The sequence below is a fragment of the Oreochromis aureus genome, linkage group 3 (assembly GCF_013358895.1).
Source record: "Oreochromis aureus strain Israel breed Guangdong linkage group 3, ZZ_aureus, whole genome shotgun sequence".
Taxonomy (NCBI): Eukaryota; Metazoa; Chordata; class Actinopteri; order Cichliformes; family Cichlidae; genus Oreochromis; species Oreochromis aureus.
The window spans coordinates 75,387,606-75,459,694 of NC_052944.1; the positions used below are offsets into that span (position 1 = coordinate 75,387,606).

Genomic DNA, 72,089 nt, shown 5'->3' on the forward strand with positions numbered 1-72,089 from the left:
TAGTGAATGAGGCATGTTATATAGAGTACTTTGAGTACTCTGGGAGAGTAGAAAAGCGCTATATAATGATCAGTCCATTTGCCATTTACCATAACACAGAATGGAGTGACAGGATCAATGCAAAGACCCAGCAGGAAAAGAGACTGGGAAGGCCTAGAAAGGCTGGGATAGTGCCCAGGTGTTCAGCATTTCCAACCAACTCCTGGTTCTTTATTTAAAACACTCCTGCAAGACACTAACCATCAGTGCAAAAACTAAAGAAATTCTTAAAATGAAGACTAAAGTGTAAAATACATTATAAACTAAGAACTCAAAATTCAAAATTCTGGGTCTAAAAACCAGAACCACGGGGAAAAGTCAGCTCTCTGAACTCAGCTAAATACATTTAGTTGAGCTGAATCAAAAATTAATCAAACAATCCCCTGTGAGCAAGCACTTGGTGACACTGAGAAGGAAAAACTTTTTTTAACAGGAATAAAAAAGAGAAGCAGGCTCAGGGCATCTGTTGTGATTGGTTGGTGGTGAGGAGAGGAGACAGGATACAGACAGTAATTGTTGGTGTTTGAGGGGTGGCTGCGTTGCATTCCTATGTTTCAAACTGCTGTTCTAAAGCAGTGGTGCCCAACCCCAGTCCTTGAGAGCTACTGTCCTGCAGCTTTTAGATGCATCCTTGTTCCAAAACACCTGAATCAAATTAATAGCTTGTTATCAGGCCTTTGCCAAACCTGATGGCATGCTGAAGAACCACTCTGTCAACCATTTGATTCAGCTGTGTTGCAGTAGGAATGCATCTAAAACTGCAGGACAGTAGCTCTCAAAGACTGGAGTTGGAGACAATTTGTGTCAGGAGTGTGGTCTCAGGATGTACCGTACCACCTCTTCACTGCTCATTGGGCAGTGCCGGTAGGCCGGAGTGGACAAGTGAGAGAGATTGGGACTGATGTACAAGCCTCTATTTTAGGCTACGTCCACACTCGCCCAGATAGATTTGAAAACTGCGTTTTCGTCTAAAGAAATGCTCTGTATCCACACTAGCATTTAGCAGTCGTTTTCACGTTGTATGTCCACATTGAAACGGCCCAAAACGCCACGTTCCAGTCCTGCACATGCGCAAAAGCGAGTGAGAATTAAAGAATTTGAGCAAGAGCAATCTGGAGCATGCATAAACTGATATTAATCTTTTTTAGGGCTGTCAAAATTGAGAGCAATCAAAATAACTGCTGTGTAATGCCATCCGCTATCTTTGTTTTATTGGTCACATGACCGGTGTTGGGCAAGTTACATTGAAAAAGTAATTAATTATAGTTACTAGTTACTTCTTTGAAAAAGTAACATCTTAAAAAAGATAGTGAAAAACATAGTCTGTGGCTGAACTCAACTCTGTACCACAAAGCTGAACCAACTGACTCTTGTTTCGCTTTGACATCCAGTTTTACAGACACGTCTCAGGTATTTGTGCTTAGCAAAACCATCACGCCTACATTTGACCACATACACAATATGACAAAGGGTTTTACAGTAACAGGAAATGAACACGAATATAGGTACATATACAGAGACAACCTTCCACTCTGTCTCAGTGAATTCAAGTAAGCTTGTTCTTCATGAATAAAAGTCAAAGGTCATGACCTCCTGCACAGCTGTTCTGCAGAACTTTGTCCACCTTTGATTGTCTTTAAGTTGTGTTGGAGCCACAGAGAGCAAATCTTTGTTCTTTATGGAGAACCAGTGAGGCTGTTTGGACTTTCCTATGAAACATCAGTGCAGGAGTCTCTCAGTACATCTGTTTACAGTGAGGACAAAGAAGCAGCAGAAACACACACAGAGAAAACATGTAGAGACAGACAGCAGCAAGTCTGCAGCACTTGCTGGGAATTGAATGACTGTAGTCAGAGTACAGGAGAGTAGTTACTCTCCTAGGTCCATCCATCCATCCATCCATCCATCCATCCATCCATCCTCATCCGCTTTATCCGAAGTCGGGTCGCGGGGGCAGCAGCCTAAGCAGAGAAGCCCAGACCTCCCTCTCCCCAGCCACCTCCTCCAGCTCATCCGGGGAACACCAAAGGCGTTCCCAGGCCAGCCGAGAGATATAATCTCTCCAGCGCGCCCTGGGTCTGCCCTGGGCCTCCTCCCGGTGGGACATGCCCGAACACCTCACCCAGGAGGCGCCCAGGGGCATCCTTGTCAGATGCCCGAACCACCTCAACTGGCTCCTTTCGATGTGGAGGAGCAGCGGCTCTACTCTGAGCCCCTCCCGGATGGCCGAACTTCTCACCCTATCTCTAAGGGAGAGGCCAGCCACCCTTCGGAGGAAGCTCATTTCTGCCGCTTGTATCCGCGATCTCGTTCTTTCGGTCACTACCCACAGCTCGTGGCCATAGGTGAGGGTCGGGACGAGATCGACCGGTAAATTGAGAGCTTCGCTTTTACACTCAGCTCCCTTTTTCACCACGACGGACCGGTGCAGCGTCCGCATCACTGCAGCCGCAGCACCAATCCGTCTGTCGATCTCCGGCTCCCTTCTCCCATCACTCGCGAACAAGACCCCGAGATACTTAAACTCCTCCACTTGGGGCAGGAACTCATCCCGACCCGGAGTGGGCACTCCACCCTTTTCCGGCTGAGAACCATGGCCTCAGATTTGGAGGTGCTGATCCTCATTCCCGCTGCTTCACACTCGGCTGCGAACTGTTCCAGTGCGCGAGCTGGAGGCCCCCCACCGATGAAGCCATCAGAACCACATCATCCGCAAAAAGCAGAGATGAGATTCTGAGGCCACCAAGTGAAAGCCCTCCGCCACTTGGCTGCGCCTAGAAATCCTGTCCATAAAAATTATGAACAGAATCGGTGATAAAGGGCAGCCCTGGCGGAGCCCATCACCCACCGGAAACAAGTCCGACTTATTGCCGGCAATGCGAACCAAACTCTTACAACGGTTGTATAGGGATCGAATGGCCCGTAGCAGTGGGCCAGACACCCTATACTCCCGCAACACCTCCACAGGACACCCGAGGGACACGGTCGAATGCCTTCTCCAAGTCCACAAAACACATGTAGACTGGTTGGGCAAACTCCCATGCACCCTCAAGGATCCTCGAGAGGATAAAGAGCTGGTCCAGTGTTCCGCGACCAGGACAAAAACCGCATTGTTCCTCCTGTATCCGAGGTTCGACTAACGGACGAACTCTCCTTTCCAGCACCCTGGCATAGACTTTCCCAGGGAGGCTGAGGAGTGTGATCCCCTGTAGTTGGAACACACCCTCCGGTCTCCCCTCTTAAAGATGGGGACCACCACCCCGGTCTGCCAGTCCAGGGTACTGCCCCTGATCTCCACGCAACATTGTAGAGGCGTGTCAACCAGGACAGCCCTACAACGTCCAGAGCCTTCAGGAACTCGGGCGGACCTCATCAACACCAGGGGCTCTGCCACCGAGGAGTTGTTTAACTGCCTCAGTGACCTCGACCCCAGAAATTGGCGGGTCATTCCCTCATCCCCAGACTCTGCTTCCTCCTCGGAAGACGTGTCAGTGGGATTAAGGAGGTCCTCAGTATTCCTTCCACCGTCTGACAATTTTCTCAGTCGACGTCAGCAGCGCACCGCCAGCACTATACACAGTGCAGGTAGAGCACCGCTTTCCCCTCCTGAGACGCCTGACGGTTTGCCAGAATCTCTTTGAGGCAGTCCGAAAGTCTTTTTCCATGGCCTCCGAACTCCTCCCACACCCGAAGTTTTTGCTTCAGCCACTGCCCGAGCCGCATTCCGCTTGGCCTGTCGATACCTGTCAGCTGCCTCTGGAGTCCCACAGGCTAACCAAGCCCGATAGGACTCCTTCTTCAGCCTGGTGGCTCCCTTCACCTCTGGTGTCCACCATTTGGTTCGGGATTACCACCACGGCAGGCACCAACCACCTTGCGGCCGCAGCTCAATGCAGCAGCCCGGCAATGGAGACGCTGAACATGGTCCATTCGGACTCAATGTCCCCAGTCTCCCTCGGAATGTTGTTGAAGCTCTGCCGGAGGTGTGCGTTGAAGATCTCGCGGACTGGGGCCTCTGCTAGACGTTCCCAGTACACCCTCACCACGCGCTTAGGTGCACCGGGTCTGTCCAGCGTCCTCCCCGCCACCTGATCCAACTCACCACCAGGTGGTGATCAGTTGACAGCTCAGCCCCTCTCTTTACCCGAGTGTCCAGAACATATGGTCGCAGGTCTGGTGATACGATTACAAAATCGATCATCGACCTGCGGCCTAGAGCATCCTGGTGCCACGTGCACTTATGGACACTCTTATACCGAACAAGGTGTTCGTTATGGCCAAACTGTGATTTGCACAGAAGTCCAATAACAAAAAACACCACTGGTTCAGATCAGGGAGGCCGTTCCTCCCAATCACGCCCCTCCAGGTCTCGCTGTCGTTACCCACGTGAGCATTGAAGTCTCCCAGTAGGACAACAGAGTCTCCAGGTGGGGCACCTTCCAGCACCCCCAGGGACTCTAAGAAGGCTGGGTACTCTGAACTGCCACTCGGCGCATAAGCGCAGATGACAGTCAGGACCCGTTCCCGACCCTGAGGCGCAGGGAACAAACCCTCTCATCCACCGGGAAAAACCCCAACGCACCGGCAGCAAGCCGGGGATATTAGAATACCCACCCCAGCCCGCCGCCCTCACCAGGGGCAACTCCAGACTGAGACAGAGTCCAGCCCTCTCCAGGAGACTAGTTCCAGAGCCCAAGCCATGCGTGAGGTGAGCCCGACTATATCTAGCTGGTACTTCTCAACCTCACGCACTAACTCAGGCTCCTTCCCCACCAGAGAGGTGACATTCCATGTCCCTATTGCCAGTCTTGGCAGCCGGGATCGGTCCGCCAGGGCCTCCGCTCCTGGCCGCCGCCCGACACACATTGCACCCGACCCCTATGGCGCCTCCTGCGGGTGGTGGGCCTGCGGGAGGATGGGCCCATGTCTCCTCTTCGGGCTGTGCCCGGCCGGGCCCCATGGACCAAGGCCCGCCACCAGACGCCGCCCTCGGGCACCCCCTCCCGGGCCTGGCTCCAGGGCGGGCCCCTGTAACCCTATCCCGGCAGGGTAAACTGTTCCTCGATGTTCTTTTCATACGGGTCTTCTGAATCGCTCTTTGTCTGGTCCCTCACCCAGGACCAATTTGCCATGGAGACCCTACCAGGGGCAAAAGCCCCAGACAACATAGCCCCTGGGATCCCTGTGACACACAAACCCCTCCACCACGATAAGGTAGCGATTCACGGAGAGGCTCTCCTAGGTCAGAACACAAAATTGAGTGACAGGAACAGAGCAAAGACCCAGCAGAAACAGAGACCGGGAAGGCCTAGAGAGGCAGGGATACTGGCCAGGTGTTCTGCAATTCCAGCCAACTTCTAGTTCTTTATTTATTTATTTAAAAAAAACTCACCATCATTGCAAAAACTAAAGAAATCCCTAAAATGAAGACTCAACTATAAAATACATTATAAACTAAGAACTCAAAATTCTGAGTCTAAAAATAGGAATGGGAAAAAGTCAGCTCTCTGAACTCAGCTAAATACATTTAGTTGAGTTCAAACAAAAATCAAACAATCCCTGTGAGCAAACAAATGGCAACAGTGAAGGAAAAACTCCCTTTAACAGAAGCAGGTTTAGGGTATGGTCTGACACACCTGAATGAAATGAATGGCTTGTTATCAGGCATTTACCAAACTTGATGGCAGCTGAAGAACCATTCTGTCAACCATTTGATTCAGCTGTGTTGCAGTAGGAATGCATCTAAAACTGCAGGACAGTAGCTCTGGAGGACTGCAGTTGGAGACCATTTGTGTCAGGAGTGTCGTCTTGGGCTCTGCTGCAGTGGAGAGGTAGTACGGTAAGCTCACTGGGCGGTGCAGGGAGGCCAGAAGGGACAAGTGAGAGGGATTGGGACTGATGAACGCTCCCTCTTTTAGTGTCTGGGATCAGCAAGGAGCGGGGGTGTGTGGTGTAGGAAGGAGCTGCAAAGCTGGCTTCCCCGCTGGAACAAAAGCTGTCAAAGCTGTGGAAAATGCTGTGTTTTCACAATGAAGGCGCCACAGCTGACACTCCCATCATGGTTTTAGAATATTCTTCATATTGCTGTTTTTCGTTATCTTTGTTCGACGCTTCCTAATGCACAAATAATGACTTAATGACTGTTTGCGTTATCTTTCTTTTTGCTTAGTGTTGGTAATCTTGGGGTTCTGAATCAACACATGAATACCGTTCACACTGGAGAGGAAGAGTTCCTATAAGTTCAGTTGTTTAATGTATCTTTATTTTACTTAAAGATGTTTTTGTCATGTTATTTTATACTTTAGTGAATTTAAAAAAAGTTTTTAAAGGTAAACATTCATTTAAAAAAAACAAAAACAAATCTAATAACTCTCTTTAGTGTTTATCTTTCCTGCAACAGGAAGAGGAGAGACAGGAAATATGTCAACACGACTGAGATAGCAGGACAGGCATAAAGAAGGCTGTCAGAGAAGAGCCAAGAAAAGTAACCATGAAGTGTTTACTTTGTTTCTCTGTGCAGACACTGAGTGAACACAAGAAAAGAAACTATTTGTGGTCATCAGCAATTATTCTATAAAACTAACAGAGTGGAGCAGGAAGTGTTTTGAAGTTATTGTATTCCTCTGCAGTCAAAAGTGCAGCAAATGCAACTGAATATATTCTACAACACTCAAAGAAAGATATAAATATAAATATGGAAAACATTCAGTACACTGTCAAAAACAAACAGAATATTTGGATGAAGGTGCTCAGTAATCAGCTGATGCTAACAGCTTGGTTATTAACACATGCAACCATAAGGCCACTTTTAACATGGACAAGTGGGAAGGGGTGTGTGAGGGTCTTCTTACACCTCTGATTCCTAAATCCTGTCTGGGGCCAGGGTTGGCTTGTGATCTGATGAGGGGTTGACTGCCTCCTAGGGCCCCTGCTGGCCCTGGGGGTACCTGTAAATCTGTACTTCTGATGGTGGTCTGGATGTGGAACATTGTGTGTCTTTGTGCAGTTTTTGTGTGGGTGACTGGCACTCCTGCACTTGGCATGGGGAGCTCCATCTGGGGCCTCCCTCTTCCCCCTGCTGGGATGGACGAACAGTTGTGATTGAGATGTGTGACTCTAGGTCTTCAGGGGGGTCCATGAACAGCCTCAACCTCATTTTCAAGTACATTTTCATGACAAATGCTCAACACAGACACTCACATTCTCTCTGTCACTTCTAATATCTTAGCATTCTTCTGTCTCTGGCTTTCATCCACTTTTTGCTCTGGAAGAATACCCACTGTGATAATGAATTAAATAATAATAAAATAAATAAATAAAACAAAAAGATAAAAAAAGGAGCCTGCAGTGAGTCCATAATGCATCTCTCTGTGTTTGGCACAGCAAAGCATTCAGACGATGATTCTGCTTCTAAAACTGCCAGACAAAAAAAGGCTCATCCACAGACTGTATGAGAGCATCACACAGACTCTGATACCTACTAATTAATGCTCAGTAACATTTAAATCAAATCCCAGGATTTCTCTCACCAAAACTGGAGAATTATATATTGCTAGATGTTTGGGGGTTTTTTTATTATTTTTTAAGTGATAGAAAGCAGGTCTGATACCCTTAACAAAACAAAATAAACACCCGAAAAGTGGGACTGACTTCCTCACTTTGATTCAGAGACAGAGATAAATATGACCACATTTGGTGTCTCAGACTTTTGAACCTAAGATGTTAAACCAACTAAGTCATGAAGCTGTTGAATTAAAATGTAATGATCAATATGTTGAAGGCAGCACTGAAATCAAGGACTAAAATGTGATGTCTTTACTTTGGCCTTCAGTACTACTTTGAGGAACTGTTAGTTTTTCGGTTGTTATTTCTGTTTATTGCTTTCTGCTGCTCCAGTCAGGTCTCTGCAGAAGGTCATCGAGTATTCCTCGTGCCCTTTACCCCAGAAACTTTTATGCAACCTTCTGGGTGATCCTCAGAATTGTTGAGATGTAAAATTATGTTTGCAACCTCTGAACATCCTCAGGATCACCACCAGGATGTTTGTGGATAGGGTTACACATATAACATCACATCTTTATCACATGTAACCTTTTATGTGGATTTAACCTATCATTACTGTCAGTTTTGGCCAGAGGTCAAGGGTCACTTCCAATAAAATGTCACGAGACTGGAGTAAAACGTGTCCATCAAATGAAAGACATTATTAAAGAGAACACATGTTGAAACACCAACACACAGCAAACCCAGCAACCCCTCTAACAGTGTGTTCACACCGAACGCGATAGACGCGAGCGAAAACGCCCCAAACGCCCCTAATTTGACGCGTGCACATTCGCACCTAGACGCGTGTCCAAGAAAAATCCATCGCGCCTCAAAATTACATATTATCTAATAATATATAATATATTTTGACGCTCGTGAACCAGGAATGTGGGAGGAAGTTGTGCCAGACGGTATCTTTGCTAGATGGCAGCTGTCGAGCTAGCGTTTGAAGAGAGTCTCCCTTCTCTATTTACTGTGGAGAGCAGAGCAGCGGCGTTAAGGACGTCCTCGCCGTACCTGAGTCCATCAGGTCCTCCAGAGGCGTGAGCAGTTTGGTGAGTTTCACCACTTGCTCCAGGAGCTGCGCCTGGATGACAGCGATATCACCGTCTTTCACTCGCCCAGTTTGAGGACCTGCTGTCCCGCGTCAGTCCCAGAATCGCCCGCCTAGACACCAACAACAGGCGCTCAATCCCACCTGCAGAGCGCCTGTCCATCTGCCTGAGGTTAATAAAAGTGTTTAATACGGTAGTCCTTTATTGATACCTGTGCTAATATATACTAAACCATCCGTTTATACACTGCTAACATGGCTGTGGTATGCTAACAGTGAATGCCGTCGGTGTTTGCTGATATCAAACTGTGGTATGAGGACCACTGTTGGTAATCTTTGTAGTGATACTCACTCCTTTTTTCTTTTTATTTAGACCTGGTTTAATTCTGGTATAGTTGAATATTTGTATATAATCCCGCAGCTGTCAGACTCTATAACAGGGGTCAGCAGCCTTTCTTAAAACTGAGAGCTAGATAAAATTGTGAACAGTTTGGTTCATCTTTAGTTATATGGTTCTATCTAGCATATTCTATCTTGATAAGCTGTCTTATCACAGGTTAATTTTTCAAAATTATTAACAATGATTTAAGCAAGGAAAGGGCTACATGTCAACATACAACTCTTTATTTCTATTAATGTCTTACTTCATTCCTACCTGATTCACATGTTTAGGAATTATGAGTGATTGGCACGCTGCAGGGGTAAAAGTTGCTACCAATCAAATTATGATATGTTAAAGTTAAAACAAAACACAACTGACTGTTTTGTATTTATCTAATATATATCATGTAATTATCCTTATAATTACAAAATGTTTTATGTAAGATTTGTTTTGTAATTTAAATCTGACATCACAAAAGTATTTTGGAATTTGAATAATGTATTTTGTAACTGCAGTACACATAATACTAATTTTGAACAATTTTGTCCAGGTCCCTTGCCACCGGGGACTCCTTCAGGACCATCGTTCAGTTTCAGAGTCGGTGTGTCCACAGTGTGCCAGATCACCCCCAGGTAGCGACGGCCATCTGGGACTGTCTAGTGGACGACTTCATGGCTGTGCCTTCACCTGGAGACTGGCGGTCCATCACAGAGGGATTCCAGGAGCGCTGGAACTTCCCTCTGTGCTGTGGAGCTCTGGATGGGAAGCACGTCCAGACAAAGGCCCCCCATATATCACATAGGAGACACACACATTGATATACACGAAATATTTATTCCATTTCTTTTTTTGTGGTGCCCAAATTTATGCACCTGCTTGATTTTGTTTAAACAGTTATTGCACATTTTTTGTAAATCCAGTAAACTTCTTTTCACTTCTCAAATATCACTGTGTGTCTCCTGTATGATATATTTAACTGACATTTTTATTGTAACAACCAACGATTTATACAGGAAAATAATGGCTATTAACCAGGTTGCCCAAACTTTTGCATCCCACTGTATTAGTATATTTTGTCATTAGTATAATATGAAATAAATTCTACATGTGTCAAGTCGTGTGCCAACATTTGCTGTGCAGTAGAACTGAGACATTAGTCATTATAAAAATTTATTTGAAATAATATTAAAATTCTCAAACAGAAAAACATTTTCTTGCGCCTTTTTCCCTCGCGGTGCAGGTGTCTATTTCCGAATGAGGGTCATAGTTATGGGTGTTTTTGTGCTGTTTTATCCATTGGACGTGATGGTTATCAAAACAAAACATCGCGATCGCGTGAAGCTAGCCGCTCACAATGGTGGAGAGGAAAGTTGATTCTGAAAGCAGAGCCTTTCAACGCCGGTGGAGACTGAATATATGTTTACAGACATTGCTGGTAAACCCGTGTGTCTTATCAGTGGAGCTAATGTGGCTGTAATTAAGAAATTTAATTTGAGACGGCACTACGAGACAAAATACCTGGATAAGCTGAAAACCTAAATGCAGAAACTACAGAAAGTAAAAGAGCTAAAGAAGAATCTGACATTTCAGCAGACGTTTGTCACCAGAGAAAAATCACAAAGTGAAGCTGTTGTCAAAGCAAGTTTTATTGTAGCAGAGGAGACAAATCAGCCCGGTACCACTCTGAAGAGCTGCATGATGAAGGTGTGCGACGTCTTGTGTCCAGACAAAACGCAGATTTTGGCAAATGTGAGCCTGAGCAGAAACATATGTCAAAGTGTAACCGACATGAGACTGCCCTGGGACAAACTTGTTGGACTTACAACAGATGGAGCACCGGTGTTGTGCAGTGAAAAAAGCGAATTAGTCAGATAAGAAAAGATAAGATAAGATAAGATAACCTTTATTAGTCCCACACGTGGGAAATTTGTTTTGTCACAGCAGGAAGTGGACAGTGCAAAAGTTATGAAGCAAAAATTAGAATAAAATAAGAATAAATACAGTACACAACTGTACAGAATAGAATAAAATACTATATACAGTAGAATAAAATAGAATAAAATATACAATAAGATAAAAATAGAATACAAATGCTTTATACAACTGAGTAAAAATACAACGATGCCAGAAAAGATTATTGCACATTAGTGTTATTGCACATGTGTGGATGTGTGTGTTTGATCAGTGTTACGACCCGTCTAGGGCCAGGCAATAACATGAACGAGGCACTCGCTTCCCCCCCAAGACCCAAGCAGCCACAGGAAACAAATCCGTTCGTTATATTGTGATTTATTTACAAAGTGGAAGAAAGAAGAGGAACAACAGAACGGGAGTGTCAGCACTTCAGGGTGAGCCAAGGCCAAAATAATAAACAAAACAAATCTACACAAATCCCGCACCCCTGACCTTACCAAAATAAAGTCAAAAATAAAGACAGAGTCTGACCTCCCTAACTAATTCAAAACAGGAGAAAAACGGGTGATCAAAAGAAACGGCTGCTCACCCCTACCCACTCCACTTCCAACACTTTCAAGCCGCACTGCAGCCAGCGGCTGCCACAGTCACACTGCTGGGTAATGGGGAGAAAACGCGAGGACCTCTCCAGCCGTAGCACTCCAGCCTCCTTTTAATGGGCGGGTCCTCCAGCTGGAACCAGTCACGTCAGGGCGGTGGATCCACGCACCAATCGGAGCAGAGCCCTGGCACAGCTGAATTAACATAAACAGATATTACCCGCCCAGAACAAACACATGAAAATACAAGTTCGTAACAGTCAGTTAAAGTCTTTGCAGGATGCAAGTAAAGATGCAGGAGGAGAAAAGTACCGGTGAGTTATTAGCATATCACTGCATCATACACCAGGAAAGGCTGTGTGGTAAAGTCCTAAAAATGGAGCATGTAATGATCACCGTAACGCAAACCGTGAATTTTATCTGAGCTAAAAGTTTAAATCACCGTCAGTTTCAGTCTTTTATGTGGGAAATAGATTCAGAGTTTGCCGACATTCCTTATCATACAGAGGTCCGTTGGCTGAGTTGGGATAAAAGTTCTCAATCGAGTTTTTGAGCTCAGCAAGGAAATCTGTCAGTTCATGGACATGGCATGAATGTGTGTGTGAATGGGTGGATGACTGGATATGTAAAGCGCTTTGGGGTCCTTAGGGATGATTAAAGCGCTATATAAATACAGGCCATTTACCATTTACCATGACATGTATGATGCGGTGAAGGCATTTCAAGTGAAGCTGTCACAAATGCACCAGTACAGCCTGCCTCACTTTCCCTGTTGCCAAGTAATGTTGAACCAAGTCAGCGGACTTTGCTGAACTGCACCTGTGCAGATTCAGATGGAGCTGCAGTGTAATGATACACTCAAGGAAAGTACGACACCGAATGGCCCGCACAGTTTATTAGTTCCACTCCTGAAGCAATGCTCCGTCTACATGCGGCTCCAACCTTGTGTTTGCTTTCATTTATTTTTTATGGTTTTGGCAGCATGTTCATATTTCTAACTTGCATAATTTTGACAGGATATATTTTTATGAAGAGCAAAATATTTAAAGTTAAAGTTTATTTTTTTAAGTTTATTTATTCTGGAATAATATTCCTGTCTGTTTTTATTCATATTTAAGTTACATTATAATTACATTGAATACATACAAAGACTAGTACTGAACTATGGCCTTTCCTCTGCTCTGTTCATTGAAACACCAACATTTTATTTCAGCAGTAACTTCAGACCTGCAGTTGGTCCTCGTGGTGTTTTGAACTTGAATTCAGCCTGATTTGTTTTTCATGTCTTCTCCTCCATCATCAGTTATCAGGAGAGCAGACAGTCAAAGTACAAGAATTCAAACAAACACAGAGATTCTACTTACAGAGCAGACACAGCACAGATGTTTCCTTCATCGTCCTTCTTACTCATTTGAGCTTTTTTTCATTTCTCTCACTGACACCAAGTAAAGCCCGCCCTCTTCCTCTGAGCACCAGCTTTCTATTGGTTCAAACTGTGTGTGTGTGTGTGTGTGTGTGTGTGTGTGTGTGTGTGTCCGTCCCCCTCAGTGAGAGAGGCAGATATGAGCTGAAACACAGGAATCAAACCAGGGACGCTGCTGTTATGGAGCTGAACTGGAACCATTCAGACACTGAGGCCCTCTGAACACATTTTAATTACAGCTGTGCAGAGACACACTGATGACTGACTGGAACACTATGATTCACATTTTACATTAACACCATCCTCACACATGGTTTATATATGGCCACTAGAGGGAGATGTTGGACTTTGAATGCCTCACAATGATATTTCTTTAGTTAGTTTTTTTTTCTGAGAATCAAAAACACAGATTTGCATTTTCTATTAAAATGTCAGTGTTTTATTTCACTATACATAAAGTTCGTCTCCATAGATTCATCACTGAGTTCCAATAATCTTACTAAAACGCTTAAACAATTCACCCTGCTGATAAGGACATTATCAGTAAGCTATATGAGTCATGTCCAGCTTCTCCCTCTGTGTCATCTTCAGATTTAAACCTCTTCAGTGGATGTGCAGGAATTGCTTTGGTCTAAACGTCACAGCTCTGATGTTTCTGGTCTCACTGTGTCCCTCCTCTGGTCTGAGGTGCACTTGGAAGCAGTTAGAGATCAGCAGCTGGTTGGTTCCGTCCAGCATTGAGAATAAAGTGCAGTTGTCCCTCTGGTCCACTTTTATCTGATGGCTATTCGTTCATAACTGTTGTCAGTGTTGATTTGACTGCAGCTGGATCAGTCTCTGTGCCCCGCTGCAGAATAAAACAACAGCTGAAACAGTGCAGGTATGGCAAAACATGTGATTACCTGTAATATCATTATTAACCCCCACACACATTCACTCGGATGACCTCAACACAGCACGACTCTCCTGGACTTGTTTACCATCAGAATTGACCACATGCTGCAACAAAGGTGCACAGGCAATGGCAGGAAGAGCTGCAGGGTGTGAGTGAAATACTGATACAGAAAAATAAAACAAGAAGCAAAGTAAATCGACAGCTGCAGCAGTCACAGTCCGTCGAGTTACACCAGTTTAAAACAAATTAAAACACACTGATGTGTCGGGTCCTTTGCCCGCAGCCAGAAATCCACTCGGCAAAGCAGCAGCTCGGTACTCTGTAAATGAAAGCAGGAGATGACTTACACTGGACAGTAAAACACAGCAGGAGTATCCCTCCAACTGTATTGTTTTACTTACCTGTCCACAAGTTTGCATCACACCCTAATAAATATTGGTCAGTGGCGGTTAGTCCACTACACGTTTCTCACAGGAACGCAATGTTTCCCACCTACAAGGGTGCAAATAACTTTAAATCTCTGCCAAACGGCCAGAACTCATCTCATGACTCATGAGATGCCACTGAGAGCCAGTTGGTGGAAAATAGTCTGCTCATATCACATTGTCAGATCGCTTAGAGCCCCAACAAAGTAGCTACTACAGAAGTACCTGGTGCCAGGAACTACCACCTAATGAAAAACTGTTAAAAAACAAAAAAAACAAAAAACGTAGCTTTGTGCTGAGCCGACCGAGTAGGTAATAAGGCCTAAGTGGGTAAGAGTGAAAAGGTGAAAACACAAAGTTTCAGGTCAGACTTTACTGGAAACAGTCTCAGTGACACATCACAGCACTTCCACAATCCACAAACTTTAGCTGTGAGACATGGATGAAATAAACAAAACCCAAACCTTTAACCCACAGAGACCATCAGCTCATGTCTCTCTTGTCTCCCCCTCATCAGGCCGAGCTGTGAGACTTAAACACAGGATCCACCAGCAGAGTCTGCAGCCTCTCTGTCCACAGCAGCTTTGCAGAATTCATAGTTCACAATAATTTAATCTGATGTTGGTGCAGCTCCTCAGTCCATCCTCAGTGTGACAGAAGCAGCTTTAGTTATGTGGAAACTTCTCATCTGGATTTTATCCTTAAATATTTTGTATTCAGAAGAAGAAGAAGAAGATGTCTGGTTCACACATTTGTATACACTAACTGCAGGTTACAGCTGTGTTTAAACAGTATTCATAATGATGCATCGGTCGGTGAGTGCAGGTATTTTTCCAAAGAGCCAGTGGTTCCACCTCTGGGCGGAGTCACCACAATCCAGCGTGCAGTCCACACCTGTTGGCAGTCATGCTGTCGGTACGTAAGACCAGCGCTTGCTTCTCTGCCAGATCTTCCTCTAACCTCTGTCAGTGTGGGCCGCCACAGCGCTCGTGAAACTTTGCTCATCTTGTGCTCTCTCTGTTTACAGTAATCCACCTGGTCACCTCGCTGATCATTACTCACCTTCATTAGGATGCTGGTCTTCTTGGCAGCTTCTTGGTCACTCCTTATGCTCACTTCACTCACCTTCCTCGATCTCCTCCATCTAGATTTATGTCTGCTCACCTGGATCACTTACCCTCTCCATGCCATCAATACACCTGCAACAAGTAAGACATTTCACGACCTCGTTTTCACTCACCTGAACTGCATCCAAACCCCTTTTGAACCTCGTCTTGTCTCATTACTGTAACTCTGAGCCTCCAGGTCCAACCCCTAGGTCTGACTACCCCTTTGCCCCAAGTCACAGTGTTGAAGTAAAAACTGCTTCATAGTATTTCCTGTTTATTTCATAGTTCACGTTTGCATGGTTTGAGTCTCAAGTTGTATATTTTGTTATCACTTTTATCAGTGCCTCCATCTGTGTCTGTGAGTCCGTCTCCTGGTTTGGCCTCCAGCTGTGACACCATCTTCTTTCAGTGCAGACTGACACACTAACCACAAGGAAGAAAGCCGACATGTTCTCGTCAGTGTCCTCAGATTCAGTCTGACTGCAGCCAACAACAGGAAGCTTCTGCTGTCGTTTAACTGAACTCAGTTTGCAGAAGTTAAAAGAAGTAAAAGGTAATTGTGTTATTGGACAGTTCAGGAGGCTGACAACACTTTGTTTTGTTCAGCCTTCTTCTTCTTTATATAACTCATATTAACAACTAACTCATCCTTTTAATAACTTATGTGTGAGCTGAAGTTGTGCAACCTCTGAAGAACACTCAGAAGGATAAAAACCACGTGAACATCATCAGGATGTTTTTATGTAGAGGTGAATAAGAGCAGCTTTACCTCTCGTCTCTGATCGTTTGTTCTTGTCTTTGATGATTTTTCCATAAGTGACGTCTTCAGTTCTCACTGCTGAATAAACTGCAGCTGGATCAGTGTCTGCACAGTAAAACACACACAGAGGACGTCACTGCAGACAGAACAGCTGATAACAGACCTGAAACTGCTGCCACTCACAAATCTTTATATAAAAACACTCAAGAGTGTTTTTAGTTACTGTTCAGTTTATTCTGAAAGTTTAAAATAGTTCAACATGAAGTCAAATGTGAGATAAACAGACCTGAAAAAGGAGGAACTGAATGTAGATCATTCAGTTACTCACAGCAGCTGAATGTTGGTTATTTGCACTAACAGAATATTAAAGTCAGCTCACATGTTAGCCAATCAGACTAACAGGCCGTCACTATTAAAATATGAACTTCATCAGAGGTGGGCTCAGAATTTAGATAGTGAGACAAAAGGAATGTAAGATGCTGGTGTCATAAATAAGAAAGACTAAATGTTAAAACGAAAACTGAATAATACAGCAGGAAATGTGCTTCATTTACAACAATAATTAAATATATTTTGATATTTAATATGATAACAGTCTCTGATCTGTCTGAGTTTACAGAAATGCTCTTACAAATAACTCACGTGTTTCTTCCTCTATTTAAAATTAACACCTCTGTGTTCAAACACACGTAGATGAAGCTTCTTTTCTTTCTCAGAAACAGTCGCAGACTCGTTCGTGTTAACCACAGACGACAAACACACAGAACTTAGGATGGTGTGAAAACCTACAGACAGACTAATATATATTTGACTGATACCATCATGCTGTTAAATGTAAAATCATTTACTCATAATCCAAACTGGGTTTATTTTACACATCATCACAGGCTTCCTGTTTCTTAAATTCAGCTACTTTTGCTTCTATGACATAATTAATCTTAATCTAATTTAATGTTAACCTAATTTAACATTAAATCTCAATTCCGTCCAACTCAGTGTCTCTGACTCCTCCCACTACAACACTGAACAAACCAAGAGCACCAAACGTTGCAGTTCCTCTAATGTCCACTTGAGCTTTATAAAGTCAGTCACTCTCCACAGACACTCATGTGAACATGTTCAACTTTACAGCAGAAATAAAAATTTATACAACCTGCTATTAAAAATATATTTGGTCTCTATAGCTAACAGTCCCCTTCATACGAAGTGTGCATGAGGTGAATGCCTTTATAACTCACCTGTTCAAATGTTAATGAGGCTGAAAGTTTGCATTATCAGGGGCGTGGCCTCTTTGACTGAGAGGTGGATGGACACAGGCTGCTGTAACTGCCAACCGTCTGTTAGGCTTCACCTCAGCCAATTGTTCAGCCATGTTTGTGCTTTGGGGGTATTTGTTTCTTTCTGTTGACCCCTTACAGTCTATGGGAGCAGCTTGATAACCAAACTAGGGTGAAGACCCGGAGGCTGGACCAGGCGAGGGTGAAGACCCGGAGGCGGCTGCAGGCGAGGGTGAAGACCCGGAGGCGGCTGCAGGCGAGGGTGAAGACCCGGAGGCGGCTGCAGGCGAGGGTGAAGACCCGGAGGCTGGCGTAGCTGATGAGGCTGCAGCTGGCGTGGACCAAGAGGCTGCAGGTGACGGCGTGGAAGCCGGAGACGGAGGCGCTGCAGGCGGCGGCGTGGAAGCCGGAGACGGAAGCGCTGCAGTCTGGACGGATCCTTGGATCCTCCAGCGACGACAGGAAACAAGGCCGGACGGGCCCCTTGGACCCTCCAGCGACGACAGGAAACAAAGGCCGGACGGGCCCCTTGGACCCTCCAGCGGAGACACGAGGCAAAGGCCGGAGCGGTCCTTCGGACCCTCCAGCGAAGACACGAAGCAAAGAGTCCACTAGCCGACATAGAGGCAGCTGGCAATGCACTGAGCACTGGCTTTGCCCAGGCAACACTGACACGGAGGAGTTCTCTGAGGGCTGCTTAATCTTCAGGGGTCCAGAAACAGCTGGGGTGAAACCTAGCTTCTGGGAGGCCCTGGAGTGCATTACTCGCCTGAAGCAGCTAAAGCGCAAGAATCTCCCTGGGTGGAACTTGGACTTTCTCCCTGCATAAAGTGAGTGTGTGAGACTGGTGACGGAATGAGCGACGGAGCTACGGGGGACACCGGAGCCTGAGCTGAAAGAGGCACCGGGGCCTGAGCTGCGGGTGAACCTGGGGCCTGAGCTGCGGGTGAAGCTGGGAGCACTGGAGACTGCACTGAGGGTGAAGCTGGGAGCACTGGAGACTGCACTGAGGGTGAAGCTGGGAGCACTGGAGACTGCACTGAGGGTGAAGCTGGGAGCACTGGAGACTGCACTGAGGGTGAAGCTGGGAGCACTGGAGACTGCTGCGGGGCAGCTAACTGAGCTGAGAGCGGCTGCGGGGCAGCTAACTGAGCTACTGGAGGCTGGGCAGCTACTGGAGGCTGGGGAGGAGTGGCGGAGCGAGGCTGGGACGAGGAGGTGGGAAGTTTGTGTAGCTCCGAACGTGGAAGTCCCAAAAACAAAGCAAAGGATTGCAGCGGAGTAAGCCCAGTGTCCTCCACCACATAATCCTTCCTTCGCCGCTGCTTGCTCCTCCTGCAGGGCCTGACTTCTGAAAGCAGCGGTGGAGTGACACCAGAAAACTGAGCTGAGCGGCTGCTGTGCAGGCGATGAGCTGTTCTCATAATCATCTGCCGCACAGAAGACAGCCCCAGAATGAACAGTCACACAGTCCGAAAAGAGTCCTCACTCACCACAGCCGGCGAATTAAAAGTCCGGATGTCCGGCTGTGGGGTGGCGCGATCGACATTTCTCCCCGCCGACGGCTCCGGACGGGCCAGGCAAGATCACATCCGGCGAGTCGGGCAGCGAGGCAGGAGTGGCAGAGAGCAGGTGAGGTGTGCGCTGAAGGAAGGCCTGAATGGTCGGAGAGAGCGAGCCAAACAGCCACGGAAGACCAGAGAAGAGCTGCTGTAGGCGTGTTTCCAAAGCGAAGCTCCTCCGGGGATGTTCCAACCACAGGCTGAGAAGATTCTCAACGGAGAAAATGATGTCATCCCTTAGCTCCTCCGAAGGGTCGCAAGCTGCTGGGTCCATGTTGGCTGGCCAGTGCTGTCACGGTTTGCGGATGCAAGCCGTGTGGGAATTAAATAGGACCAGGCAGCGGCAGCTCAAGTGCAGGTGAGAATTTATTAACAGCGATACAAATAAACAGAAATGGCGGGTGACACTAACAGGTAAACCTAAACTGGGAAAACTAACAAAACAAACCAGAAACGAAGATGCAGGGAGGTCCGAGGAAACACACATGGAGAGACACAGGGAGACCGAAGGAAAACAACACAGACGAACCAGCAACGAGGACGAGTGAACACACAATAAATACACACCAGTAATCAGGGGATGGGAAACAGGAGGAACACACCTGGGAGACATAACAGCTGACGAGGTGGGGAACGTAAACAGGACACACTGACATAAGACACAGACCGTCACAATAAAACAGGAACTACACATACAAGGACACACACGGGCCGAACAGAGTAAACACTAAACAGAAGAAGAACAGAACCAAAATCACACTAAATAGAAAAACACAAGACGCTGGGTCACACGGACCCAGGATCATGACAGATTCCTTATTAAAGGACACTTTAAAAATCCAGATTCGGCATGAGCCCCCGCATAGATTCGGCATGAGCCCCCGGATCCTCAGGACCTTCTATCGCTGTGCCATTGAGAGCATCCTCACTGGATGCATCACCACCTGGTATGGCAACAGCACCGCTTACAACTGCAAAGCTCTCCAGAGAGTAGTGCGGTGTGCTGAACGGATAATTGGAGGTGAGCTTCCCTCCCTCCAAGACATCTACAGGAAGCGGTGCCTGAGGAAAGCGGGGAGGATCATCAAGGACTCCAGTCACCCCAGCCACGAACTGTTCAGACTACTTCCATCAGGAAGGAGGTTCTGCAGCATCCGGGCCCGAACCAGCAGACTGAGAGACAGCTATTTCCACCAGGCCATCAGACTGCCGAACACGTCATAGACACCTCACCCTCACTACTGGAACTTCAACATTATGCACTCCAAACTGTACATTAATGCCACTGTTTTGCACATACCAACCTCTGTATATTTTATATTTTATATATCTTATTTTATTGTTTACTCTATTTCATTTGTAAAACATGTATATACACACTCACACACACACACACACACACACACACGTAGAAAAACATATTTAGTACACACATTCAGTAATGTATATACCTTTATATATGGTACATATATTTATTACTTTTTAGATTAACCATTTTTATATTTTGCTTGTTGCACGTTATTGTATTTTGCACAACTCTGTTGCTTGTGAAGCTCGCACACAAGAATTTCACTCGCATGTACTGTACCAGTGTACCTGCACATGTGACGTGACAATAAAGGTGATTTGATTTGATTTGATGCGATTTTTGAGTCTATGGGTCTATGGGTTTTCTCAGTGAGAAAAAAGACTTAAGACATGTGAAAATCAATGTGGATGTCCTCTGGTCTGAGGTGCCGGGGGTACCAGTTAGAGACCAGCAGATGGACGTCAGTGGTTGGACTGGTGGACTACTTCAGTGAAGAGTAGACGACGTCTGGCTCTGGTTTAAAGTCTGAACACAAACACACACAGTTCAAACAACAGGAAACATGAATACAAGCTTTGTAGTTCAATCAAGACCTCCAATATCCACCTCTCTGCATCACACACAGTCCCAGTTCAGACTTTACTGGGAACCAGCTCAGATACAAATCAAAGAGCTTCCATATAAATAACACTGTAGTCTAATTCAGATGTTGGTTGGGGTTGACCTTCTGATATAAGATATTCACAGCAATTCACCTTATTTTTACCAAGTCAGAGACCTTGTTGCACGACCTTCTCTACTCCGTTACTACATTTCCCCCAGAAAAGGCCAAGAAAGTCATTTATATCATTTATTGAGGCTTTAGCTCTTGTGCAGGTTATCTTCAGACTGTTGATGGCCTACCTCACTTGTACTGATTCCTAAACACTGAATGCGATACTAAAGTTGAAAGTTTGCACTTCAATCACATCTTGATCTTGATCATCTTTTAATCTTATATTACATAACAGATGCTGTATTTCTACATTTGAAGTGGACCTTTTCTGCCAATTTCCAGCTGCATGTTTTTCTTTTCTACTACAGTAGCTTTGCATGATTCACACTTCAGTATAATCCTTCTTTACATGGGGCCTTAGTGCAGCCTCTGTCTGATGCAAACTGTGTTCACTCCTGTCCCTTTAATCAAAACTCTCTTCTGATTGGTTGATTAAACAGCATGTGGGTGGGGCTTTAATGGTTGAGCTGGACATATTGATACCCTGCCTCTGTGACATCATTCACACACAACAACAAATACAAATAGACTGTGATAGTGTTTGGAGCACTCTGCTTTCTGAGCTTTTGGCTCACAGAGATTATATGTTATTATTATTATTATTATTATTATTATTATTATTACTGTGATGATATTTGTTGTATAAAAATGTATTAAAACTTAATAAAAATGTAATATCATAGTTGTTGTTCAGCATTGTTTCAAGACCAACAAGGGGGTGAATTTAACGAAGCTCACATCTTGCTGCTCATGTTTCTTTAAATGAACTAGACAACTTAACAGGAAATCATTTGTCACAGAGAGCTCACAAGTCTGAGCTCGAAGACTGAGCAGTGATGTGGTTAGCTTAGCTTAGCTTAGCATGATGTGTGGAAACAGGTTGTGCAGTTGGGTCGTCTCTGTTAAAGAGCAGTTGTACCTTGGACTCCTCTTTCTGATGGTTTTGTCTCCAATACTGACGTCTTCAGCTCTCACTGCTGAGTAAACCACAGCTGTAGAAATCTCTGCAAAATAAAACACATTTAAATTACAGCAGGTATGAAATCTGCACATTTTCTTTATTATTTGTAATGTCTAAAAAGTCACACCGTTTTTACAGAGAGCAGCAGGTTTTTTTTTTTTTTTTCTCTCGTTTTAACACCTCTGAATAAAAGGAACCACCGCCTTTTTTGTGTGAAAAAGGAAGCTGGTGTCCACAAAGCTGCCATCTTCTTTCAATACAATTAGACACACTTCACAAAGCAAACATGTTGTCACAACATGAAAACTGTAATTAGCCAAAGTAGCACACACTGCAGTGAGAAGTCTAACCAGAACCAACAAAACTCTTCAGCTGAGACTGGAAACCACGTAAGATCCCAGACACAGTGCTTCAGTTAACGTATGTTTAATTTTTTTCTGTGTTGCAAGTGTCCAGAAACTGCTGTAGTGATGGTGACAGATAGATATTGTGTTTCCACAGTGTTCATCATGTCACAAATTCTCAAGTGACACGAAACTCAAGCCCACAAACTCTCACCTGCTTCACTTTGTATTTAACTTTCAGCAACAGGAAGTTGCTGCTGTGGTTTTACACGCAGGAGTTAATAAAAATATATTTAATGAAGACAAATCATCACATTAAGACCCAGTCTGACAGAATAAAAGAAAAACACATGACGATATTTTTTTCTCTTCATACCTTTAACATTACAATTTCTTGACAACTTGTGTGTCCATCAAACCCAAAATCAAACACATCTGAGCAGTTACAGCTCTGACACATGTTTTCTGGGCCAGATGAAATACAGACGAACCACATTTGAATCAAACTATTCAAATGAGCTATTTTAATTCAAAACAACTGGCTATCATCTCAATGCAGTGCAGGTAATACAGACTGACAAACAACTCACCTTCAGGTTTCCAGTCAGCATCTCTTCTCACCAGTAGAACCAGTAACACCAGTAGAACCAAAACACAGACGGATCCAATAGAGATTGACACATGAAGAAGAAAAGAGGGAGAGGCTGGTGTACACTGTTAAAAAAAATTCCGTTATAAAACGGAAAAAGTGCTGGTAATTAATTACCAGCACTTTTTCCGTTATTGTACGAGCACTTCCGTAAACCTTAAAACGGATATTTCTGTAGATTTACCCGAGTTTTTCTGTACCATTGACGGACATTTCCGTCAAACCTAAAATGGAAAATTCCGTATTTTCCATAAATTTCGGCGTTATTGCACAGACAATTCCGTAAACCCTATAACAGATATTTCCGTAGATTTACCTGACTTTTTCTTTACCATTTACGGACAGTTCCATCAAACCTAAAATGGAATATTCCGTATTATTTAAGTACTCAATCCATACCATTTACGGACACTTCAGTCATCCTAAAATGTTTAATTCTGTACCATTCTCTATACCGTTTACCATCAATAAAGCACAAATGTAGAATCACAGCAATTATTTATTTCCTTTAACAGCTGCCAGTGCTTTAAAGTGATTTCACTTTTTGTGGTGAATGATTTGCAATATTTACATTACAACCATTAAAACATTCAGAACATCACCTTCACATTCAGAGAAATTTTACATACATAAACCAGCTGTTCTCTCAAAGAAGTACAGCCATGTCCTTTAACAGGAGATGCCAAATCTAGCAACTTTTAGCATCCACAGGCTGACAGGCATTAATAACAAACTGATTTGTTAAAGACAATGACAAAATAAGACAATAAAACTGCCAGCATTGCTGTTGCTGTCTCACCTGTCAGTGCAAAATGAGGAGCCCCCTCCAGGAGGATGCAGAAACCTACACCTCCAACTCCACATATCACACCGACAGGCAGAGCTCTGCAACCAGTGGCTGACCTTTCTACAAAAAACAAATAGAACATTAGAAGTATTACATTATACAACTTTTCTATAAAACATCAGTGCAGCAATAACAACCATGACCTTAGAAGGATGACTGTGCAACATGCCATAAAGAGATTTTTAAAACTCTTAAAACAACTTAAAACTAAAAAAAATTAAAACTTACACCTCCAACTCCACAATGACAGGAAAAGCTTAACCGAATGACAAATATCGCCCACCTTCCCTCCCCTTAACATGGGGATTTGAAACTGCAGCATGTGTGTTGTGGGCATCTAGTTAAAACATCTGAACTCACCTAATACTGTAAAATCTGTATTTCTACTCCCAAGCCCCATGTTTTTGGATTTGCCTTTGTGTGTGTGTGTGTGTGTGTGTGTGTGTGTGTGTGTGTGTGTGTGTACATTCAGTCCAAAAGGTATTTTCTGAGCTCTGAGAACAGCTCAAATGGCCCATTCAGATTCCTTCTGCTTGCATTCAAATTCCTTCAGCTGAGAAACCAGCTTGCACACCTGTGGAGGAATGAAGTGCCGTTTCTTCCCTTCTTCTCTGCCTTGGAGCCTCGCTCAGGATTGACCCCAAAGAAAACTCTGAGGAAAAAAAACAAAAACAATAGTGATATGCAGACAAAGTTTGCGTGTAGTGTGGCTTGACAGGAGTGGAGCAGTTCAATAAAATCCTACATTTGTTTTCTTCAATATGCCCCTATGTGTGAACCTCTCTATCATTCTAATTGACCATCTGTCTAGAACCCAATGTTGTTGTGGTGCTGGTGCCAGTGGCTAAGCTTATCTCTTCCTTTGTCTTTTCAAGACACATGCATTCACACTGCGCATATACAGAAATGTTTGCAAGGGCGAGAAGTCTGCTTATCACCAACACATGACAGCATGCATCCTCAATGTGTATGCAGGGATATTATAAATGCACAGAACACAGAAGGGGATAGAAAACACAGTTGACATCCTATCAAAAGGTGTAACAGCACATTTGAACACGGACTGTCCTGGGGTTATTCAAACATGGAGTGGAGAAACTGTGACATTCAGTGCACGTTACACATCAGTACAAGTATTAACATTTGGGCATGAATCCACTATGTAGTATTTTTAAATTAATATGTTTAGTCTTTCCTTCGGGGGTCCCTGGAACAACATATTTTGAGTTTGGGGTCTGCAGCCAAATAAATTTCAGTTTGTGTGTCTTTGACATGAAAAGGTTTGACCACCACTGACATAACCTGGTCTCAGGTGCTAATGGTTTTAAAGAGATAGCTCAAACGAATTTTGTGTCAACAAACCATTCTGAAAAAAATATGTTTTTGCTCCATTTCCCAACTAGAATCATGTTATGTTTGTTTTGTTATTGATTGACTTAGGACACTATTTAAAGCAAAAAGCATGTTACCTGCCCTTTAAAAAGATATGACACATTTATTCCAACAATAGTCTTCAACAGGGAGCTACAAAATCTCCGAACAAATCCATATTCAGGGGATCATAAGCCAATAACAGCTGATCTAAAAGCTCACAGCATGTGGCGACACATTTTGAGCTTGTACATCTCAGACAAACGGGTTTAGTGTAGATTGACAAAAAGCAGGTCAGGTGCAGAAAGGCACGGCAAAGTCACATTTACAAAGTATTTCCAAACAATGAGTGCTTACCTTTGCATGAATTCGAGAGTAAAAGCCATCTCCGGTGGGTATTGGACGTTGCAGACATAAAACATGGAGAAGACGTAGCTCAAGGCCACAATGGGAGAGGTGATGTGGTCATTGACAAGTAACCCATCAACAGCAATCTTGAATTGCTGGTCACCTTAAACACAGATAAAAACCATGTACGATTTACAAAAAAAAAAAAAAATCCTATATTTTAAGGCAAGCAAAACATTTCTTTAATAAATATGACACAACAACAGCTTATAACAACAGCTAACAACAGCTTGCTGGGATACAAAAAAGATTTAACTACAAACCTCTGATTAGGATGCATGGGGTCACTGGGAGTTCGACTTCAGGATCTGCAGAGATCTGTTTTGGTGACAGACATGATACATGAATTAATGTTTCCAGTGCACACAAACCTGCTGGCAAATTGACTATCTGCTAGTGTCTTCATCAGACAGAGGTAGCCATTATGCACAAACATTAATGTAAATAGTTTATAGATAGAGAGTTTATAGAGAATATCAGCAGCACAATTAGGGGAATCTATACTTCCTACTGTGGTTGGTTACTTGGTTCACCACTGGATGCAAATAATTATCTTGCACACAGTTTAAAATCTACAACATCTACCTCTTTTTTGTGGAAGAGTTTATAAGAGTCTTCCTTGAAGTATTTTGAAATGCCACAAATGAGCTGTATTGGACCTTCGCCCGTCTTCATCCCTTTGGAGTCAAGGAAGTCATTGATCCCCTTTTCTTTTTTGGAAAGTTCCTGTTCAAGGTTCAAGGTGTTAATTTTGTACAAGTACATAAGACTAACACTCATTTTCGTTTGGAGCTATGGAGAGAATTTTGAAAAAAATTAAAATAAAATGAATTATTTCATTTTCATTTGCAACCTGTTCTGTTTTGATCTCAAATGTCCTGCTTTTTTGGTTGTCACTTCCTGATTTTTGGTCTCAAATCTATTCCATTTGATTGTTCATCCAAGTTATTCTATTTGATTGGTTGCCAGTTTATCTTTTTTGGTCTCAACTCTCTTTTTGGTTGCAAATCTTTTTTTGATTGATTAATAAAGACAAAATTCTCTCCATATGGAGCAGCACAGCACAATCATAATAATAACAATAACAACACACCTGTGCCAGCTTGTTTTGTACAGAGAAGCCAAGGAGTTTAGATGCATGATCAAACAGGTGAGGAACTTCAAACAGGAACGGCCACTCGTCCTTTACAACGGCAATAGTGGTATCATCATCGTTGAGGATTTCACGCTGAATGGGATATGTTTCAGTCATCAATTTTCGAACAGATGACTCCTAAAGATATGAGGCAGTTAGACAAACAGTCGAACAGTTAGTCAAACTAACCAATTAAAATAATAAAACAGGGTATCAATTTCAATTGACTATGGGTATAGTGATCTACAGATGATCTACAATTTCACAATGTGTCCTAAATTGTACTTGGACCCAGACCTTATCGCATTACTCCTGCTATATACTATTGCTGTGTGAATGGTTGTATGTCTAGATGGTGGACTGTAGGAACCGAATTGCCCTTCGAGGATTAATAAAGCTTTCTGTATCTGTAATGGATGATTGCAGACCCACCTGAAGATCCTGGGTTTGAAAGGCACGTTTCAACTCATCTCGTTTAGACAGCAGGTCTTCTCTACACACGGCCCCCTCAATGATTGGATCCCACGCCACACATCCATACAGATCTGAATTCCTGGGCCTTTTCTTTGTTGAATTTTCACCCCCTGCTTGCCTCTTCAGTGAGCTTTGTGGCCTCTTCATATTTTCAATTCTGTGTTCCAGCTGACGAAAGAGAGTTTCAGAACCATCTTTTGCAAAAGGTTTGTTTCCAAACGGCTCTGTCAGCTTGAAGGAGGCAGGATATTGTCCTACAATCATACTGGCGAGTTCCCTCAGCTTTTGTCTACCAGGTCTTCCTGGGTGTTTATGGAGGTAATCTTCAGCGACGATCCGAACCATCTCTCGTCTGTCTTTCCCCATTATGTACTTTTTTTCACGCAACTCATCCATGACTTTTGAGGGAAATTTGTGCCATGGTACAGAATATGTGTCTTGGGATGGGGAGTCGGCTGTCTCAGGTGGTGTTGAGGGCAGCTGAAACCTCTGTGGTTCAGGTGTTGATGAGGGGCCAGGCCGGGTGAACTGCGGTGGAGTTTGTGAATCTATGGATGACATGACAAACATCTCCATAAATTAAACACATCACAATTGTTGCAAATCAATTAATACATTGGTCCTCAATGTCCAGTTTGGGTCAACCAGGAATACAAATGGACCTAATTATGAAAACCAATTATAGAGTAATTATTGCCATGTACAGCTGATGGCAACTTTTTTTTTTGCATTTTTGGAATAAACCTTTGTAGTTTCAGAAAACTTTCATTAAAACAGAGGGGCAAAAACTCACCTGCTTCCAATGCTTTGACAGCTCTGACGAATCTTTTGCACTGAATGAATGGCAGAGTGTCTTTAATGTCCTCCGGGTCCACAAGGCTCAGGTCATCTACAGAGAGAACTCCTAATTCCTCCAGTTTAGCCATGAGTGTATCCATCTGATCGCTACTGAGCGATGGCATTGCTTTCTTGACATAGTTTTTCACAAGTTCCATGTTGGTGTGTGTTTAAGAGGAATGAGCCACCGAGTACCTCTGTGGTAAGAATAAAGTGGATGATAATCATCAAGTTTGTTCAAATCATGGCAACTGAACAGGTCAGAAGCATTTTCATCAAGTTCATAGAGTCCAAGCTCAGGTATCCAGCTGGCAGTTTTCCCTCGAAGCAAAAGTAGGACAGTAGTTTCATTTTTTACAAAAATGCTTGCTATTTGTCCTAACTGCAGTAGTCCTTTTGCGTAGCTCAGTAAGACCAGCATTCCATTTGCATATGTAGTGCCTTTAACCTGCACACTCTCTGTGACAACTGAGTTACTTGAGTTCAAATCAAATTCTCCAACCACTGTCTTTATGTTCTGGTCATAGAGCTCTGGATAGAACCGTGTTGAGTCTGAGACATGAACCTGGGAACGAAACAAGGTACCACAAGACTGATAAGCCTGAAGCAACTGGTGCCGTTCAGCCAGAGACTTGGTTACATTTATGAAGTTCTTACTTGCCCTAATGCACCTTTTAAAATAAGAATGTTTTGATTCAAAGCGCATTGTCCAAGTATATATGAGTGGGCCAAATTGTAAAGTCAAGTGTGCATAGTGAAGCAGATAATGGTGTTTTGGTCTAAGTTGAACTCTTGGAAACAGCTCTTGCCTCAATTCCACATACAGTTCAATCAGTCCCTTCATGAAAGCAATCTGCAACTCTGAGAGCCGAGGTGCACAGACAAATTCAACAAGCTCCCTCAGAAGTAGTACAAGTCCCCATACTTCATTATCAGCATCTTCAATTGTGTCATGCACCAAAACAGGCAAGAATTTCAAAAGCCACCTGTTTTGGGCTGCATGTCCTCCAAGCCTGGCTCCTGTAGTGGGAATAGTGTTTAGCTTGTCGCTGCTTTCACCAGGAAATGATTTGATTCTTTCATTAAGAACCTCATAACTGAACCACTTTTGTGTTCTGATTAAGAACTGCAAAAACAATGCCAAATCATAATCTACTACCCCCTCAAACAGATCATGAGCTAAACAAGCTGGTAAGCCTGGCTGACACACATGAAAGTTGGACAGTTTGTTGAAAACACTGTCACATTTAACACCGTGATGAGTGTGTACTTCATCGTTACTTTCCAGAAACCGCACAGTCTCATTATGATCAGCTGGATTTCTATGAGTGAAAACTGTGAGAGGGTTCGACTGAAATTCACTTTTTGTTGCCAAACAGTATCTGCAGAAATATTGAGCTGTGCTGAAATTTTCTGTAAAGCCACCAATCATGTGGGAGCCCAGATTATCGCCCATTATGCACGCAACAGTGCCTTTATATATTTTTCCATTGAAAGATATGCCCCTTTCCTCCAGCTCACACAAGTCTGACACTAGCTTATTGAAAATCTTATCCATTCCAAAGTATTTGCAATCTTTCTCTACACAGAGTAATGCCAACTGTATCTGATCAACAGTTGATCGTTGGTGTGGATGAAAATTTCCAAGTGTGAAGTAGACAGCCAATACTTTATGCTTTGTCTTGGCAGATCCGAGTGGATTAGCCACCTCAAAAGCATCCTGAAAGAGCATTACCTTTAAACTGTCTGGGTCTGAGGAAAACATGGCATTGGATTTGATGGCCCACCCATCAGTGACATCACACAGTACATCATCTTCAGAATTTGAACTAGGACTGTGCTGATCTAAACCTTGCTGTTTCAGAATTACTTTGAGGGTTTCCAGTATTGGGATGTAATGATAGTGCCTCTTCTGGCCACTGCGATTGCGTCCAAGAAAGACTTCAACAGGTTCAACATAGTCATAGTGTGACTTGTAATATTTCAGCCTCTTGTGTTGCGTAGTTAAATGACCCTTTTCATGTAATGCCTTGTGCATAGGGCTCTGCTCGTATATACTATTCCCAAGAGATGTTACAGTCTCCTTTGGAACACCATACTGCCCCAGTTCACAGGCTAGTGCATCCACAGTATATTCCTGTTGAATATCACTTATAGTTCTCATTTCATTTGCTATTTCTGTTATTGTGGAGGCTGGAACCAAATATTTTGCCTGTAAACCCAAGTAAAACTGAGCAAGACTCTCTGTGAAGTTGTCTTTCACTTGATCACTGCAGAAATTATCACTTTGTTCTGCATCAATGTTAAAACTTTCAGGTTCTTCAGGTTCTACATGTGATCCTTCACCTTGGAAAGACCGTTCTGTTAGTTCACATATATGAACTGGGGCTATCTTGGTAACATCCCACCCTTTATGGTATCTGGAAATATGCGTTAAAAAGGATGACTTTACATTGAATGTCTTAGAACATCCATCAAAGGGACATGTTACAGTCAAACCCTCATCTATGTGACCACTCAAATGACACTTTAAAGTTTTAAGATCATCATATTCACTGCTGCAAAAATTAAACAAGCACCTTAACTGTACAGACACATTACGGTTCCATGTTTGTGTGCTCCTTCTGTCTACATGAGCTCGTGACATATGCACAGCAAGGCTACTGTATGTGTTAAACTTCCTTCTGCAATCCCTATGGCCACATAAAAAAGATACATTATTATTATTTCTGTGTGTTCGGCAGTGTTTCAAGTAATCAGTTGAAGAACGAGCGTTAAAGCCACAAATGTTACAAGTCAACATTTTTAAGAGATTGAATTTGCCAATTGAAGGATAACCAGAATCAGAACAGAATCAATATGAAAACAATAAATTTATATCAGCACAGTGAAGCACATTCACTTTTCAGGTACCTTCAAATAAGTAATCTGCGTTGGGCTGCATGGGCCACTCTCTTTGGGCTGCAATGTTTTCTGCAATGAAATCTGATTCTACTTAACTATCACCCCTTTTAATTATTACCATGTTCAGTTGCATGCTAACGTAACACAGCGAGCTATAACAATACACACATGTGGCTAATTTACACACACACACACACAAGCGCGCGCATCCAACTTATGGGCTAACGTTAACTTTAGTTGGGCAAACCACGCTTCAAAATAACGCAAAACCCACACATTCAATGTTACCATGAAACACACACGGCTACCAACTGACTATCGAGACCAAATTTCATGTAAGAGGGAGGGAAAAAATGGTTTTTGACGTACTTACGAAGCGCAGGCGGCTGGCTAATGCTAACGCAGCTAGCAGCAAACGTCCAGTCACATACACACCACTACCAACTGCCTATCGAGACCAATTTAATGTACGAGGGGGAACAAGGTGGCACTACATTCTCATTCTCATTCCACACAACCAACCTGTTTCCAACTTTCCTTGTGACTTGCAGAAATTTAGGTAGGCACTGACCGCACTGAAAGTAATGGCGTCGGAATATTCTGGATGGGGGAGAAAATTCTGCCTTGCGCAACAGCAAACTTTCCGTATTTCGCAAAACGGAGCGAATCCGTAGCAAATCCACGGTAAAGGGACCCTAAATTTACGGATTTTTTTAACAGTGTAGGGATAGAGGTGGATGTAGATACAGGTGTGGGAGTAGATGGAGATGTGGTTGTAGGTTTCCCTTAAATAGACAAAATATAATCATTAGTTTATTGTGAATGTTGAAAGCTGCAGAAACACAGACAGGTGAGTGTGTCACCTGTGACAGTGATCCAGCTGGATGGAGACTCTCCATGACCGCTGATGTCACACTTGTAGAGGCCTTCATCAGACCTGGAAACATGCTGGATGGTCATGTGACCTGTAGGCTGCTTCCTGATGAGGGAGCCATCTTTATAGAAAGCAGCTGGGAGGTTGGAGGGAGTGGTCTTTGTTTTACAGAGCAGAGTGACGTCATCTCCCTCCATCACAGGGAGGACAGGACTCTGCAGGATCACTGATCCACCTCAACACAGAGACAAACTACAGCATTTCATCCATTTACACACAGCTTCATCAACACTAACTCCACACACTCAGCTTACCAGTGACTGTCAGGTTAACCATGTTACTGATGGGACCCCTCTGGACTCACACCAGTAAACTCCATTATAAGTTGTGGAGGCAAAGCCAATAATACAGGCAGAACCAGACCATCTTCCCACCCATCTCCACACTGAGTCCTCTGTTGTTTGCTTGTGTTTCTCCTCAGAGTCCATCCAGCAGAGCTGTCGTCCTCCTCACAGCTCAGATTTAAAGACTTTCCTTCAAAGAACTGAGAGCTGCTGGGACTCACAGTCAGACGAGCTGTGACGGTTAAAATGAAAAACTGATGATCACGTCTTTGAGATCTTTACTGAAAGTTTGAATCCAAATGTGTAAAACCTGTCAGAGTTTATCAGGTTTAAACTGTGACAGAAGAAGGTTACTGACCTTGGTTTGTTGTGCAGCTCAGCAGTGAGATCAGAACTAAAGAGAAATGACACTCAGGTTGATTTGACATAAACACACAAAGGTGATCACTCAGATCAACTTTGTATTATTTGATGTTTCCCTCTCAGCGGACAAGTGAACCCAAACAAACTCAGCAAAACTGCTGCAGTATAGCAGAGGCTCTAGGATTTTACTTTTCAACTTCTCAATGAACAGAATTAATAAATAAAACTGATCACACCACTTCATACTTTAACCTCTAATGTATTATGTGTGTTTATTATGCATTAATAAGTGTGTTACAGAAGGACTCACATACATTATAATTATACTGTATGTGTTAGTAAATACAAAAGACTAGCACTAAACTAAAGTCCACTTAACAGCATCTCATTTCAGCTTTTCACTCATAAATTCATCAGTAACTCTGTTAACCTTCAGACCTGCAGTTGGTCCTCGTGGTGTTTTGAACTTGAATTCAGCCTGATTTGTTTTCATGTGTCTTCCTCCATCATCAGTTATCAGGAGAGCAGACAGTCAAAGTACAAGAATTCAAACAAACACAGAGATTCTACTTACAGAGCAGACACAGCACAGATGTTTCCTTCATCGTCCTTCTCACTCATTTGAGCTTTTTTCATTTCTCTCACTGACACCAAGTAAAGCCGCCCTCTTCCTCTGAGTCGGTTTCTTCCTCTATTTGTAGAGTTATTGGTGGATTTCTAACCTCTTAATGATTCATGTGATAAATTTATTCCAGAATATGAACTTAGAGACTCTGTAGTGACTTTGTTGTTGTGAAACATTTCAAATTAAATGTTTTTTTTTAATGTAACACACAGAAACACATAAAACCTTTTGTGCTTTAAAAAGTTAAAAAACCAGCAACGTTGTTTGGACATAATTTGAGGTTAACTGAGATGATTACATGATATTTGAGTTTCTCTGTGATAATCGATAAAGCACATCCTGACATTATGACTTCATTCACAACAAATCAATTCAAAAATATCATTTAAAACATCGACTCCACTTCAGTCTGCTGTCAGTGTTGCAGCTCAGTTAATGAAACAAACTACAACCATGTTCATTTAGTGGGCGTCCCCCTGAGGCAGCATGGTGATGCTGTTGTCTGACTGGAAGAAGGTGCTGGGTTTGAATCCAGCCTCCATCTTTCTGTGTGGGGTCTGCATGGTTGTTTCTGAGCACTCTGATTCTCCCACAGTCCACAGTCAGGCAGTTAGATTAACCTGTGAATGTTTGTGTGTCTGTGTTAGACACAAGACTGATAGGAGACATGTGCAGAGTTTATCTGCCTGTTAACCTGGAATATAATTAACACCATCCTCCCACATGGTTTATATATATATATATATATGGCTACTAGAGGGAGATGTTTGACTTTAATATAACATAAGAAGACTATCAGTCTTTCATATTTTGTTGTCATGGTCTTTGGGTTATGTGCATTAACCTTTTGGTTTTAATATATTTGACCTTTGAGTTTGACAGTTTTTATAAGTGTGAAAATGTTATGTGCATACTTTCCAGTGAATAATGTACCTGAAGCTCTGGGTCATAAACACTCAAACAACTGGCTACATATCAGTCATCTCCAGCTTCTCCTCCTGCACCATCTACAGATTTAACCCCTTCAGTGTATGTTGGGAATTCCCTTTCTCTACATTTCACAGCTCTGATGTTTCGGCTCTCGGTGTGTCACTCCTCAGACGGAGGTTGTTTCATAATCATTCTGTGGTTTTATGAAACAATAAGGAAGGAAAACTGATTGTTTCACAGTTGTGGGTAGTTTCACACTGTGTTATCAGGCTGCTGAGGATGTTTGTCTGAGTGTTTGTGTTATCAATCATTGCTGCTGCAGCGTGGTGCTGATGCAGGCCTCACACTGTCACAGGAAGGAGGAAGTGAAACTGACACAGACGCTAAAACCTTCTTGTTACAGCGTTTCTCTCGTCTGCTGGGGATGAAGAATCATTACACAACACTGAGAAGCTATTTTGGATCTGAACAGATGGAAAAGTGTCGCATTGGAGTGCTTTCATCATCAATGTGACCTTTTGGCCCATGAGGTCAGCTCACCATCGCCCCCTGTTGGTTATTTTGAGGTTTTGAGGTTTCATGCAGGTCACACAAAAGGCTGGAATTTTAAATAAGAAGGAATAAACATAATGAAAGAGAAATGAAATGTTTGCAAAGTGAATTAAGTCAAACATGAACTTGTTTGAAAAAATTCTCCAAAAGTAAACTTGTTTTAAAGCCAATCATATCACATCAGTTATCATTTTTAACTTTTTATGTTCAGTGGTTTCAGAAAAATCTCAGAAACATGCTTCACAGTATTTCCTCTGGATGGCAGAGTAACTGGTTTGTTCTTTTTTTCTTGCATAAAGCAGCTGCTCTGCTGTAACACTCAGTGTTACCAGTAGATGGCAGCAGATTTATACTGAGTGTGACACTGAGACCTTCCTGCAGGGGGAGGAGCAATGACTTAAAAAAACAAATGTCAAAGGATGACCAGGTGGTGACAGCAGCAGGTTTTTCTCCCCATTCACAATGTAATTGTAAAATTTCAATGATAGCAGAAAACATCAGTGATTTTTCACTTTAGCTGAAATCCTGTTCAATTAGGGTTTGTTTTGTTTTTAATAAATACAAAAAGTTTCATAGAACTTGAACCTGGAACCCACAAAGCTGTAACAATTTGTCAGTCATTTCTTGGGGCCAGTGAGTCCACCTAGCACCTATCTCATTGGTTCATAGATAAGAACTTGCTCCCGAAAATGTCCAGGACAAGAGAAATGATCACTGTGATTAAGCACCTAATTATCAGGAGGAAATGTTTGCAAAGGGTCACAGACGTCCAGTTTCTGGGATTTTTAAAAAAACAAGGGCCTGAACCTGTGGTTTGGTGGTTCAGGAGTTTATAGAACAGTTGTTTTTATTTGCAATGTTCTTGATTAGTTTCCATGACTATTGTGATTGATTATTGCACTGTTAGTGGAGAGTATTTCAAAGACTGAGGATACGTCTACACTAAACAGAATACATTTTCGTCTAAAAACGCTCCGCATCCACACTATCGTTTTCAATTGTTTCCAAACAGTTGTTCATTCACACTGAAGCAGCTGCTTATGTTCCAGTACTGCGCATGCGTGAATTGTAAGACGATTCAACCGGCGTCATTTCTGACACTCTTTGAAACGCCGCGGAAAAATGTTGAGGAAAAGCACCGAGTTTTTTAAATGGACTAACAATGAGGTTGAGTTGTTGCTGTGAGTAACACAAAAGTACAAAGTTGCAAAAGCAAGTGAGAATTAAAGAATTTGAAGTAAAGCTATCTGGAGCATGTAGAGACTGTGTAATGTATGTTTGCACTGATTGCCGATCACGCTTCAACTGAGTCGTCCTCGGTCAGAAGGAATGGCACTCCACAGTGACGTAGTTCAAGTAACTTTAATAAGGAGGTGGCAGATGACATCAACAGGATGTACAGCTTTGGTGGGGAGGCGATTGCATTACAGCATTCACATGCAGGTAAAGGGAGTGTGAGTGTGTATATGAGTGTGTGGTCATACACGGTTAACTCACACAGGAATGCAAGTAAAAACGTTAATCCTCCGACACCTCTCATCTGTGCAGAACTGCGCTGAACACGTTCCCAACCGGAAGTACAGATACCAAGGTGCATCATGGGTAACGTAGTCTAAACCGGTTACAGTGAACAAGCGGACTTTTAACAGACTGATATTAATCTTTATTAGGGCTGTCAAAACTGAGCGCAAACAAAACAATTGCTGTGTAATGCTGTCTGCTATAGTTTAATTGGTCACATGACTGCATCACAGGACTAAAATGCATCATCAGCTCATGTCTCTCTTCTCTCCACCTCAACAGGCCGAGCTGTGATACTTAAACACAGGAACCACCAGCAGAGTCTGCAGCCTGTCTGTCTGAGCAGCTTTGCAGAATCCCCAGTTCACAGTCATTTAACATGATTTTGGGCCTTGGTGCAGCACCTGAGTTCATTTATGTGAAAATGTCTTATCAGAGTTTAATTCTTAAATATTTTGTGTTCAGAAGAAAAAGAAGATCTAGTCTGGTTGTCTGGTTGACACATTTTTATACACTTACTGCATGTTACAGCTGTGTTTAAACAGTATTTGTAATGATGCATCACACACACAGTATGTGGTGATTTTTTATAAACTGTTGCTCACAGTTTCTCCTCTCAGCACCTTTGCTGTGAGCCAATCAGTGAAAGGATAGAACTGTGAGGTGTCTGTGCTAAAAGCAAAGCCGCCATCTTCTTTCAGTGCAGACTGACACACTAACCACAAGGAAGAAAGCCGACATGTTCTCATCAGTGTTGTCAGACTCATACCATAACACCTTTACTTATAAAGCACTTTAACATAAAGCAGGGTTCACAAATGTATATTAAATCATATAAAATAGAGCCACCCTCTTAAAGGAGTGCCAAAGGCATCAGCACATAAACGTGCTTTAAGAAGCGTTTTAAATTCAGAAAGCAATGAGGCCAACATGGCTAACATTGAAGGGCAGATCATTGCACAACTTCGGAGCAGCCATAGCTGGAGTGATTCTTCGTTTTTATGGGCCGATGGGTTTTTTTCTTCATTTTTTTTCCCGTAACGGTATAAACACTGAAAGGTGGTGGATTGGCCAGATGAAGGGAGATGTGTAAAAATAACTCAATTGTTTGGTGGTGGTTATTGCGAAGCTTCCACAGATTCAGTAACATTAGCAAGTGGTGGAGGCCAGCAGATGCAACACGCTGGCAGGTGGATGACGGAAAGGCAGGAGGAGCAGAGAGAATGTATAGAAATCCATTATTGTACATAGTATTTTTTTAGGGTCCCATTATAATATCTTCAGAAGTACTGTTTATGATGCCAGTATTTTCCCACATTTTCTAGATACTGTACCAGTACTGTGTGTAAAATGCCATCAAAAAGTCAATTAAGTTTTTCTTTCTCACCTGTCTTTCTGTCTCCTTTCACTTTTTAAAGGTTGCCATGTTAGAAAAAATATTTTGCCCTGCCATGCTGTTTATTGATGTGGCAAATCAATGGTTTATGAAAATATATCTAAATCTGTCATCAGTAATCAGTAATGATCATGTCTCACCTCTAGTCTTCTCTGTCTTAATTTCAGGTTTTCACCATGTGTTGTAGATAGTTCAGGAGGTTAACTCGACCAAGCAGTCGACTTTCGGGTACTGTTTAGAATACCAGAATAGGGAGGATGGTGTAGGTTTAAGTTTATTAGACTGATACATATAAACCAACAAGACAGTGTACATCACTGTGACAACAGCGTTTGTTTTCATTCAAAGGCTTTATGGTTTTTCCTATAATACCTGGTGGGCCGGTCTCTAGTCAAAATGCCCGGGCCGATTTTTTGTCCCAGTCCAGCCCTGGGAGCAGCTACAGCAAAAACGTGGCCGCCTCTAAATTTATGCTAAAAACACTGTTTGGTCTGATCAGCCTTCTTTATACGACTCATTAACAACAAATTCATCCTTTTAGTTGTGCAACACGAATAAAAACAAAGAGCTGCTCCAGTGTTACAAAAAGTGAAAAAACAGACCTGACAAAGGAGAAACTGAATGGTTAACATTCAGTTCCTCAGAGCAGCTGAATGAAGCTTTGAGGAACTGAATGTTAGTTAATTGCTGAATGTTGGTTAATTGCACAGAATATTAAATAACATTAAAGAAGTCTAATTTTGATCAGTTCACATGTTAAATGATCAAACTAACAGGGTGTCATGCAAACTATTAAATTATTAACTTTATAAAAAGTAAATTCAGAATTTAGTGAGACAGAAGGAACTTAAGATGCTGGTGTCATAACTAAATGTTAAAAGAAAAACTGAATAATGCTGCAGGAAGTTAGTTAAATTTACAATAATTATTAAGTATATATTCATGTTTAGTAAATATGATAGCAGTCTTTGATCTGTCGGAGTTTAAAGAAATGCTCTTCTTGATAATAATAGATTGCATTTATATAGCGGTTTTTAGGCACCCAAAGCACTTTACAACTCCACCAAAACAGAGAGAGGGGGGGGATCGAACTGGCAACCTTCCGGTTACAGATGAGCTTCCCAACCCCTGGAACCACGGGACGCCCGCTTACAAATAGCATATTAGTCCTCTTTTAAAACGAACACCTCTGTGTTGAAACACACGCAGAAATTAGCATGGTGTGAAAATCTACAGAGAGACTAATATATATTTGACTAATATCATCATGCTGTTAAATGTAAAGTCAGGTCATTATAATCCAAACTGGGCTTATTTTACACATCATCACAGGCTTCCAGTTTCAAGAGAAGATATTAGTCCCACAGCAGAAAGTGGACAGTACAAGTTAAGAGCATTAAAAGTTAAGTAAAAAAATATAGAATACGATAAAATGATAAAATAATAAAATAATAACATACTTTACAAAATAGAATAAAATAATTTGTTATATCAGGAAAATTGCACATTAGGGAGACTGGGCAAAGATTACCATAGTGTGTGTCTTTCTGTCTGCGTGTGTGGTCATCTGCAGAGACCATGTTATAGAGTCCGACAGCAGTGGGAAGGAAAGACCTGCGAAATCTCTCCGTCCCACATTGTGGGTGCTGCAGCCACTGAAGTAGATGGTGAAAAGGAACGGAGCCAGAACCGTTCCCTGTGGGGAACCCCCTGCACTGCAGACGACCCTGTCCGCCATACATCCCTAAGTCCTCACATACTGTGGTCGGTCGGTGAGGTAGTCCAAAATCCATGTAGTGCATTGATGGTCACTAAAATCAATATTGAATCGGTGTGTAACTTTGCCAAAACAATGTCGGACTCTGTAGTTTTCTCTGGTCCCTCCCCAATCAGACCAGGAGTGACATGTTTAGCCGCATGTTCTCCTTAAATTGCTGGCTGTCTGAGTGGTGTCCCAGAAACGATGTGGGCTTCATAGATAATTGGCAAACCTTCTGGAGGAAACCTGGTCTTGTTAGGAGAGACGGCATCCGACCCACTTTGGATGGAGCAGCTCTCATTTCTAGAAATATGGACCAATTTATTAAACCCCCCAAAATATGACTATCCAGAGTTGGGACCAGGAAGCAGAGTTGCAGTCTTACACGCCTCTCTGCAGCTTCTCTCCTCCTGCTACCCCCCAAAACCCATCTCCATTGAGACTGTGTCAGCTCCCAAAAAGACAAAAACAAACTAAAACCAGCAATAAACAACTTAAACATAAAAATCACAAAGAAAGAACAATACAGTATCCACATCTGAACCAAAGAGTAAAACAGTGAAATGTGGATTATTAAATATTAGGTCTCTCTCCTCCAAGTCTCTGTTAGTACATGACTTAATAATTGATCAACAAATCGATTTACTCTGCCTTACAGAAACCTGGTTGCAGCAGGATGATTATGTTAGTTTAAATGAATCAACACCCCCGAGTCATTCTAACTACCAGAAACCTTGAAGCACAGGCCGAGGGGGCGGTGTGGCAGCAATTTTTCACACCAGTCTATTAATTAATGAAAGACCAAGACAGACTTTTACTTCATTTGAAAGCCTGATGCTTAGCCTCGTCCACCCCAGCTGTAAAACTCAGAAACCAGTCTTACTTGTTATCATCTATCGTCCACCTGGGCCTTACACAGAGTTTCTCTCTGATTTCTCAGACTTTTTATCTGATTTAGTGCTCAGCTCAGATAAAATAATTATTGTGGGTGATTTTAACATCCATGTAGATGCTAAAATGACAGCCTCAACATGGCATTTAATCTGTTATTAGACTCAATTGGCTTCTCTCAAAATGTAAATGAACCCACCCACCACTTTAATCACACTCTAGATCTTGTTTTAACATATGGCATAGAAACTGAACATTTAACAGTGTTTCCTGAAAACCCTCTGCTGTCTGATCATTTCCTGATAACATTTACATTTACAATAATTGATTACACAGCAGTGGAGAGTAGACTTTATCAAAGTAGATGTCTTTCTGAAAGTGCTGTAACTAAGTTTAAGAATATAATCCACCCACTGTTATCATCTTCAATGCCCTGTACCAACATAGAGCAGAGCAGCTATCTGAACGCTACTCCAACAGAGGTCGATTATCTTGTTAATAATTTTACCTCCTCACTACGTACGACTCTGGATACTGTAGCTCCTGTGAAAACTAAGGCCTCAAATCCGAAGTACCTGACTCCGTGGTATAATTCTCAAACACGTAGCCTAAAGCAGATAACTCGTAAGCTGGAGAGGAAATGGCGTGTCACAAATTTAGAGGATCATCATTTAGCCTGGAGAAATAGTTTGCTACTTTATAAGAAAGCCCTCCGCAAAGCCAGAACATCTTACTATTCGTCACTGATTGAAGAAAATAAGAACAACCCCAGGTTTCTCTTCAGCACTGTAGCCAGGCTGACAAACAGTCAGAGCTCTATGGGCTCAAAATGTGGTCATAAATATTTTGTACTTGTAAATCAGTTTTGTATGTGTAAAAAGAATTTGTGCGTGTGTAAAAAAGATTTGTATGTGTAAAAAGAATTTGTGCGTGCGTAAAAAAGATTTGTATGTGTAAAAAGAATTTGTGCGTGCGTAAAAAAGATTTGTATGTGTAAAAAGAATTTGTGCGTGCGTAAAAAAGATTTGTATGTGTAAAAAGAATTTGTGCGTGCGTAAAAAAGATTTGTATGTGTAAAAAAGATTTGTGTGTGGACTTAGCCAAAAACCCCCCTGCAAGTTACAAGTACGAATTTTGACCCTATTTTTCTTCCTGTCATCTGATTGGTCAATGTCATGTCAATCACAAATGTAACAATCCAATCAGAGAACAGATGGGTTTGGCTGTCGGAGGGGCACGTTTTTGAACTGCAGGTCCTTGAAGGAATAAATGCCCTTTACATGCCAACCCAGCGTTTTCCTTCATCACCACGAAGGAAAACAGTCTGTGGTCGTCCGAGTTTGGTGATTTTTGTGTCACAGGTCTACGTGCCTTATACAGGGACTTCCACAGCCTTTTCAACAGCGGTGCGGACGCGGGGGGGCAGTGTTTTGGAAATGACAGTCTTCATTACAAAGCTTTCTTCATTATGAATTAGCATACATGTTTTTATTGAACATTTGAAGAACTAGCAAAAAAACCAGAAACTGTTGTAGAGGACATAAAGTCAGAGATAGAAACGACAAGGAGCAGGTGCATCTAGTACAGGTAGAGCTGCTGCAAAAACCCACAGAGCTCAGCAGCCAGCGCAACAAATTCTGGATCCTTTGCTTTTAGTTAGCAGTTAGCATTAGCAGCACATCCTGCGTCAGATGTGAAAGGACCTTTATGCTGCACTGTGACTCACAGCAATGGTCCCGGTCAGCCCTGACTTTGTGTTAAACTAATCCTAAAGTAATAATGGTATTTCTAACCACTGACATACCACAACTTTATCCTTTCAACAGCTGCTGAAAGTAAGGGACCTAGCTTCTATCGGATATTTATATAGAGATCCTCCAGCTTCAAACTGTATTACCCTTCAAGGACCTGCAGTTCAAAAACTGCCCTCCGACAGCCAAACCCATCTGTTCTCTGATTGGATTGTTACATTTGTGATTGACATGACATTGACCAATCAGATGACAGGAAGAAAAAAAGGGTCAAAATTGTACTTGTAACTTGCAGGGTTTTTTTTTGGCTAAGTCCACACACAAATCTTTTTACACATACAAATCTTTTTACGCACGCACAAATTCTTTTTACACATACAAAACTGATTTACAAGTACAAAATATTTATGACCACATTTTGAGCCCATAGGAGCTCTACTGAGCCAACCATCCCTTTAACGTTAACTAGTAATGACTTCATGAACTTCTTCACAAATAAAATTTTTATCATTAGAGAAAAAATTACCAATAATCATCCCACAGATGTAATATTATCTACAGCTACTTTTAGTACCATCAATGTTAAGTTAAACTCTTTTTCTCCAATTGATCTTTCTGAGTTAACTTCAATAATTAATTCCTCCAAACCATCAACGTGTCTTTTAGACCCCATTCCTACAAAACTGCTCAAAGAAGTCCTGCCATTAATTAATTCTTCGATCTTAAATATGATCAACCTATCTCTAATAATTGGCTATGTACCACAGGCCTTCAAGGTGGCTGTAGTTAAACCTTTACTTAAAAAGCCATCTCTAGACCCAGCTGTCTTAGCTAATTATAGGCCAATCTCCAACCTTCCTTTCATATCAAAAATCCTTGAAAGAGTAGTTGTCAAACAGCTAACAGATCATCTGCAGAGGAATGGCTTATTTGAAGAGTTTCAGTCAGGTTTCAGAGCTCATCACAGCACAGAAACAGCTTTAGTGAAGGTTACAAATGATCTTCTTATGGCCTCTGACAGTGGACTCATCTCTGTGCTTGTCCTGCTAGACCTCAGTGCTGCGTTTGATACTGTTGACCATAATATCCTATTAGAGCGATTAGAACATGCTGTAGGTATTACAGGTACTGTACTGCAGTGGTTTGTATCATATCTATCTAATAGACTCCAATTTGTTCAAGTAAATGGAGAGTCCTCTTCAGACACTAAGGTCAATTATGGTGTTCCACAGGGTTCAGTGCTAGGACCAATTCTATTTACATTATACATGCTTCCTCTAGGCAGCATCATTAGAAGACATAGCATACATTTTCACTGCTATGCAGATGACACGCAGCTCTATCTATCCATGAAGCCAGGTAACACACACCGATTAGTTAAACTGCAGGAATGTCTTAAAGACATAAAGACCTGGATGGCCGCTAACTTTCTGCTTCTTAATTCAGATAAAACTGAGGTTATTGTACTCGGCCCTGAAAATCTTAGAAATATGGTATCTAAGCAGATTCTTACTCTGGATGGCATTACCTTGGCCTCCAGTAATGCTGTGAGGAACCTTGAGTCATTTTTGACCAGGACATGTCCTTCAACGCACATATTAAACAAATATGTAAGACTGCTTTCTTCCATTTGCGCAACATCTCTAAAATTAGAAATATCCTGTCTCAGAGTGACGCTGAAAAACTAGTTCATGCATTTATTACTTCCAGGCTGGACTACTGTAATTCTTTATTATCAGGATGTCCTAAAACTCACTGAAAAGCCTTCAGCTGATCCAAAATGCTGCAGCAAGGGTACTGACAGGGACTAGAAAAGAGAGCATATTTCTCCTGTTTTGGCTTCCCTTCATTGGCTTCCTGTTAAATCCAGAATTGAATTCAAAATCCTGCTCCTCACATACAAGGTCTTAAATAATCAGGCCCCATCTTATCTTAATGACCTTGTAGTACCATATCACCCCATTAGAGCACTTCGCTCTCGCTCTGCAGGCTTACTTGTTGTTCCTAGAGTATTTAAAAGTAGAATGGGAGGCAGAGCCTTCAGTTTTCAGGCCCCTCTTCTGTGGAACCAGCTTCCAGTTTGGATTCGGGAGACAGACACTATCTCTACTTTTAAGATTAGGCTTAAAACTTTCCTTTTGCTAAAGCATATAGTTAGGGCTGGACCAGGTGACCCTGAATCCTCCCTTAGTTATGCTGCAATAGACGAGGCTGCGGGGATTCCCATGATGCATTGAGTTTTTCCTTCCAGTCACCTTTCTCACTCACTATGTGTTAATAGACCTCTCTGCATCGAATCATATCTGTTATTAATTTCTGTCTCTCTTCCACAGCATGTCTTTATCCTGTTTTTCTTCTTTCACCCCAACCGGTCGCAGCAGATGGCCCCGCCCCTCCCTGAGCCTGGTTCTGCCGGAGGTTTCTTCCTGTTAAAGGGAGTTTTCCTTCCCACTGTCGCCAAAGTGCTTGCTCATAGGGGGTCATATGATTGTTGGGTTTTCTCTGTATTTATTATTGTGCTATCTACTGTACAATATAAAGCGCCTTGAGGCGACTGTTGTTGTGATTTGGCGCTATATAAATAAAATTGAATTGAATTGAATTGAATGATTCTCACAGTGCTCCCAGCGGTCTCCAGGTGAGAGAGGGAACGATGTAGGAGGTGAATGACGGCATCATCCAGTGCAGTGCCAAGTAAAGCCCGCCCTCTTCCTCTGAGCACCAGCTTTTCTATTGGTTCAAACACAGAGGTGGAGGGCTACATTTTTTCTTTGTGAAAAGACAACTTAAAAAAAACATTCAAACGTGAAGCTTTTATCTAGAAAAGCCAACAAAAATGTATCATTGAGTAGTTTTTCAAGATAATCTCAGTTTTTGTTGTAAATATTTATATGTACTTATATGCCATAATTTTCCTCTCTTAAGTGCTTTCTGTCTAACATTCAAACTGATGGATGCGTCAGACAGCAACTTAGGTTTTGTATGTTGACCAAGGATATTTGGCATGCAGACTGGAGCAGCAAGGGATCAATTCACAAGCTTTATAATTAGTGGATGATCTGCTCTACCTCCTGAGATGAAGCCACTCCAGGAATGCCAACAATTATCCATCTGTTTAATGGAGACATCAGTTGTCCCCTTGTGTCAACATCTTGTAGTTTGGTTAATGAATAAATTTCCTCCCACATAGTTTATTTATGGCCACTAGAGGGAGATGTTGGGCTTTAAAGACTAACATGGATGTAAACAGATCATCATCATTTCTTTAATATTTTGTCAATAATAAAATGACAGTAATGTGATTACACTCACCAGTGTTAGTAATGAACAAAACCACATAAAACAAACAAAGAAAAAACCCATCTCAACATTTATTTATTCAATGGACTTTATTGTTACCAAACAGAACTGTTCTGGGCTCACACGTCCAAGTTAATAGCACCAACATGTACAGATAAAGAGCAACTGTGATGGCCGAACCCGTGGCCACACTCTAAAGTCAGTAACTCTTCATTTTTTCATTTGAACATAATAACACACTTTAGTTTCCAATAACTTTATTGATTGGTTTGGATACATTTGTTCTATTTGTAAGCGCGCACATTTAGTTTACTTATGTATTCACACCACTTCATTTTTGACTAACCTTTGTCTTTTTATTTCTTACCTGCTATCATCCCTGGGAGTTGCTGGACAAAAGATGGTAGCCAAGGTTTGAAACCATTATATGCAAAAGGGGATAATTGGACCACACCACCACTTCCTATTGAAGGGGAGAATATGTGTTTTCTTTACTTTAAAAACAAGTATTTGTATTTAATTAAATATTTGAGTTTAGGGTTTAATGGTTTTGATTTTCTTCTTTAGTGTTTAGTTTATTAACAAACTAGATTGCACTGCATTGTGTTGTGATTTATAATTGTGGTTGTTTGTTACCCCTCATGTGTCACAATGGTCTGATCAGCCATTATATATACCCTTGTATGTCATTTCATGTTAGGTCAGTTATGTTTGTTTGGGCAGTCATTTGGTTTGTTAAGTTTGTAGTCTTAGCCTGAGTTCAGTTTTGTTTCTTTGACCTCTTTTATAAGCTCAACATTTATTGCTTTTGTAAATATAGTTTTGGGGTTAAATAAATGGCAACCCTATTTTTCAAATAATTCCTGTGACTCCTCTTGGTTTTCAACTCGGTCCATCACAGCAACAAATCACAAGTTCATCTACTTCACTGTTTCTTTTATGTGCAGCAGGTTTCAAGCGTGACAGAGATTCTCTGCTACAAGCGAGTTGTTAAGCCGTACACTAGACAATAGTATATACCACTAAACAAAGCTCCAGCTGTGGGTCTTAATGTTATGGACATGTGCTTATGTTATTTGGAGAATGTAGAAATATTCTTGTACTTGATTCTAATCTGCTGTCAAGTCTCATATACAGAAAAATTGCAGTTACTAGAACACAGAACAAACACCAGGTAAAGCTGTTCAATCAATAAAACTAATTTCACTTTGATCTGAGACAAACTGAAGTGATTCACACATCTCTGTTATCAGGCTGTGGGACATAAAGTTTAATGTTTAAAGGGATCCAGTGTAAAGATCCACAGCACTAATGTGCAGCTGTCACCTTAGAAATAAACACCAGCACTGAGAGTGTGCTCAGTGGTTAAAATATTTCTCATCACCATCTGATAACAACTGTGATTGTGTGGAAAAAGGGTCACATGACTTGCAAAACACTCCTTTCAGTGTGAGTGCAGACAAGAGTCTGAGCAGAAAGCCCAGCTGAACAGAGATCGATAACCAGCTTTCTGATACCAGTTATCTGCAGCTGGAGTTTTAATGTAGGTTTGTCAAGCCAGCTAAAGACTGATTGTGTTGAACTACCCTCACAGTATACACTGCAGGTTTTTTCATCTCTGTGAGACTTGAATTTGTTTTAATATGAGCTATATAAAGGAACTCACAAACTGAATATTTTGTGTTTACAGGCTGAATTTTATTTTATTTTTTTTATCTCTATCAACATTTGAGATTTTTGGGGGTTTGAAAATACAGGATATAAATATGAAAAAAATATGCTACAGAAAAGTACCAATAAGATGAGCAGTGAAGATGAACAAACACTAGTAGTTCACAGAGTCTCTGACAGACAGCACAGAGACACACTAACACAGTCTGGACATGTTTGATGTCTGTCTGCTGGATGATCAGATCATCTGTCTGTACCTGATTGTTCACTGACAACACGGAGTTTGAACAGCAGCAGGAGAAAAACTGAGACATTTCAAACAACCTGCAATTCAACAGGAGGCTGGTATGAATCCTGACTCTGCTTTTGTTTATGTTTTCTGTAGATCAATAATCCAACAATAGCAGCAACAAGAAGCACAGCAGAAACTGACAGACCAATTTTCAGTTCAACAGATCCATCCTCTGTGTGTCCTCCTTGTTTTCCTAGAAATGAGAAACAGCTGTGAGATGCTTAGAAAAAATAAAACAGCAACCAGGAAGCAGCTTCACCTCTGATCACACACACACTCAACTCTACTCACTCACCTGGAGGATCAACGACCAGGTTGGTGCTGTTGATTAGAGTCATAGGTCCTTCTACTTCCTGGAAGACACGACACTCGTATGTTCCAGCATCATTAATCGTCACGTCCTTCAGAATCAAAGACACGTCTCCATCCTTCATCTGTCTGTCCTGCAGATCCACCCGGTTCTTAAAAGATGGATGCTGGTCATCTGGTTCAAATCGGCCATCTCGGTAAACAAACACGTATTCATCTCTAAGGTCAGCTCTGCTCCACTCTACAACCATGATGTTGTTGTTTGAAGCTCGACATGTCAGAGTAACATTCTGTCCAGATGCAGCTGTGATATTTTTCTGGTCTGAAAAGAGGAAACAACACAGAGCAGAGAGGTTAAAGGTCAAAGTACAACTGTACAATTCTGCAGATGAGTCCAGATTGTGGGATGGATGGACCTTCCTCCTCCTCCCTCCATGGCATTCTCGGCTCACACTCAACAGCCTGGCATACCTTTTCACATCAAGCTCATCTAACAATACTTATGAGCAAGTTCAAGCTCTAAACACTCCACTTCATGTCCAGTTTACAGTCCAAGTGTACCCCCAGGTACCGGTAGTCCTCAACGATCTCCACATCAGCCCCTCTGATGGTGACAGGGGTAGGAGGAGGAGCCTGACTCCTAAAGTCCATAATCAGTTCCTTTGTCTTTGTGATGTTAAGTTGTAGGTGGTTTAGCTCACACCAAAAAATCTTGAATTAGAATCATAAATGGATCCAGTTGCACATTCAGGCCTGTGAGACTCATGGAGACACTCATGCTACATGCACACATCTCTGCATCTCTAGCATTCAAACACACTTTGTAGACTTTATGTAATGAACTGTATATTTGGTCTTTTTCAAGGAAGAAATTTTCAATAATTGTTTTCTCAAAAGCCTTATTTTATACATTTACTACTACTCGGAAAACACACATTAGGTTTAAGGCCTCGACAAGTCTGAAACGTTTTGTCCTTCATGATGGAAAATGGCTGAAAATAAAAAAAGTAATAAATTCAGCTCTGCAATCTCCAATATCACTGAAATGCAGCCAGATGCTCATTTACACTTTCACTTGTGTCTTCACTTTTTCCCAACACGCTTGCATTTAAATCGGTTTCATTCTTTGTGTGTATCTGGCCTAAACATGCTGTCTTGGGAATGTCTGACCCCTGCCTTGTTTCACATAACAGTATGATCAGAGTCTGTCTTTGCCTGTGATTGGTCGCATGGTGTGCCCATCAAAATAAAGACCAATCAGCACACATTGCTGATTGCAAGCTTATATAAAATAATATATACATTTTCTAGCTGTATACTGACTCCTGAAACTACAATGCATCACACATTACACTTCTTTGTGTCTGTCACAGCTGGATTACAGTCCACCCAGCCTCATGTCACCTTCACACACACACAAACTAAATCAATATGAAAATAACTCTTTGAGAAATATTAATAATAATTTAACCAGAGTGACACTCAGTTTGTTTTATAACAGTTAAATCTCACCTGCAGAGACAAACAGGACAAACATCAAAGTGGAGCAGAGTGACGCAGTTACAACAGACATGTCCGTGTTCTCTGTTTCTGCTGATCTGACTCTTAGTTTGTTCTAAATGTCTGAGTCTGTTGGTGTTTTCACTCAATAACTGAACCTGAGTTTAAATCTGAACACATCAGATTAAATTTAAGGTTTAAATAAAGCTAAAGCTGCGGTTCAAACTCTTCCGTGTCCCGTGAGGACGTCGCGTTAGAGTGACATTTGGTAGGTTGGACTGAGGATGCGCAGAAATAAGTGCGTCACAACAAACGAGGCGAAGTGGAAAAGTTTTAGTGTTCAGTTGTTGAACGATCTCCACAGAACAAAATCAGAACCTCTCATGTGTCGTCATGTATGAACAGTTTGTGTTTCAGTCGCTGAAGCAGAAGTACGTTTTCTTTCTGACGGCAGTTAGATTCTCGTTTTATCCGCACAAAGAAATACTGAATCAATATTTCCCACGTGTGGGACTAATAAAGGTTATCTTATGACAATAAGTCTCAGGGAAATATTTTTACTGTGCAGCCAATACTTCCTGTTTTATGTCAAAGTTAAATCTGACCTGCAGATACGAACACGACAAACATCAGCGTGGAGCAGAGTGACGTAATTACAGTAAACATGTCCGGGTTCTCTGTTTCTGCTGATCTGACTCTTAGTTTGTTCTAAATCTCTGAGTCTGTTGGTGTTTTCACTCAATAACTGAACCTGAGTTTAAACCTGAACACATCAGATTAACTTTAAGGTTTAAAGAAAGATGGAAGTTTTGTTGTTTAGCCACTTGTCAAACTAGAAACTTATGTAAGCAATGCAATACTCGAATCCGACAAATTATAAACCCTATGTTATATCTTTAGATGCCGAAAAGGCATTTGACAGAATCGAGTGGACATATTTATTAAATGTATTAGAAAGATTTGGCTTAGATGAGGGTTTTATTGCATGGATTAAAACTATCTACAAACTTCCAGAAGCTTGTGTCATAACTATGTTGTACAATCATCAGCATTTCCACTGCAAAGAGGTACGAGGCAAGGCTGTCCCCTGTCCCCTCTCCTCATTGCATTAGCACTTGAACCTCTAGCTGAGGCCATTCGCCAGCACCAAGATGTGCATGGTATAACAGTGGGTGGAACAAATCATAAGAAAGCATTGTATGCTGACGATATATTGCTGTTCTTATCAAAACCAGAACAATCAATACCAGCCATTATGTCCACTATACACGAGTTCAGCTCATTCTCTGGTTACAGAATTAATTTTAGGAAATCAGAAGTCATGCCGCTGGGTGATCAGATTAACTCTTTGCCAGATATTTCTAATCCCTTTCAATGGTCCCCCAGTGGCTTTACATACCTTGGGCTAAACGTTCCACCAGTTCTTAAAGATTTATGGAAACTGAACTTGTCACCAGTTATAATAAAAAATAAAAAAGATTTAGATAGATGGCAAAAATTGCCGCTTTCTCTTATGGGGCGTGTGAACTTAATCAAAAAGAGTTTTCTCCCGCGTTTATTATATCCCCTACAAATGCTACCTTTACTGATCACCCAGAAAGTTTCTTGTGATATAGAAAAAGCCTTTTCAAAATTTATCTGGCGTGAAACCTAGATTAAGGATTGGAACTTTACAACTGCCTATATAAAATAAAATAAAATATGTTTCTTTTTTTAAATAAATAAATAAATAAATAAATAAATAAATAAATAATTTCATGGTTCAGGCTTTACAGGGTTAACATCCATTATAAAGGATATGACATTTTAAATCAAGTCTCACTAGTTTTTGAAACTTTTTAGGCAAAAGGCTGAAAATTATTTTAAAAGATACAGCAAATACTTACTTTTACTGCTGTTCTTAAGAAAGTCTTGAATCCTCAAACACTCTTCTGATCATCAGGTTGGGAAAAAAATCCATATGAAGATAAAAAGTGTGAGCTTGGTATAATCCATCTGCTTTCTCTGTAGGTCAAAAGGAACCTGATTAAGGTTTGTTCAACACGAGCAATTTAAAAAAAGTGAAAAAAATCTGTAGCTGAACTCAAATCTACCACATAGATGAATGTGGCGGAGTTTTGCACGTGTGTGTGTGTGTGTCGCATACGTTACAATGAACTAACTGACTCTTGTTTCGCTTTGACATTCTGTTTTAGAGACGTGCCTCAGGTATGTTTGCTTAGCAAAACCCACACGTTTGACGACATATGCAGTGGAAAAAGGGGTTAGTTTCCACAGTGTATTTATGTTGTGTAGGTATTATGCACCATGCTAGTGGTTGACACATTAGATAGAGGTATGAGTTGTTTGTGTGAATATGAAGGTGTCGTCCACAAACCTTTCTTCTTTCAGTGCAGACTGAGACGCCTCACCACAAGCTGCAAAAAACCCCTGCAGTGTGAACTCTCACATTCAGACCAACTGTGGTCATCAGCAGGAGGTTGATGCTGTGTTTTACATGCAGAACTTTAGAAATGATGCTTCACGCATAACTAAAGATCTTTGGTCTCTTTATGTGTCTCATCTCAACGACTTGTTTGTGAACCACATGCGAGCCTCATAGGTGCAGCTACTGCACTGCCAAATACTCTGTGATCCAGATTGTGGCCAAAAAATCATGATATCAAAGGCTAATAACTTAAAAGCTATATGACAGTTAGCTAAATAGATGCAGCTGATGCCATCCAGCATCACAGATGCTAACAGACCTGCAGTTGGTCCTCGTGGTGTTTTGAACTTGAATTCAGCCTGATTTGTTTTTCATGTCTTCTCCTCCATCATCAGTTATCAGGCAGTGTTGGGAAGGTTACTTTTAAAATGTATTCCATTACAGAATACTGAATACATGCCCCAAAATGTATTCTGTAACGTATTCCGTTACGTTACTCAATGAGAGTAACGTATTCTGAATACTTTGGAATACTTAATATATTATCATGCTGTTTACAACTACGTGAATGTACTATTGCTGTTATTTATTACTGTTACTGAAGGTACGTAGTACGAAACGTAGTAAAGGGACCTCTGGCTAATACGTCCGGTTCCCTGTCGGGCTGGTAGCCGAAAACTAGCTTTACTTTGTTGTCTGGGTCAACTTTGCTTGCGGGAGACAGAGAGAGGCGTTGAAAGGCTGCTCCAACGGAACTTATTTTTTCCGGAGGAAAACACGAACACAGTGTACAGTTGAGTCTTAATAGCTTACTTACAAATGGGCTCGTCAGGCACTCTTCTTGGCTGCAGTGGTTATTATTATATTTACATGCTTCCAGCTCCCGTTTTTGCTCCGTGACAGCTCGGACTTTTCCTTTCTCTCCCTCCCTCGCTCACAGACACATAACGGGTATGGTAGTCCATTCTCCCTGCAGCACGGACTACACTGCCCATCAGGCTACATTCTTTAGCGCTATGCCTGTAGCATTCTGCCTTTTAGCTTAGCACAACAACAACAACAAAAAGCGCTCTCTCACCCAGGAAACACGCAGAGAGAGCGCGTCACCCTGTAACCATGGCAACCGTAACGCTGCCGCCTGGAACAACATTACGTAGCTGTCAAACAAACCCAAATAATCCTGACCCGCGACAATATGAAACAGGGAAGTACCGCCGTGTATTCCATTTATTTCAACAAAGTAACTGTATTCTGAATACCACCTTTTTAAACGGTAACTGTAACGGAATACAGTTACTCATATTTTGTATTCTGAATACGTAACGGCGGTACATGTATTCCGTTACTCCCCAACACTGTTATCAGGAGAGCAGACAGTCAAAGTACAACAATTCAAACAAACACAGAGATTCTACTTACAGAGCAGACACAGCACAGATGTTTCCTTCATCGTCCTTCTCACTCATTTCAGCTTTTTCTCATTTCTGTCACTGACACCAAGTAAAGCCCGCCCTCTTCCTCTGAGTACCAGCTTTTCTATTGGTTCAAAGACTGTGGCGGGAAACTGACTTTTTCTATTTGCTTAGAGAAAAACCTTTCAGTTAAGTTCATTCTGCATGTGCTGTTTTTGCTTGTAAACAAAGAAAAAGGCCCCTAAAACATTACCGCACACAAAATCTCTCATTTTCATGACAGAGGTAAAATCTATTTCCTTTCCATGTAGTGGACGTCCCCTCAGTGAGAGAGGCAGATATGAGCTGAAACACAGGAATCAAACCAGGGACGCTGCTGTTATGGAGCTGAACTGGAACCATTCAGACACTGAGGCCCTCTGAACACATTTTAATTACAGCTGTGCAGAGACACACTGATGACTGACTGGAACACTATGATTCACATTTTACATCAACACCATCCTCACACATGGTTTATATATGACCACTAGAGGGAGATGTTGGACTTTATATACCAACACAGATACAAGCAGATCAGTGATGCTTTCAGTTTCTTTTGGCATGCTGAGCATGTACTGTTCATGATAAAATGGCTGTTTACTTTATTTCAAATATAGTCAGAGTAACAATGAGATCTGGGCTCTTTGATTGAGTTCAGTCTACTTTCTGATCAGGTTAGAATACTTCTACTGTAAACTGTTTATTCCGTAGTACAGTGAACATATTTCATAAATACAGTCAGGATTAAAAAGTACTTTCTGCTTCCAGTCTGTACTTTGCTGATCCACACATGTGCTGTTAAAAAGAAAAGATTGAGAGCTGACATACAAAGTAAGAAATGGAGTTTATCTGACATGTACGGAGTCTACAGTCTGTGGGTGGAGGATGATAAACAAAGATAATCACCATTACCTGATAAATTAGCAGTCCACACTGTATGCTCATTCTCATCCCATGGGGACAGACTCAAAATGATTTGAATGTTTTTCTTGGTTACCTCTGTTCTTCCTGCCTGCTCAGCAGTTTATTTGGGCTGATTCTAGATCACAAAGCACCTGGATCAGCTGGTTGAACAGATCTGAAAACTTTTTGCAGCCACATAAAACAAATGAATAATGACTACAAACATTCTGTGCCAATATATGCAAATCTTAAGTATTGTTAAGTAATGGACAAAGTCATGGATGAAAAATAAATCATCAGAGTGTAAACAGCTCTTGAAATGTTCAAGTTACAGTAAAAGACTGAAGATCCTTTCTCATGAAAGGAAGAGTTAAAAAGTTAGCGGGATCAGGCTAATTGGTGAATTTAAATTGCTCATAGTTGTAAATGTGAGCATGAATGGTTGTCTGTCTGTGTTGGCCCTGCATCAGGCTGGCAACCTGTCCAGGGTGTACCCTTCCCCTCGCCCAGTGGTAGCTGGGACAGGTCCCAGCCCCACCTCATGTGGCCACGACAAGAATAAGTAGAAGAGGATGGATGGTGTTGTGGAAAATGTAACAATAACCTGCAACACACCGAGTGAGTTTGATTTGAAGTGTGTTTAATAAACACATAGCAATGTGGAGAGAGCATCCCAGTGAAACACCAGGACCATCTCTGCCTTGTGGCCACCGCCCTTACATCTTATATACAGACACACAGACAAAGAACATTCCACAAACTCTTACACGTTGACCCACTATGTTTTTAGCGTCTCCCATTACAATGGCCTCACTGTGTGTGTAGAGCATAAAGCCCCTCTGTAGTGAACATGCATACAACTAAGTGAGAAAGTGAAATTACTGTTAATAATGTGAAATGATTAAATACGTGATTAATACAACAGAAAAGAAATCTGCTTCCACAATGAAAGGAAGATTTAAATAAAGCTTCAAGGATCCGATGGAGGAAACGTCTGACTCTGCAGCTACATTTAACACATTTTCCCTTTAGTTTAATGACAGTGTAAGTCTCAGTCATTGAGTTACAACTGACAAAGGGATCCTGAACACTATCAGATTATTGATGAGCTATAATTCACAGTATTTTATATGTTCATAATCACATAAAATGTTTCTGTTGTCAGTTGGCTCAGTATTTGTAAATATTCTGTAACAGCTGATTACTACATGAAGTTTGTGTGTTTCAAGCCTCACAGAAGAAGCTTAATGTTACAAACAGCTGCTGAACATGAAGTTAATTCAATTTTATATGTATAGTGTCAAATCACAACAGTCACCTCAAGGTGCTTTATATTGTATCATTGTGGGTAAAGGTAATACAAAAAAAAAATATCAAACACACACTGATTCTGATTTCATGAATCATTGGGTGAGAACACTGAACATGTGAGTTCATGCAAAACAGTTTTGTTCTTCTTTTATACAAATTTAATGAAAATCTCACAGACGAACACACACAGTAGTTCACAGAGTCCCACTAACACAGTCTGAATATGTTTCATGATAATGTTAAAGAGAGCAAGCAGCACACAGGCTCAAGAGCCAGTTCTGTGAAAGTGTGGATTAACAGAGAGAATCTGACTCTATCTGTGCTTCTGATTGCAGATGGCAGAGGAACCACAACAAGGCCTGAGAAAGACAGACTAGAGGGAGGGAAAGAGAAACAGGGACAGAGATATATTCCTTCAGCTTACTGTAAAAGGTGCTGTATAGCTCTAATTTCAGAGAGTGTTGCATAACTTTAATATTATTTCTAGCAGTTAGTAATGAATCCATTCACTCAATAATCTCACTCATAATTTCCTCAGGGATTAATCTGATTCTGATCTACACAAACATAATACAAATCAAATAAACCAAAATATTTCCCAAACAAAAATAATGAAGTTACATATTTCAAAAGTGAAAATGATTTCAAAATAATTGAACATATCTTTACAGACACACAACTGAATTTAAACTGTCCACAACATTTGCTCCCAATACAATTACTGTTAAACACGGTAAACATAGCGGTTACCATGAATGCCATGTTAGTCATAACACAGGAATCCTTTTAACTCATGTACTTGATACTGTTTGGTTAACACACTCTGAAACCTCAGGATGCAGAGAACACAATTGTTTTTCAGCTGATATCTGTTTTTGAACCAGTTTAGCAGCATAACAGTAACTTTTGGAGTTTTGCACCTGTGGAATATTTGTAATGCTAAAATATAATTATTGTTGTTATGCATAAATTTTCAAATGTACTATTTTACACAAAAACAGAAATAAAAAAAAAACACTAACTAAATCATATTATTTTTTTGGTTGATTAAGATGCTAAGTTATAGTGATTTACTTGTATTCCTGAGCAAAGAAAAATTATTTCAGTAGTTTCTTGTTATGGTTGATTAATTTCTGATTTCCCTGTGAAGTGTGTTTGTTTCAATACAAATTGGATGTCTGTCTGTACCTGAATGTTCACTGACAACACTGAGAGTCTGAACAGCAGCAGGAGACACAGAGTTCATTTCAAACAGGCTGCAGTTCATCAGGAGGCTGGTATGAATTCTGCCTCTGCTTCGTTTTACTTTTTACTTTTCTATAGATCAAAAATCCAACAGCAGCAACCAGAAGCACAGCAGAAACTGACAGACCAACTTTCAGTCCAACAGAGCCATCCTCCTTCCCTCCATCTTTGTTCCTTCCATCCTCTTTGTTCCCTCGTGATTGACCTGCAGGTAAGAAACAGGTGAGAGGTGTTCAGAAAAACATGCATAAAAACAGGAATAGAATAGAATTTATTGTTGTTGTTCATGTAACAAAATTGTGGGTGCTACACACCACTTGTGCTGGAATAAAATATAAATAGCAGACAGTAGGAATATATACAAAAATAAGAGAAAGGCACATATTAGAGAACAAAATAGTGGCAAAGTGCTTGAAAGTATTGCAAAGAAAAGACTTTGTCTGAATAGAGTTCATGTGTGAGTGGCTGAGTTATGGGGGTTAGACCGCTCACATTGGTGAGGTGGGTCAGCAGGACTGGTGTGTGGGGGGACAGTGTGATAGGCCCAGAGGAAGAAGCTGTTAGTGAGGCTAGAGGTGTGTGACCTGACTGAGCTGAGGTGCCGACCAAAGGGCAGCGGGTCGAACAAGTGGTGAGCAGGGACAAGGGGTCACCTGTGATGGCCCTGGTTTCCTGAGACAAGGCGATCTGGTGATGGTCTCCAGAGGTGGCAGAGGGCAGCCAATGATTTTTTGGCAGTAATAACAACCCTCTGCACAAACTTCCTGTTCTTCCTGTGGGTCCAGGTGGGATCAGCTGAGATGTGGGTGCCCAGAGACCTGAAGGTGGAGACCGATTCCACCCATCCATCCATTTTCTGCTTAACTTTTTTCTCCCTGGCTGCTTCCTCCAGCCTTTCCAGGGAAACGCCAAGGAGTTCCCAGACTAGCATAGAGATATAATCTTTCCAACATGTCCTGGGTCTGCCCCAGAGCCTCCTCCCGGTGGGACATGCCCTGAACACCTCATCCAGAAGGGACCCTTGTTGTTGTAATGCATAGAGTGGAAGATTCCACCTGTTCTCCATTTATACTCGGGGCAGTGGACCTGTCTGTGCTTTCTGAAGTCCATTATGAGTTCTTTTCTTTAAGGACGTTCAGCTTCAGGTTTCTGAGCACCAGTGGAACAAGTTCTCTACATCCACCCTGTACACTGTCTCATCTCCATCAGAGTAAGGCCCAACCACAGTGGTTTCATCGGCATACTTAACAATGATGTTAGTTGGGTGGGTTGGTGTACAGTCATAGGTGTACACAGCGTACAGTAGAGAGCTTAGAACACAGCCCTATGTGGATCCGGTGCTGAGTGACAGTGGGGGAGAGAGGTGGGGGCCGAGTCGACTGATCGAGGTTGGTTGCTTAGGAAGTCTTTGAGCAGGATCAGGTGGCAGGGGGGGATCTGAAGGTGGTCCAGTTTGGTGGTGAGGATGTTTGGTATTATGATGTTGAACGTTGAGCTGTAGTCCACAAAGAGCAATCCTAACATAGCTTCTCTCTGTGGCTCAGTGGTCTGTGAAGGGTGTTGGTGATGGCATCCTCCATAGACCTACTTGCTCTGAAAGCAAACTGGTGCGACAAGATTGAGGCCCCAACTTCACAGAGGCACAGTGCTCCCAACTACTGTGCACATTTCTGTGTTTTTTTATACCTTTTTATTGCATCTTCCTGCAACACACTGATCACTCTCAGTTGTCAGGAATAATAGACATCGGCCTCAGCCTGAACCTGGACTTCGGATTGGACAGACAGCACCCCACCTGTATCCCCTTCTGGTAAGGAAAGTAGTGACGTGCTCTGTTCTTATGTGCTTATGTGCCATAACAGTAGAAGTATAGACAGTCACTGTTCACCAGGCTTAGAGATTTAAGAGGTCTGTGCAGGCCTTTCTATCTCCCTCGCAAGCTAGTGGTAGCAATAAGTACCATTTTTTACATTCCCCTGATTCTAGCATTACTCAGCACTGAATAACCTCCAATTTATAATCAGAAAACAATAAGCAAGCAAGGAAGCAGCTTCACCTCTGATCACTCACCTGGGGAACAACACTCAAGTAGACACTGGTGATGAGACTTAAACTTTCTCTCTGTCTCTGAACTCGACACTCGTATGTTCCAGTGTCATTAATCGTCACGTCCTTCAGAATCAAAGACACGTCTCCATCCTTCATCTGTCTGTCCTGCAGATCCACCCGGTTCTTAAAAGATGGATGCTGGTTGTCTGAGTGAAAGTGCCCATCCCGGTACAGAAGCACATATTCATCCCCAGGTCAGCTCTGCTCCACTCTACAACTAAGATGCTGTTGTTGTTGTTTGGAGCTCGACATGTCAGAGTGACGTTCTGTCCAGACTCAGCTGTGATGTTTTTCTGGTCTGAAAGAAGAAACAACATGGAGCAGAGAGGTTAAAGGTCAAAGTACAACTGTTCACTTCAACAGCAGCCAAACAGAGTGAGGAGTACACACACATGTGCTGATAATAAGTGAACATAATGTGTGAGAGAAAGCAGCCTCTCATTATAAGACACTGTGAGTCTATGCATGCTGCCTTTATGGAGCTACAGCTGTTTGTATACATATATATACACATATATACATATGCATATCATAAAAATATTGCCTGCCATCCTCCAAGGTGCACCTAGGTGACATGGCCCACTGGCCAAAGAACACATGGCTGGACAGATTCTACCACCATAACAATGGTACTGAGTTGCAGTGTCCTTGTGCCTTGAGTCATCATACACTTACAGTTTCCAACATGTTTTCTCAGCATGATGGTTAATTTTGATAGTGGACAGCCCTAAACAATCAGTCCCTGTAGAACAGAAGGTAATATGAAGCCTTAACATAGGCATTCAGAACCTTGCTGCCACTGAGCCACCTCATGGATGAAGAGTTTCATGATCTTGTGTGAATGAACAGCAGCTGCATTAAACTGCTTGCTGCAACTGTTGCTATCATCCTTCTCTGATCAATCTTGTGGCCTAGTAATACTCAGGATAAAAGCAAACAAAAACTGGAAGTGACCAAGGTCTCCTTAGGGCTAAATGAGATCATTCCAGACCAGGAGTGACATGTTTAGCCGCATGTTCTCCTTAAATTGCTGGCTGTCTGAGTGGTGTCCCAGAAACGATGTGGGCTTCATAGATAATTGGCAAACCTTCTGGAGGAAACCTGGTCTTGTTAGGAGAGACGGCATCCATCCCACTTTGGATGGAGCAGCTCTCATTTCTAGAAATATGGACAAATTTATTAAACCCCCAAAATATGACTATCCAGAGTTGGGACCAGGAAGCAGAGTTGCAGTCTTACACGCCTCTCTGCAGCTTCTCTCCTCCTGCTACCCCCAAAAACCCATCTCCATTGAGACTGTGTCAGCTCCCAAAAAGACAAAAACAAACTAAAAACCAGCAATAAACAACTTAAACATAAAAATCACAAAGAAAGAACAATACAATATCCACATCTGAACCAAAGAGTAAAACAGTGAAATGTGGATTATTAAATATTAGGTCTCTCTCCTCCAAGTCTCTGTTAGTACATGACCTAATAATTGATCAACAAATCGATTTACTCTGCCTTACAGAAACCCGGTTGCAGCAGGATGAGTATGTTAGTTTAAATGAATCAACACCCCGAGTCATTCTAACTACCAGAAACCTCAAGCACAGGCCGAGGGGACGGTGTGGCAACAATTTTTCACACCAGCCTATTAATTAACGAAAGACCAAGACAGACTTTTAATTCATTTGAAAGCCTGATGCTTAGCCTCGTCCACCCCAGCTGTAAAACTCAGAAACCAGTCTTACTTGTTATCATCTATCGTCCACCTGGGCCTTACACAGAGTTTCTCTCTGATTTCTCAGACTTTTATCTGATTTAGTGCTCAGCTCAGATAAAATAATTATTGTGGGTGATTTTAACATCCATGTAGATGCTAAAATGACAGCCTCAACATCGCATTTAATCTGTTATTAGACTCAATTGGCTTCTCTCAAAATGTAAAAGAACCCACCCACCACTTTAATCACACTCTAGATCTTGTTTTAACATATGGCATAGAAACTGAACATTTAACAGTGTTTCCTGAAAACCCTCTGCTGTCTGATCATTTCCTGATAACATTTACATTTACAATAATTGATTACACAGCAGTGGAGAGTAGACTTTATCAAAGTAGATGTCTTTCTGAAAGTGCTGTAACTAAGTTTAAGAATATAATCCACCCACTGTTATCATCTTCAATGCCCTGTACCAACATAGAGCAGAGCAGCTACCTGAACGCTACTCCAACAGAGGTCGATTATCTTGTTAATAATTTTACCTCCTCACTACGCACGACTCTGGATACTGTAGCTCCTGTGAAAACTAAGGCCTCAAATCAGAAGTACCTGACTCCGTGGTATAATTCTCAAACACGTAGCCTAAAGCAGATAACTCGTAAGCTGGAGAGGAAATAGCGTGTCACAAATTTAAAGGATCATCATTTAGCCTGGAGAAATAGTTTGCTGCTTTATAAGAAAGCCCTCAAGCAAAGCCAGAACATCTTACTATTCGTCACTGATTGAAGAAAATAAGAACAACCCCAGGTTTCTCTTCAGCACTGTAGCCAGGCTGACAAAAGTCAGAGCTCTACTGAGCCAACAATCCCTTTAACGTTAACTAGTAATGACTTCATGAACTTCTTCACAAATAAAATTTTTATCATTAGAGAAAAAATTACCAATAATCATCCCACAGATGTAATATTATCTACAGCTACTTTTAGTACCATCAATGTTAAGTTAGACTCTTTTCTCCAATTGATCTTTCTGAGTTAACTTCAATAATTAATTCCTCCAAACCATCAACGTGTCTTTTAGACCCCATTCCTACAAAACTGCTCAAAGAAGTCCTGCCATTAATTAATTCTTCAATCTTAAATATGATCAATCTATCTCTAATAATCGGCTATGTACCACAGGCCTTCAAGCTGGCTGTAGTTAAACCTTTACTTAAAAAGCAATCTCTAGACCCAGCTGTCTTAGCTAATTATAGGCCAATCTCCAACCTTCCTTTCATATCAAAAATCCTTGAAAGAGTTGTTGTCAAACAGCTAACAGATCATCTGCAGAGGAATGGCTTATCTGAAGAGTTTCAGTCAGGTTTCAGAGCTCATCACAGCACAGAAACAGCTTTAGTGAAGGTTACAAATGATCTTCTTATGGCCTCTGACAGTGGACTCATCTCTGTGCTTGTCCTGCTAGACCTTAGTGCAGCGTTCGATACTGTTGACCATAATATCCTATTAGAGCGATTAGAACATGCTGTAGGTATTACAGGTACTGCACTGCAGTGGTTTGTATCATATCTATCTAATAGACTCCAATTTGTACAAGTAAATGAAGAGTCCTCTTCAGACACTAAGCTCAATTATGGTGTTCCACAGGGTTCAGTGCTAGGACCAATTCTATTTACATTATACATGCTTCCCTTAGGCAGCATCATTAGAAGACATAGCATAAATTTTCACTGCTATGCAGATGACACGCAGCTCTATCTATCCATGAAGCCAGGTAACACACACCAATTAGTGAAACTGCAGGAATGTCTTAAAGACATAAAGACCTGGATGGCCGCTAACTTTCTGCTTCTTAATTCAGATAAAACTGAGGTTATTGTACTTGGCCCTGAAAATCTTAGAAATATGGTATCTAAGCAGATTCTTACTCTGGATGGCATTACCTTGGCCTCCAGTAATGCTGTGAGAAACCTTGAGTCATTTTTGACCAGGACATGTCCTTCAACGCACATATTAAACAAATATGTAAGACTGCTTTCTTCCATTTGCGCAACATCTCTAAAATTAGAAATATCCTGTCTCAGAGTGACGCTGAAAAACTAGTTCATGCATTTATTACTTCCAGGCTGGACTACTGTAATTCTTTATTATCAGGATGTCCTAAAAACTCGCTGAAAAGTCTTCAGCTAATCCAAAATGCTGCAGCAAGAGTACTGACAGGGACTAGAAAAGAGAGCAGATTTCTCCTGTTTTGGCTTCCTTCATTGGCTTCCTGTTAAATCCAGAATTGAATTCAAAATCCTGCTCCTCACATACAAGGTCTTAAATAATCAGGCCCCATCTTATCTTAATGACCTTGTAGTACCATATCACCCTATTAGAGCACTTCGCTCTTGCACTGCAGGCCTACTTGTTGTTCCTAGAGTATTTAAAAGTAGAATGGGAGGGAGAGCCTTCAGTTTTCAGGCCCCTCTTCTGTGGAACCAACTTCCAGTTTGGATTCGGGAGACAGACACTATCTCTACTTTCAAGATTAGGCTTAAAACTTTCCTTTTTGCTAAAGCATATAGTTAGGGCTGGACCAGGTGACCCTGAATCCTCCCTTAGTTATGCTGCAATAGACGTAGGCTGCCGGGGATTCCCATGATGCATTGAGTTTTTCCCTTCCAGTCACCTTTCTCACTCACTATGTGTTAATAGACCTCTCTGCATCGAATCATATCTGTTATTAATCTCTGTCTCTCTTCCACAGCATGTCTTTCATCCTGTTTTCTTTCTCTCACCCCAACCGGTCGCAGCAGATGGCCCCGCCCCTCCCTGAGCCTGGTTCTGCCGGAGGTTTCTTCCTGTTAAAAGGGAGTTTTTCCTTCCCACTGTCGCCAAAGTGCTTGCTCATAGGGGGTCATATGATTGTTGGGTTTTTCTCTGTATTTATTATTGTGCAATCTACTGTACAATATAAAGCGCCTTGAGGTGACTTTTGTTGTGATTTGGCGCTATATAAATAAAATTGAATTGAATTGAATAGTCTTCAGCAAACCTGTCCCGCTGGCTTTGTAGTCAGGGACCTCTATTGCCCAATAGTCTTTAGGGCAATAGAGGGGAGAGAGTTTGACTTGGCATGGATTTCCACTTCTTTAGAGCCACTCATAATCATTCAGTTAGATATGAGACGTCTACTTGTCCACTGGACTTCTCCAGTCTGGTGTTAAACTTCCAGGATTCTGGGAGTTTATGTTCAGATGCATAACCACACCTGCATGGACATGCATAAATATACACCACACACCTCTCAGATGCATCTGTTTATTCTTGTGTGCTGCCTTTGGTAAACCCACTACAGGAGTGTACAGTCGTGGCCAAAAGTTTTGAGAATGACACAAATATTAGTTTTCACAAAGCTTCAGTTTTTTTTAGATCGTTGTGTCAGTTGTTTCTGTGATGTATTGAAATATAATTATAAGCACTTCATAAGTTTTAAATGCTTTTATTGAGAATTACATCACGTTTATGCAAAGAGTCAATATTTGCAGTGTTGGCCCTCTGCAGTTGGACTTGGCATGTTGTCAATCAATTTCTGGGCCTAATCCTAACTGATAGCAACCCATTCTTTCATAATCAATTCTTGGAGTTTATCAGAATTATTGGGTTTTTGTTTGTCCACCTGCCTCTTGAGGATTGACCACAAGTTCTCAATTGGACTGAGGTCTGAGGAGTTTCCAGGCCACGGACCGAAAATGATTTGTTTCCCGAGCTACTTAGGTATTACTTTGGCCTTATGGCACGGTGCTCCATGCTGGTGGAAAAGGCATTGTACTTCATCAAACTGTTCTTGGACGGTTGGAAGAAGTTGCTTTCAGAGGATGTTTTGGTACCATTCTTTATTCCTGTCTGTTGTTTGGCACAATTGTGAGTAAGTAAAAAGTTAAATTTTATTTATATAGCACATTTCTAGATAAAAGATCATTAAGTGCTTTACAAGGTATAAAACAAAAACAGACAAAAGTTAACAAAATGCAATTCTAAAAAGATGTGTTTTTTAGTTGTTTATTAAAAGTAATCACTGAGTCCGCAGATCTTAAGTTCTGAGGAAGAGAGTTCCACAGTCTGGTGGCCACAGTGGCAAAAGCTCTATCTCCCTTGGTTTTGAGCCTTGTATGCTGAATAACAAGTAGGCCCTGATCACAAGACCTCAGGGATCTACTAGGGACATAGGGCTGTAACAGTTCAATGATGTAGGCTGGTGCTTGTCCTTGAAGAGCTTTAAATGTCAGAACCAGTATCTTAAAATGGACTCTGAATTCAACCAGCGAGCCAGTGCAGCTGTATACGCAACGGTGTCACATGAGAGTACTTAGATGTTCTTGTCAGAAGCCTTGCTGCAGCATTTTGGACAATCTGCAGATGCTCCAGTGAATTTTTGTTTAGACATGTAAATGGTGAATTACAGTAGTCCAATCATGATTTTCATGGCAAAGAAGGATTTTGCAATTCATCTGGTTACTCTCCATAACATTCTAGAGTATATGGAAATTGCTATCATAAAAACTGAAGCAGGAAAGTTTGTGAAAACCAGAATTTGTGTCATTCTCAAAACTTTTGGCCACGACTGTACATTATCCTGAGCCTTTCTGATCATATGTACCACAGTGGTTTCTACAAATAACTTGACAGAGGATTCACTAGCAGTTCAGTTGCCATGTCAGCAACATTCCCACATTCAGCCATGCCATTAGGCACGTAAGCACCAAGAGCAGGACCCAGTGACATCAACACGAATGCTGATATGCACACTGTGGTGTATTTGATCAGAAATGCTCAAGACAATGTACACGTCTATAGTGGGTTTACCAAAGACAGAACACAAGAATATATAGATGCATGATGAGTGAAATCTGGACTTTATTTATGCTTGTCTGTGCATGTGTGGTTATGCATCTGAACATAAACTCCCGAAATCCTGGAAGTTTATCACTAGACACAGTTTATATCTATCAAACCGTTTCCGACTTGAGTTGGTGGCTCTGCTCTCCCAGCCACAGGATGCCCATGTCGGCAACATTCCCACACACACTGAATGGTGCCTTTAGGCATGCAGTGGTCTACACGGTCAGTGCTTCATAAAAGTCAGTTTCTTTTTTAAAATTTTATATGTGAGCTCCATTGTGAAACATGAACCCCATCAGGTCATATCAGTGAGCATTTCTCAGGTTTAAACTGTGACAGAAGAAGGTTACTGACCTTGGTTTGTTGTGCAGCTCAGCAGTGAGATCAGAACTAAAGAGAAATGACACTCAGGTTGATTTGAGGTGAACATAAAGAACAACTCCACACAAACAGCTGACAAACACACAAACTCGTCTTTCTGATATATCTGCTCATTTTCTATTTGATGCCTGCAGCATGTTTCAAGTACAGTTTGCACAACAAAAGACTGAAAAGTGTGTGAGGTTGAACAATAAAACAGAAATGTTTTGTCTGAGATCATCCATCTTCTTAACTAATTTTTCTTTGTGTCTGCAGAGATTCAGTCCAGCTGTCACTGGCTGAGCAGCAGTGCTGAAATGTAAAATGTCACTAATGTCCAATGCAGGGATAACAATGTATACAACACAACAACAATAATCACACAATCACATCCACACTTCAGGCAAAGTTTGAGTCCCCGATTAACCTCATACGCCAAGTTTTCTGTCTGAGGAAAGATTTTAAACAGTCTCTGCTCCTTTTTATCTAAACATCTCTTTAAATCATCATTATTGTCACTGTAGGTGCACTGACTGCACTGTGGAGATATAAAGATGAATATGCACTAAATATAAATATTACTGTTACACTGTGCAGCTGTGTTGATATAATGAGTGAATGATTTGAGCTTTTCACTGCCTGCTGTGTTTCCTCGACTCCTGAGCAAAGATAAAGAGTCAGTTCAGACCTGCAGTTGGTCCTCGTGGTGTTTTGAACTTGAATTCAGCCTGATTTGTTTTTCATGTCTTCTCCTCCATCATCAGTTATCAGGAGAGCAGACAGTCAAAGTACAAGAATTCAAACAAACACAGAGATTCTACTTACAGAGCAGACACAGCACAGATGTTTGAGCTTTTTTTCATTTCTCTCACTGACACCAAGTAAAGCCCGCCCTCTTCCTCTGAGTCTGTTTCTTCCTCTATTTGTACAGAGATCGTGGTGGATTTCTAACCTCTTAATGATTCATGTGATAAATTTCTTCCAGAATATGAACTTAGACACTCTGTAGTTCCTCTTTTGTTGCAAAACAGTTAAAATTAAGTTGCTTTATTAAGTGTAACACACCCAGCAAACCACAAACCATTTGTGCTTTCAAAGTTAAGAAACCAGCAACATTGTTTTGACATAATTTGAGGTTAACTGAGATGATTACATGATATTTGAGTTTCTCTGTGATAATCGACAAAGCACATCCTGATATTATGACTTCATTCACAACAAATCAATTCAAAAGTATCATTTAAAACATCGACTCCACTTCAGTCTGCTGTCAGTGTTGCAGCTTAGTTAATGAACCAAACTATAACCATTATAACCATTTAGTGGACGTCCCCCTGAGGCAGCATGGTGATGCTGTTGTCTGACTGGAAGAAGGTGCTGGGTTTGAATCCAGCCTCCATCTTTCTGTGTGGGGTCTGCATGGTTGTTTCTGGGCACTCTGGTTCTCCCACAGTCCACAGTCAGGCAGTTAGATTAACCTGTGAATGTTTGTGTGTCTGTGTTAGACACAAGACTGATAGGAGACCTGCAGGGTTTATCCTGCCTGTTAACCTGTGGTAGCTGGAATATAATTAACACCATCCTCACACATGGTTTATATATGACCACTAGAGGGAGATGTTGGACTTTAATATAACATAAGCAGACCATCAGTCTTTCATATTTTGTTGTCATGGTCTTTGGATTTTGTGTAAACTCTTGGTTTAATATACTTGACCTTTGAGTTTGAAAGTTTTTATAAGTGTGAAAATGTTATGTGCGTACTTTCCAATGAAAAATGTGCCTGCAGAGGAGCCCTGGGTCATAAACACTCAAATATTGTACCAACACACTTTGTTGGTGGACACAGGCTGAAGCTGGTCAGGAACCAGTTACACACTCTGGCCCTCTGTCAGACCATGAAGAGGTCAGCACACACAGCATCATAAAGTGTGTCAGCACTGAGATCAGCTCATCTCCACCTGCAGGTGATGCTCCTCACAGCTGCTGCTCGTAGTCTTTCTCCACAGCATCACAGGAGGTCTGTTTCATCGCTGTGTCGGCTACATATCATTTAAAATGATATAACATATACATTTCACAGCTCTGATGTTTCGGCTCTCGGTGTGTCACTCCTCAGACGGAGGTTGTTTCATAATCATTCTGTGGTTTTATGAAACAATAAGGAAGAAAAACTGATTGTTTCACAGTTGTGGGTAGTTTCACACTGTGTTATCAGGCTGCTGAGGATGTTTGTCTGAGTGTTTGTGTTATCAATCATTGCTGCTGCAGCGTGGTGCTGATGCAGGCCTCACACTGTCACAGGAAGGAGGAAGTGAAACTGACACAGACGCTAAAACCTTCTTGTTACAGCGTTTCTCTCGTCTGCTGGGGATGAAGAATCATTACACAACACTGAGAAGTTATTTTGGATCTGAACAGATGGAAAAGTGTTGCATTGGAGCGCTTTCATCATCAATGTGACCTTTTGGCCCATGAGGTCAGCTCATCATCGCCCCCTGTTGGTTATTTTGTGAGCTGAGGTTTAATGCAGGTCACACAAAAGGCTGGAATTTTAAATAAGAAGGAATAAACATCGTGAAAGAGAAATGAAATGTTTGCAAAGTGAATTAAGTCAAACATGAACTTGTTTTTTAAAAAATTCTCCAAAAGTAAACTTTGTTTTAAAGCCAATCATATCACATCAGTTGTTATTTTTAACTTTTTATATTCAGTGGTTTCAGAAAAATCTCTTAAACATGCTTCACGGTATTTCCTCTGGATGGCAGAGTAACTGGTTGGTTCTGTTTTTCTTGCATAAAGCTGCGGCTCTGCTGTAACACTCAGTGTTACCAGTAGATGGCAGCAGATTTATACTGAGTGTGACACTGAGACCTTCGTCAGGAGCAATGACTTAAAAAAAAACTGTCAAAGGATGACCAGGTGGTGACAGCAGCAGGTTTTTCTCCCCATTCACAATGTAATTGTAAAATTTCAAAGATAACAGAAAAACATCAGTGATTTTTCACTGAAGCTGAAATCCTGTTCAATTAGGGTTTGTTTTTGTTTTTAATAAATACATTAAAAAAAAGTTTCATAGAACTTGAGCCTGGAGCCCACAAAGCTGTAACAATTTGTCACTCAACTGCATTAAATCACATTTTAAAAGGTCAATGACTTGCTGCTTCCAGCATCGCTCTCATATTTAAGCAAAGCTTCTGTTTTATTATTAGAGAATTTTATTTTTATGTGCTATCTAACAGCAGCAGGCTTAATTAAGTGGAACTTAAGTGGAGTCAAAGGAATTTGCAAAGAAAAGCGTCTGGACTTCTTTGAGTTGCTTGAAGACGTTTCACCTCTCATCCGAGAAGCTCTAAGGTCAAATGGCCGAGAGTCCCAGATTTAAACCCAGTGGGAGTTTCCCCTCAAGGAGGGACAAAGGACCCCCTGGTGATCCTCTAATCACATGAGCCAAGGTGTGAAAGTGGGTGTGGGACCTAATCAGCCAGGGTTTCGGGTGAGCTCATTGTGAAACCTGGCCCCACCCTATCATGTGATTTCCTGAGGTCAGATGGCCCAGGATGTGAGTGGGCGTTAAGGCGTCTGGGGAGGGAACTCAAAACTGGATTATAGATGGCAGACAGTTGGTGTCGTAAACCACCGCCTCTGTTCAAAGATGGTCGCTCACAGTGGACATAGATGGCCTCTTTCACTCCTCTTTCAAACCATCTGTCCTCTCTGTCCAATATGTGAACATTGGCATCCTCGAAAGAGTGACCTTTGTCCTTAAGATGCAGATGGACTGCTGAGTCTTGTCCTGTGGAGGTGGCTCTTCTATGTTGTGCCATGCGCTTGTGAAGTGGCTGTTTGGTCTCTCCAATGTAGAGGTCTGGGCATTCCTCGCTGCACTGTACAGCATACACCACGTTGTTCAGTTTGTGTTTTCGAGTTTTGTCTTTCGGGTGAACCAGTTTCTGTCTGAGTGTGTTGCTGGGTCTGAAGTACACTGGGATGTCATGCTTGGAGAAAACTCTCCTGAGCTTCTCTGATACACCGGCTTCATGTTAAAATAGTTTAACATGAAGTTAAATGTGAGATAAACAGACCTGACAAAGGAGGAACTGAATGGTTAACATTCAGTTCCTCAGAGCAGCTGAATGAAGCTGTGAGGAACTGAATGTTAGTTAATTGCTGAATGTTAGTTAATTGCACAGAATATTAAATAACATTAAAGAAGTCTAATTTTGATCAGTTCACATGTTAACTGATCAAACTAACAGGGTGTCATGCAAACTATTAAATTATTAACTTTATAAAAAGTAAATTCAGAATTTAGTGAGACAGAAGGAACTTAAGATGCTGGTGTCATAAATATGAAAGACTAAATGCTAAAAGGAAAACTGAATAATGCTGCAGGAAATTAGTTAAATTTACAATAATTATTAAGTATATTTTCATGTTTAGTAAATATGATAGCAGCCTTTGATCTGTCGGAGTTTAAAGAAATGCTCTTCATGATAATAATAGATTGCATGTATATAGCACTTTTCTAGGCACCCAAAGCACTTTACAATTCATTCACTCTAACATTCACACACTGGTGAAGGCAAGTTACAGAGGTAGCCACAGCTGGGGCAGACTGACAGAAGCGAGGCTGCCATATTGCACCATCGGCCCCTCTGGCCAACACCAGTAGGGTGCTGCAGCCACTGAAGGAGCTGCTCAGGGATGACAGCTTAGCCACCATTCTCCCTCACTCACCACACTGGAAGTCTACCACCAGCTCCTTGGTTTTATTCGTGTTGATCTGGAGGTAGTTCAGCTGGCACCAGTCCACAAAGTCTCTGTACTCCTTGTCGTCCCCATCAGTGATGAGGCCGACTATTGCAGAGTCATCAGACTACTGCAGGAAGCACTGGGTGGAGTTGTAGGACAAGTCTGCAGTGTAGATGGTGAAGAGGAACGGAGCCAGAACCGTTCCCTGTGGGGCCCCCGTACTGCAGACGACCCTGTCCGACACACAGCCCTGAGTCCTCACATACTGTGGTCGGTCGGTGAGGTGGTCCAAAGTCCAGGTAGTGCGTTGATGGTCCACTCCTGCTTGTCCTTGAGGACTGCGGGAAGAATAGTGTTGAAGGCACTGGAGAAATCAAAGAACATGATTCTCACAGTGCTCCCAGCGGTCTCCAGGTGAGAGAGGGAACGATGTAGGAGGTGAATGACGGCATCATCCAGTCCAGTGCCAAGTAAAGCCCGCCCTCTTCCTCTGAGCACCAGCTTTTCTATTGGTTCAAACACAGAGGTGGAGGGCTACGTTTTTTCTTTGTGAAAAGACAACTTAAAAAACATTCAAACGTGAAGCTTTTATCTAGAAAAGCTAAAAAATGTATCATTGAGTAGTTTTTCAACATCATCTGAGTTTTTGTGATAAATATTTATATGTACCTATATGCCACAATTTTCCTCTCTTACGTGCTTTCTGTCTAACATTCAAACTGATGGATGCATCAGACAGCAACTTAGGTTTTGTATGTTGTCCAAGGATATTTGGCATGCAGACTGGAGCAGCAAGGGATCAATTCACAATCTTTATAATTAGTGGATGATCTGCTCTACCTCCTGAGATGAAGCCACTCCAGGAATGCCAACAATTATCCATCTGTTTAATGGAGACATCAGTTGTCCCCTTGTGTCAACATCTTGTAGTTTGGTTAATGAATAAATGTATTTCCTCCCACATAGTTTATTTATGGCCACTAGAGGGAGATGTTGGACTTTAAAGACTAACATGGATATAAACAGATCATCAACATTTCTTTAATATTTTGTCAATAATAAAATGACAGTAATGTGATTACAGTAACAGTAATGTGATTACACTCACCAGTGTTAGTAATGAACAAAACCACATAAAACAAACAAAGAAAAAACCCATCTCAACATTTATTTATTCAATGGACTTTATTGTTACCAAACAGAACTGTTCTGGGCTCACACGTCCAAGTTAATAGCACCAACATGTACAGATAAAGAGCAACAAATCAAAAGTTCATCTACTTCACTGATTCTTTATTGTGCAGCATGTTTCAAGCATGACAGAGATTCTCTGTTAAGCCGTACACTAGACAACACTATATACCACTAAACAAAGCTCCAGCTGTGGGTCTTAATGTTATGGACATGTGCTTATGTTATTTGGAGAATGTATAAATATTCTTGTGCTTGATTCTAATCTGCTGTCAAGTCTCATATACAGAAAAATTGCAGTTACTAGAACACAGAACAAACACCAGGTGAAGCTGTTCAATCAATAAAACTAATTTCACTTTGATCTGAGACAAACTGAAGTGATTCACACATCTCTGTTATCAGGCTGTAGAAATAAACAGCAGCACTGAGAGTGTGCTCAGTTATTAAAATATTTCTCGTCACCATCTGATAACAACTGTGATTGTGTGGAAAAAGGGTCACATGACTTGCAAAACACTCCTTTCAGTGTGAGTGCAGACAAGAGTCTGAGCAGAAAGCCCAGCTGAACACAGATCGATAACCAGCTTTCTGATACCAGTTACCTGCAGCTGGAGTTTTAATGTAGGTTTGTCAAGTCAGCTAATGACTGACTGTGTTCA

General features: G+C 41.7%; 2 protein-coding genes across 3 annotated transcripts; both read right to left on the bottom strand.

Annotated features, from left to right (window-relative positions):
* Window positions 1-24,418: 24,418 nt before the first annotated feature.
* On the bottom strand, window positions 24,419-28,625 carry LOC120434299. The gene is made up of 7 exons (XM_039602141.1): window positions 28,051-28,625; window positions 27,216-27,805; window positions 26,742-26,921; window positions 26,234-26,374; window positions 25,912-25,966; window positions 25,598-25,751; window positions 24,419-24,521 (listed from the first exon to the last, which is right to left on the bottom strand). Exons 1-7 carry the CDS (start codon window positions 28,250-28,252, stop codon window positions 24,419-24,421), a joined length of 1,425 nt encoding a protein of 474 aa, XP_039458075.1. The 5' UTR covers window positions 28,253-28,625.
* Window positions 28,626-46,323: 17,698 nt separating this feature from the next.
* LOC120437613 (programmed cell death 1 ligand 1-like) lies at window positions 46,324-52,367 on the bottom strand. Of its 2 annotated transcripts, XR_005611287.1 has the most exons (4): window positions 52,322-52,367; window positions 50,963-51,080; window positions 47,563-47,898; window positions 46,324-47,460 (listed from the first exon to the last, which is right to left on the bottom strand). XR_005611287.1 is itself a non-coding variant. In XM_039608163.1 (3 exons), the coding sequence occupies exons 2-3, from the start codon at window positions 47,825-47,827 to the stop codon at window positions 47,291-47,293; spliced, it is 435 nt and encodes a 144-aa protein (XP_039464097.1). In that variant the 5' UTR covers window positions 47,828-47,898; window positions 50,963-51,309; the 3' UTR covers window positions 46,324-47,290. The 2 variants fall into 2 exon arrangements, 1 of the variants encoding a protein (XP_039464097.1); XM_039608163.1 differs by lacking the exon at window positions 52,322-52,367 and having other exon boundaries at window positions 50,963-51,309.
* Window positions 52,368-72,089: the final 19,722 nt, after the last annotated feature.

Bases quoted from the DNA above. Each gene is read 5' to 3' on its own strand.
- LOC120434299 (XM_039602141.1), bottom strand. From the start codon at position 28,252: ATGGAACTTGTGAAAAACTATGTCAAGAAAGCAATGCCATCGCTCAGT. The intron at 26,375-26,741 runs GTGTGTTGTTAT...AACCTTGAACAG, and splicing joins TACAAAACAAGCTGGCACAG to GAACTTTCCAAAAAAGAAAA. The intron at 25,752-25,911 runs GTTTGTAGTTAA...TCTGTGTTTAAG, and splicing joins CCCATGCATCCTAATCAGAG to GTGACCAGCAATTCAAGATT.
- LOC120437613 (XM_039608163.1), bottom strand. From the start codon at position 47,827: ATGGTTGTAGAGTGGAGCAGAGCTGACCTTAGAGATGAATACGTGTTT. The intron at 47,461-47,562 runs GTGAGTGAGTAG...TCTCATTTCTAG, and splicing joins CCTGGTCGTTGATCCTCCAG to GAAAACAAGGAGGACACACA.